We start from the raw sequence: 72,089 nt of genomic DNA on the forward strand, positions 1-72,089 counted from the left end.
CATCAGTGGCTTCATGGATTGATTGCAAGTAATATGTTAGCAAATGACTATGGTCTGAATGTTTGCGCTCCCCTCAAATTCTTCTGCTGAGATTCTGATGCCAAAGATGAAGGTAATAAGTAGTAGGACCTTTGGGAGGTGCTTAGGTCACGAGGGTGGAGTCATCATGACGGGATTAGTGTTCTTGTAAAAGAGACCCACAGAGATCCCTTGACTCTTCCATCATGTGAGGGAACAGGGAGAGGTTGGCAATCTGTAGCCTTGAAGATGGCCCTCACCAACCATGCTGTCACCTTAATCTTGGACTTCCAACCTCCAGAATTGTGAGAAATAAATTTCCATTGTCTATAAGTTACCCAGTCCATGGTATCATGCGATAGCAGCCCAAATGGACACATCAAAAGTAGAAACTTTCTATGTATTGATCAAAGATTGCTGACTATAAAATTTTTTTCATTACTTGTATTATTAATCTATGTTTTACTTGCAGTTAAACCAATAAAAAATAGCCTCCAGCTTCTCCACTATATCCTGACAGCCTACCATGCCCTAGGCACATTTCTAGGCATTTGGGATATGTTCATGAGCAAAACAGATAAAAATCTCTGATTTCGAGGTACATAAAATGAGTCAATGGAAAATACCCACTGTTCACCTATTCTGTCTTTGTGGAAAGAGATGAAAGAAGTGCGTGTCTCTACTTCTGATATAAGCGAGGCAAACTAAAGACAACCAAGCTCTAATCAAGGGAAGGGATAGCTGAGATGTTCCTTTTGCTTGTTTCAGTGAATTTTGTTGACCATCTTTACATCTTACCCCTTAACAGGCAACTACACTTGTGGGTTCAAGTATATTTGCAGTCAGATATATTGTCCAGGCAGTCACTAACCATCCCAAGTATCAGGAAGAATATTCAGGGCCTGTGAAGAGGATGGATGACTTTTCCAGAATAATATTATGGAGTAACGGGAGTCAAAGCTAGTATAATGGACTGAAAAGGGACAGATTGTTAAGGGAGTATTCTTAGAAGACAGCGAGATTTAGTGGCTTTATATGTCATGAAAGCAGTCACCCAGGACCCCGCCACTCAGATTTTTGCCTCAGGATTCCTGACTAAGGAACTTATATGAAAAGAACAGTGGACAAAGTGGGAAAGCACACTGCAGTGGAGATGCATCTAACACAAAGTTCAGTATCAAAGTCAGAACACAAGGCGAAAAATCTTGTATTTTTCACAAGAAATACTCATGATAATCTTATAATTGTCCCAAGTTAAAGTACTTGGCACCTGGTTTTGTTTTTACAACTTTGTACCAGTTATAAACTTTGTTAGTCAATGTTTTTTTGTGCCTTTAGTTAATTATTCAGTCTCTCGTTCAAAATATTGACAAATCCATCACCACTCAAATGTCTGGTGACATGAACCATGCATTTCTTTTTCTCTTTCTTTTTTTTCTATTTCAAAAAATCCTGTGACTCAATTGCATATTATTTCATTGGTTTTGCTAATATACATTGACTCTTTTCAGCTTGGTTGTGCTTTGTATAAGTGATGATCAATGTATACACAATATTTCAATAAGTTAAATGTGTATATAGAAAGATCTCTTTGTAATATTTGAAATTATCTGGGTAAGCACTGGGTAAGGCAGGACTATTTGGTATTAAACTGAATTGGAAGTACAGAAGTCAAAGTGAGGCCTCTGATTCTCTAGCTCTTTCAGAAAGACTAAGCACAAGAGGGCACCCTTGCCTGCTTATTTACCTAGCCAAATGATGAGAGAAGAAATAATCAGTCTGCCTCAAGGGAGTAAGCCCAGCTGAGATTTACTCCAGGAAGTAGATGTCATTGGAGCGTACTCTCATGATTCTGAAAAAGCAAACCTATTGCTAAAATATAGCCCAGTTAATATCCTGCTATCCTTGGTTCTGAATAAGCAGATTAGTATGTCCTCCTCTCCTGAGAGGGAACAGAAAAGGAAGTGAACAGAGGGAAGAAAGGGTGGGAGAAAGGGTTGGAAACATATGAGGAAGAACAAAAGTATGTAGTAAAGGGAAAACAAGCTCTCTCTCCATAAGTCTCCACTGCAAACCCACCATCCCATAGTTACAAAATGAACCCGAAGTTTACAGTGAAAAACACAACGAAAGGAAAAATGCTTCCTACTAATTTTTCAAAGAAAAGTTCCCATGCCTTATAAATTAAAATCCCCAAAAACTAAATTCCAAAATATTCTGCTCTTCTATTTCATTATCTACTTATTTTACCCAAACTATTCAGATACCTAGTTAGACTCTATTTTCCTTTCTTTGTAACAGAGCTTGAGCCATTATAGATCCTTGAATTTGAGTAATTATAGATCCTTGAATTTCCAACATTGAATATATCCCTTTGCTTTCCACCCACAGCATCTTATATGTTCCAATTCCCAAAGAACAAAAAGGATTGCAAATAAGGAAATATTACAAAAATATTTCTGTTCTTAAGTTTAGAAAATTTGCTTTGAGCAATAACATTTAATGAGCAAAAGAAACATTTTCTCATTACTATTGCTAGCCACAGAGGTAGAAAAATGGAAAAAGAACAACAACAACAGAAAAGGAAAAACTGTTTTCAACTTAGACTATAACTCAGTATTTACCAGATGTCCATAGCCCACAAATTGTGAGCTAAAAATGAACTAGAAGAAATAACTCCTTCAAGAAGTTAATTGTGATATATTGCTGTATCTATAAATTCTCTCTCAGAGGGTGAAATACGAAACTCTCTGTCTCTAAAATTTTATAAACATTGTCTATAGTTTACCTAAGGAATTCTTCTACTCATTAGCTTATGAGAAACCTCTGAATTTCCATTTCTTTTTGAACCTTATGTTTTTAGCAACATAATATCAAACAGAGTATGAATTCTTTCACAGTATTTTTTTTAAAGCAGGGCACCCATATTTGTAATAGGGAGGTCTAAGACTTCATTCAGGTCTTCTGCTCTGAAGATGTGGGTCTTTGTCCCCAGCAGAAGCCCCAAACCTTTCAAGTTCTATATTATGGTGTCTGTCACTGTCACCTCCTTTAGTGACATTCTTTGTGCATATGAATCCCATCCCCTAGATGATAGAAGAAGATTTTTTCTTGCTCCCAAGGTCATTTAAGCTGGAGAACTATTCTTCCCTTATGCTTTTAATTAAGTTATTTCTTTATTGAGGCAAACTTACAATGTCGTGCATAGATTGTAATTCTATAGCTGATGAAATTTTCCATATTTTTACATATTTTTTACATATTCTTTTTACAGATTTAAAAATGTTTAATTTCCTTGCTGTCCTTAGTTTTTAAAATTATTCTGTTGACTAGCCAGTACTTCGCTCCAACACCAGATTTTCTCTTTCCCTCACCATATATAAAGGGTCACTGTTACTAGGTCAGATAAGTTGATTCAGCTCTCACAGTGGAAAATACGAAGAAACAAAACAAAAGGCTGAAACAGGCTATCAAAGTAAGCTGTGTTCTATCCAAAATGAACATTGCACATAACTTTTGAAATTAAGCCTCATAATGACACTACGAAGAATTAATGATAGAAAAGCAATTTAAGAATTGTGCCATAATGAAGGTTGTTCATTCTAGAATATAGAAGTGAGGAATCTATGTATTTATATGTCATAAAGATGAATAAATATATCTAAGTCAGCACGAAGGAGTGTAACCATATAAGGCAAGAAAATCGACCACAAGATGCTATTGCATTATTCTGTCATAGCTTTGGTGCTGTTTCTTCATTCAAAGAGGAATATGACTTTCTAGGAATAAAACTTTAGATATTTAGATTAAGTAGCTGTTTTAAAAAATGACAGCAACAAAAACTGGGAAGACATATTGGGAAGCCCAACATACCTAATTTAAATGTGTATTGGCCTCAATAAATAGAATTCTATTTGCTCTCAAAATTCTAATCTTTTAGGCAACACATTTTGTTATTCAGCAAAAATAATAACAATCCCTTTACTTTCTATTTTCTTGTTGGAGGAATGTAGTGGTTGGCTCTGAAGAAACTCTCAGAAGCTCTGTATGATCTAAGCATAAAGTGACAAAAATACAAGATGAACTAGGCTAATTAACCCATTTATGTAGGGACAGAAGCCTAACACAGATCATCAACTCAGTAAAGTTTGAATGATATCATGCTCTTTAGACAGTCCTCTCTCAGTTAGGAGTATCAGACAGCCTTGAGTAGCTGTTAGTGGTTTTCTTGCTGTTCTATCTACTGTTATTAATTTTTGTACTTTAACCTTTCCTAACATATCTCTCTCCTGCCAATCACAACAATCCAGGGAAATCTGAATGAGAAGACTTTTCTAAATCCTGAGTTGGAAAACTTCCATAATGAGGAAGCATTGAAAATGAGGCTATCAACAAATCATGAATAATCTGTGACAGCAAAATAATAATGGTGATATAAAGATGCTGTAACTTTATCTCCCTGTTCTCCTGTTTTGGAACACTCGTGGGACTCAATTCAGTGTCCAAAAATAGGTAACATTTTGCTGATCATTTCTGTATACACACCAATTCCCGGAGAGCTGTGATGAATACACACCATTTTTAAATGGACAAACTAAAATTAATAGCCTTTGATTTCAAATTGTGTGGTTCAGGGAAAGAACCACAGTCCAGTTACTTCGTATTATTTTTTCAGAACAGCGAGGTGGATAGTCTGAATTATCTCTCAGAAAAACCATAGTGATTTCAGCAGGGAGGGAGGCAAGTTCAACAAGCCACGGGTACCTTGGTTTTCTTTGACCATAGTGGATTACACATACCTTGGGACATCTCTGAGCTTCAGTTTCCTCACCCACTAAATCGGGAAAATTTCACCCAGCTTCCATGTTTTTTTCAATGATTAAGTGAAACAGGAGCCCCTTGGTAACAACTGCTTAATCAATGCTAGGGGTTTTTTTTTCTTCTTTTTCTCCTTTTCCAGCTTGTTTTACATCCATTGTTAAGGAATTCAAATACTCATCATAACCAAAACGAGAGTTTAGATGCTGGAGGTTTTGAAATCAGTCTACCTGAGTATGCATCCCACTGATCCTTAGCTATGTGGCCTTGGAGAGGTCTCACTGGTCTCATTTGCAAGGAATAATAATAATACATATGAGATTTTTAAAGGGATTGAATGAGATAAGCTTATAAAGTAAGCACACTTGAATGCTCAATAAATGTTACTAATCAAAACAGTAAAAAATATGAAAAGATTGAAATAGATATTTGGATTAAGCTTTAGGATACTTGTAGAAATTCACCTCAAGGGCTACATCTTAAGGGTGTAGGATTTAACAAAAGACAGTAGCAGAACCATAATGTGGAATTGGTCCATGTTTATAATAACTGTTAACTCTGTTCCCTGATAAGACTACTTTTGTGCTATTGTGAAGATTCCATCATGTTCAGCTGGTCACTGCTGACCTCTGCTGACCCCTGCAGTGTGCCCCCATTCCCTACCACAAGCTGTCCATCTCAAACCAAATACTATACTGCTCTCAACTCTCTCCTTGACACTGACTATTCCATTTGTTTTCAATTTCTGCCCTTAACTTGTATAAAAACTAAAAATAAAAAGACAATTGGCTGCAATGTTACCTCTTCTTGGCATGAACTCTGGTTCTTCTCTGCCTATGCCCCTTGCCACCCAACACATTGTGTCCACTGCCTTGACTCCTGTCTCTTGTTTCTACTTTCTCCCTGGCTCTCTTACTAACTCAACTCCTCCCTCTCCCATCCATCCCACACATTCCTTATACACTATTACATGTCCTCAGTAGATGGAAAGTAAAAGCTCTCTTTCATCCCTCCTGAAACACTCAAAAGGAAGAATTTGTGCATTTGAAGGAACATCCATATCATTATCATCACCTTCCTCATCACTAATGTGTATTGGACATTTACAATATGCCAGGAAAAGCACTTTACTTGTGTAATCTCCCTTAATTCTCACAAAATGTTATGGGTTAATATTATTACAAAATGTTATGTTAATATCTTTTTCTTTTGTAGATAAAGAGAATGAGGCTTAGAGAAGTTAATTAGTTTGCCCAAATTACACAACTCATAAGTGATGAAGGTAGATTTAAAAACCACATCGGGGGCGGGGGATGGTATATGGGGTAAAGGGGGTCAAATATGTGGTGACAGAAAGAAATCTAACTATGGGAAGTGAACACACAATGTAAATATATATATATATATGCCTTACTGTTAAAAAGTACAGCTGAAACTTACTGGCATTCATTAACCAATATTACCATAAAAAATAATTAATTGAAATTAAAAAAAAACACATCTGACTTCAGGGCACAAACTCTTAACTCCTATATCCTATTCCTTAGAATCAAAGGAAAGTTTTCTTTTTCAGGTGTATTCTTTCAATCTAACATTTCCTCACTGATAATAAAATAGTCTTTTAAATATAATTTTTTTAGAGAAAATTGATAAAATAAAACTTTCTATCCTTAGAAACTGTTTAGACACCTAGCATGAGAGATAAACATATTTTTAGAGAGTACGTAGTTCGGCTCTTTCAGTGATTGCTCAAGCTCAGAGAGATAATAAATGGAAAAGCCATTTATTTTTAATTTTATTTTATTAGTTTCAAGTGTACAGTACACTGGTTAGACATTTACATAGTTTATAAGATGATTTCCCTAATTGCTCTTTCTTTCTTCTGGCTCTCCACCTAGCCATTACATTAATGCTAACTGCATTCCCTATGCCGTGCTCCCCATCCCCATGACCATCTATCAACTACCAATTTGTACTTCTTTAACCCTTCACCCCTTTCTTCCAGCCCTCTCAATCCCCCTCCCCTCTGGCCATCACCAGATTATCCTCTATATTTGTGAGTCTGTTTTTGATTAGTTTTTTCTTTTTGTTCCTTAGATTCTGCTTATAAGTGAAACCATATGGTATTTATATTTCTCTGTCTGACTTATTTCACTCAGCCTAATACCCTCTAGGTCCATTCATGTCGTTGCAAATAGTAGGATTTCATTTTTTTTAATAGCTGAGTAATATTCCATTGTATATATGAACTTTTTTTTATCCAATCTTCTGTTTAAATTAGGATACAAAAGAAATGTTGTCCTCAAGGAACAGACACTCTTTATAGGAGAGTAAGACCTGAATACATTTAGTAAGGTAGTATATAAATAAGTACTAAAGTCAACATTTTACTGCAAGATTATATGATACAAACAAGTAATATGCATCTCCATGTACCTGAAGTACTAAGACAATTATTAAGTTGTTAAAATCAAACAAAAAGAGATTAAAAAGAGCCAGATGAAATGAGCAAGAATGGAATATACTTGATTGGGTAACTCTTCCATAGCTAGATTTGCAATTATTATAATATATCTGCTATCAGAATGAATACGAAAAATTCGTGATTAAAATAAGATTGCCATCTATGGCCATGCCCCCCTGAACAAGCCCGAATCTTAGTGTCTGATCTCGGAAGCTAAGCAGGATCGGGCTTGGTTTGTACTTGGATGGGAGACCACCTAGGAAGACCAGGTACTGTAGGTGTAAAAAAATACAAAATAAGGAGTTGTAAGCTAACAAGATCCTTGCAATCTGTGAAGTCAACCAAGGGTTGCCTCATCTAAAAAAAAAAAAAAAAAGGAATAAGATTTTTAATAACTAATATATTATTCAAAACTATCCCTATGAATTAATTCTTTTAAAAGTTCATGCCATTTTTTAACAGTGAAACAGTGTAACATAATTTAAAAGTTAACCTACTTTATACAAGTTAACCTCATATGCCATTATACAGTTTTCAACTAAATTTTAATATTATATATTTAGGTCTTGTAACCCACTTTTTGATTCTTACTACTTGATCCCCATTCCTTTTTGTATATTGCATTGTTTATTTGGCCTTATATTCTCTTTTAATGTTATATACTACTCAAAAAGAAATTTAAAATAGGAAGCCATGTTAAGAAAAAATAAAAGGCCCATGAAAATAGTTGCAATTGATATCTGGAAATGTAATGCTATATGGAGATAATATAGGAGCTGTGCTTACAATGACCACAGTGTGGCATCATAAAACTACATCTAGGAGCATAATAACAATATAATAAAAACTAGCTCAAATTATTGTGGGTCCTCCCCTCCAAGAAAGTCATCACAAGACACCAGGGTTTAAGCATTATGCTTAGTTGTTTGATTTTCCCTGACTCATATCTAGTTTTACTCTTTTTTTTTTGACAACTGCCCTTTATTTCTAGTCAAATCTTCCCTTATCTAAGAAGAAAACCTGATTCTACCTGATTTTCAAACTAGATATGTATTAACTCATTAATTCTTGAATATTTTCCTTCATTTGTAGAATCCACTTTGTAACTATCTCCAACCAATAGCAGTCTGGTTTCCAGCGCCATTTATTAAAAATAGTTTTCAATGAGCCACAAAATGAGTTTGTATTTGACACTGCCTGGAAACTCTTTTCTGTTCTGGTTTGGCTGTTAAACTTGAAGGTGTTGTGTCTGCATTTCAGGCAATAAGAAGGGAAAGGGAAGCAGTATTCTGGAAGAAGACTTTTCTAAAAGTACCACTCAAAGAAAATTCAAATAACTTCCTGGAATTATGTCATATGGTCACACTCTACAGCAAGTGAGTCTGAAAATAAATATTTTTTAGCTGGACACATTGCCACCCTGATCACTATTGGGGCTATTCAAGCTAACTGGTAAAAAATGGACAGTGAGTAAACAATTAGCAGTATCTTAGCTAATAAATTTATTTTAAAATGAAGATTTAATGAAGCAGACAAAATTTTATGAAGTCTATTTCTTTATCTTCCTCTTAGGTAAATGAAAAATGGGATGAAAGTTTATGACCAGTTTCGACTGCTTTGAATTTATGTCTACAGCCTCTCAGAAGGATAAAATCCACCTAGCCTAATATTTTATTCTAAGATTAAGAGTTCTCTGTATCTTATATAACAGTGATGTAGGCAAGAGGCAAGAGAACTAAATGTTAAAACAAGCCATATTCAGAGCCTGCAATGTGCTGCCAGAACAAAGGAATTGGGATTGCTGACAAATCAATCACAGGAGAACAGTTTTTAAGTAATATCCTACACAAAATAAACCCAACAATTCATTCTCTATAGCCGGACTATGGGGAACCTATAGAACAAAGGCTGAGGTTGCTAACACATCTTTCACACTGCATACCCATACCATCAAAGGAAAACAGATAAACCAGGTCTTTAAACTATAATTCACAGAAATTAAGAGTGACATATACACTGAATGCCCTGGGTCCCTCTCAGTCTCTCTCATTGTCTGTCTCTGAAAGGAGACCAGGCTCCATCTGTGGAGTGTTATTCCTTCTCAGAGCTTACATAATTAGCAAACGATAAAGCTATTTTATAGACTCAGCCCTGACAGATTTCAAAGCCCAAGATCTTTCTACCTCATTCTACGACCTCTCTTTTAGCTTATACTTCACTAAAATGACTTGAAGTTGTCTTAAGTATGTTGAATATTTTCAAGTTAATATCTCTATTCAACACATAAAATTTTTTTGCTCCACATCTCTACTTGTTCCTAAATGGATTTTTCCTTCTTGGATTGTCCCTCTCAGCCAGTCCTCTTGTCCCTTGACTGGGACAAGATAATAACCCCAATATTATTAATTCAATAAAATTTAATACTTAACAATAACCCTGGCATGGTCCTATTCTTGGTACCAAAGATACAAAGGTAAATGAAACATCATTCCTGTCCTTAAGAAACTCAGCATCTAATGGAAGATTCAGCTTGGACATAATGATGATCACTTCAGAAAAGTGGCAAGAGAAGGTATTATGAAAGCCCAGAGCAGGGGAGAAAAAGGAACGCCTTTCACAGGAGATGCCATGTGATCTGGACCTTAGAGAGGGAAGCAGCATAAAATGCATGGCTAAATCTGTGCATGTAACCACAGTATTTCAATGCCCTAGGAAAACTGAATGATTAGGTAAGGTTGAAGTGAATAGAGGAAAATGAATCTGGATTTAGTTCCAGATAAAATAAAGTTCCAGATTATGATGGATATTGTAAATGGGAAGCTGAATTTGTAATTTAGTTTATGGGCAACAAAGAGATTTTTAAATAGGAGAACGACACAGTAATGTCTTTGTTAATCTAACAACAGTGAGCAGTTAGCAGCTTGAGAGAACAGACTATGTCTTTAAAGCTTGGAATCTTAGTGTCTGACACAAAGCACAATACAGTATGTGGGCATAAAATATATTTTGCATGCATATGAGAACGATTGTAAAAGTAATGGCCATGAGATGATGAAGAAACAATTGAAAGTTAAAGCAACAGATGGTGAGGGCAGGGACTCAATTATAGGTACCAGAAATTTGCAAAAGGAGACATTAGGTGGGATTTATTTATACTTTCCATTTGTCTACAGACTTACTAGTTTGTAGAAGCTGATAGAAGAAAGGGGAGAGTAGGTTTTATACGATTGCTCTGCTACTGAGAAGGGCAGGGTGGCTGATAATTTCCTCCTGTTCAATAGATTAACATCAAGATATCATGTACATCTGCACGTGGACACAGTGACACCACCTGGTGGTTTCTCTCAGACATCATGAGATATCTGGTGGTTTATACATGATTTCACATATATCATGGCAAGTTCAAGATAGGAGGCAATATAGAATAGTGGCAGAAACATCAAAAGAGGGGAGAGTAAATGGTGATGAAGCAAGCAAGAGATGCTAAGGGTATGCACTCTGAAGAGGCCACAGTTTCTCTGCCTCTTCTCTTCTGGGCACTGGGCCCTGATCACTACCCAGTACCATTTAAACGAATAATATATTACTCCTAACTAAATTCAGGCTGCAGTAGATTCTATACTTGCCTTATTTAAGTTTATTGTTAATCTTTCTTTTTCCTTGTCTCTTTCTGAATCTGTGTTCTCTCGATGAAGCAGATAATGAATTTCTTAAAGAACTCCCAGAGGAATTAAAATTCAAACCTCAAGGAGTACATGGAGGTCAGTGAGGCAAAAAGGACAAAAATGGAAAAAAAATGCATGGTCAGCCACATGGGCCTCATTGCCAGGATGTCCAGGGAGAGTAGGAAAGCAATAGCAGAGGAGGAAGAGGTTGCCAAGGTGGCTGAGGTGGTCAAGGTAGCCAAAGAGTCCAAGAGCTCCAGGGCGGCCAGAGTAGCCAAGGTGGCAGACATGGCCAAGGTAGCCCTGGTGGCCAGAGAGGCCAGTGTGAAAGGGTGGCCAGGATGGTCAGCATGAAAAAGGTAGCTAGGGTGGTCAGTGCAGTGGCCAAAGACAATGAAAACCAACTGAAAATGACTTCCAGTGATTCCCTAAGTATTAATTGCATTTTTACTCACTAATCTAGTGAATTTCTCTTTAAATTCTTAACCTTTTTGTTTCTGTTCATCTCTCTTGTTTCAAGTCTTGACTTTAATCACTCTTAAACTTTGCCCAGGTTTGTCCTTGCCTCAATCTCATACAAAGAGAAGTCTCCTCTATTCTTATAAGAGCAAGTGTTACTTCTACCTGAGTTAATTTTATTTTTTTGACTTTCTTATTCTTATATTAGCCTACGATTTCCCCAGTTTCTACCTCCTCTCTCCTCTTCTCTTGCCTTCTCTTTCCCCTCTCCTGGCCTCCTCCTCCATCTCCACCTCTCCAGTCCTCCTTCTCCACCTCTCTCTCTTAATGAAATGTGAGGTCTTATAATGAGACTACTTAATAGTGGAGATACAAGGCATAGATCATGCTCAAGCCAAGTTATTACTTCTGTGTAAAATCCTTTTCTTTGTTTCAGAATTGATAGAGAACAACTGGTGACCATCACCTTTTAGTGGTGTAAACCTCTTTGCCTTTCCTTTCTCCAACTTTAAATCATTAATAAAGTCATTGGCATTAAAACCTGTTCTTGTTTTCCTTTTAGGGTCATGGTTCTCAGTCAAGTGACAGGAAGGATGGGCTGGGAGGTACAAAGCCCTGACTGGATTTTAAATGTACTGTATTGTGCAGCATTATAGGTAGCTGAGATTTTAATAATTTTATGAGAACTCAACTACCACCAATATTCCAAAGCAAAAAAAAAGTATTCTTGAGACTACAAAGAGAGTTTGCCAAGTTCAGATTATCAATACACACACCCTTTTCTCAGCTCAAACACAAAAAAATTACCTTGTAAACTTCCATGATCTCTGGCAGTCTTTCATTGTATGTGTGCCATATTATGCCATTTCTGTTTATGTCTGTTTGCCCTTAGCATGCCCTGCTGGAGACACTCATTATCCAGCTGTCAATCAGACAGGCTTCTCTTTGGTCTAGAGACATACAGGTGTACCTCAATTACAGCATTTAGCTCATACATGTTGACTCAACTTATTTCTTCTGCATATATGCATTTGTAGAAATAAAGTGAAGTAAAATCTGCCAGAGCTAGGCAAGGTGTAAAGGAAAGTGAATGTTATTAGTTGAGTTATGTCTCCCAGAAATTTGTGTGTTGAAGTCCTAATCCCAGTATCAGAATGTGACCTTTTTGGAAATAAGGTTGTTGCAGATGTAATTAATTAAGATGAACTCACATGAGAGTAGGGTAGGCCCTTAATCCAGTATGACTGATGTCTTTATAAAAAGGGAAAATTTGGACATAGACATATGCATAAGGAGAACCCCATGTGAAGATGAAGACAGAGACTGGGGTGATATAGCAGAACTAAGGAGCACCAAAGATTGCCAGCAAACCACCAGAAGCTAGGAGAGAGGCCTGGGACAGATTCTTCCTCATAGCCCATATACTGAACCAACTCCTTGATCTTGGACTTCTAGTTTCCAGAACTATGATAAAATAAATTTCTGTTGTTTAAGCCACTTAGTTTATAGTACTTTGTTACAGCAATCCTAGAAAACTAATACGGTGAGAAAACCTACTAGATTTTTTAAATAAATGAGTATATATAGACTAATTACAATACAACTTACTTTATCTACCTCCAAAGCTTCTGAGTGGAGAGAGAGACAGAGAGAGAGAGAGAGGGAGAGAGAGCGAGCACAAGCATTCCTTAGTTGATGGGCTCAATACATTCAGGCTAGAAATTGTACCTGACCTGGAAGCTCTTTGTTCCTCTGTGTCAAATTTTGGTTATGATTATGGGAAGTCACACATGTGAATGCTGGCAACCTAAGAAAATTGACCATGCAATTAGGTGTGGAAAAAATGAAGGGTCTAATAGACATTTCTATAAAGGCTATAAGCAGTTTGCTTTTAGTATTCATATTAATGAAGAATTTATAGGTAAGGGTAGCAAAAACAGAAATTAAACATGTTTAATGCTCTTTATTTCCACATTTACTGCCAAGTTTAGTTTTGGAATCACAAGAACTGGCCCTTTCCTCAGAAGCAGAATTAGTCTTTGGTTGTTCTGGCTTTCTCAGTATCCTGATTGACTTTTCATCCAGTTTCTGAAGTAACGTGACCATTCTGCAAATGGCCTTGGGAACATTTCACAATGCAAAATGTATAAAAATATATAAACATTTGAAAGAGCAGAAACATTTGAAAATGTCTTGCCTGAGGAGTCAAGAAGAAATTAGCAGCTTTATCTTCTTTACCATGCAAGCAGGCTACAAACCCCAGTTTTGATCTTTCTTAATTTTCCATTATTTATTGAAAGCAAAGAGAAAAAAAGTAAAAAAGATTAAATCTCATCACACTAAATATTAGAGATAAATGACAATTTTCTAAATAATGGGTTGCTATGATTTCAGTCAAAATACTGAACAGCAAAGCTCAGGGTCTCATATCCTAATCAATACATTTTTGCATAACACGAGCCTACTGATTAGTCAAGGACATTCATAAATGAACCCATCAAAAATTGAAAATATTGTAAGTTGAAAATGCATTTAATAAACTAATTTACCAAACATCATAGCTTAGCCTACCTTAAACACTTACATTAGCCTACAGTTGGGCAATTGTCTTGAGTTTTATTTCAAGAGTAATTGCTTTCCTCTTCTCACCAGAAACAGGAAATACACATGGTGTTTTGTAGATATAATGGACATAAAAACACAAAACATGATATCCAAAAAACACTGACTACACAGTACACTGTAGAGTATCAGTCGTTTACCCTCATAATCGTGTGGCTGACTGGGAGCTGCCTTTTCCCAGCATCGCAAGAGAGGATCACACCGCATGTCGCTAGCCCAGGAAAAGATCAAAATTCTAAATCTGAAGTTTGGTTTCTACTGAATGTATATTGTTTCCATACCATCATCAAGTTGAAAAATTGTTAGACTAATCATCGTAAGTTGAAGACTGTCTATAGATCTGTATCGCCAAATCCAGTGGTTATTTTGCTATATCAATTTTACTGTTTTTCTCTGCAGCATCTGAAAGCAGATCTGTCTCTCCCTATAATACAATGACATCTCTTACTTTCAGTTCACTAGACTTTCCTCGCTTTATTCTTATCGTTCTAAAAGCTCCTTCTTGTTTTCTTTTTTTGGTCTTTTCTCCTTAATTTTATCTCTAAAGATTTGAACATCTCAGGGCTCAAGCCTGGTGTCACTTTTCTATCTATAATTAATTCTTAGGTAATAATATTTATATGTTGATAACTTCCAAATTTATATCTCTTTTCTCTACATTTAATTACAGATTCATATATTCAATTATCTATTTTATATTTTCACTAGATTATTTCATAAACCTCTAAAACATAATATGTAAAAATTCAAATTTTTTATTTCTATTCTCTCATCCCTCAATTAACAGTTTCTCTTTCAAGCTTAGGTAGCAGTATACTTCCAATTGTTAAAGTAAAAAAAAAAAATCTAAAAGTTTTTTTAATCTTCTTTTCCTTCCTTCAATTCCTTCCCTTCATCTAATCAAGTAACAAGATCTATCAGCTTTACCTACACACTATATGGAGTTCATCTATTAAAAAATTCCCCACCTCTATTGCCAGCATCCAAATCCAAGCCACTACGATTTCTCATACAGACTACTTACAGTAGTAATTTATCAGATGACCCCTTAATTATTCTTTTCCCCACCCCCAGCACATAAAATATCCATTCTTCTTATTAACAAAGTGACCTTAAATCTGCATATAAATCAAACTTTGTTACACGTGGTTTCAATTCCTTCAGTGTCTTCTCATTACACTTAAATCTAAATTTCCTCTCATGACCTACAAGGCCTTTCATGATCTTTTCAGTCACTCTTTGCCCACCATGCTTTGGTCATAGACCTTATTGCTCTTCTTCAAACATTTACTCCTCAGAGTGCTGTCACTTGGCTTGCCATCTTTTAGGGTTATTTGTCCAGAATATTGAATGGCTGGGTTATATTTGTAATTTAAGTCTCAGCTGAAATCTCACTTTCTCAAGTAGGTCTGTCTTCACTCTGGTATATAAAGCTATCCTTCATCTCCAGATTCTCTCAGTTGCGTTAATCATGACATAACTATTTGTTTGTTTCCTTGATCATTACCTGCCTTCTATGATGTTGTCTATGACAGTGCATGAAAGTATGGACTTTGTCACATTTCATCTGTATTTTAAATATGCAGGATGGTGCCTAACACTCAGACATTCAATATATGAGTAGATATCTATTTATCGAACAAGGTAAAAACAGAAAGAAATCTGCCTACATTCTCGGTAACTTTTTCACTACATTCTCTTAGAGAAAGACCGAAAACTCTACACCAAACCATGGAAGTGAAAGAAACAGTACAAATACTTCTTTTAACCCTAAATTTTTCATGATTTCTCAGAATTAACATAATCTCAGAAGATAAACCACTTGACTTGGCTACGTTCCTTTTATCCTAGATATGCCAGTAAGAAGAATTATGCACAGTAAGAGGTCTCTAATATGGTTTCTGTTGCTACCTCAGTATCCTTTGCTTGGCTATGGTCCACAGAGAAATTGAGTGTTGAGGTGCTATATTTGTAATTTAAGTAGATGATCAAGTTTCTAAAGTTCACAATATGAAGACATCAAATGGAGCTTTCAAGATTCCCATTAGTCCGTATAGATTTTTGTTCCCATGTCCAATAAATCCACATAAGCTGGCTTTGGTGGGGGATAGGGACAGGTATTCTTCAAGACAGTATTGAAAAGAACGTAAGTTTCAGCCTATATACCTATTGCTTCTTTATCTTATAAGGCACTCGGTGAATCTTTTTAAAATTATCAGTTTAATTAAAATATATCTTTTGTACTGTCAGATTCAGAGAAGAAAAACTAACCTATGGAACTAGTGTACAAGTAATTTTGATTTTTACCAAATTTATTGATTAGAATATTTATAAACATTTCCTTTTCTGCACAGAAAGTTCATGGCTAGTCTAGGCTGGTTAGTAACAGAGTCAATCACTTCAAAATACCTTTGCCATAACATAAATGATGTGCTTTTGATGGAGTTTCCCAAATAGATATCTCATAGATGACTTATGTATAATCCGAATAATATCCTCCTGGCTTATAGAGATGAACTGTATTGAATCAATGTCTCCTTTGACAGTTTTAACATTTTAACTTTCAAAACGTAAGTTTTTGATTGAAGGTCTTGTCAAAGTATCTTGATAATCAATGCCTGGTGCAGTCTTAGTTTGCTAAAAACAAACTTTTCACATGCTTTTTGTCTAAGAAATATTGTTCAATACACAATAAATGGTTCTAGTAAGGCTCTTTCTTTAGCTAACCTTATTTTATAGAAACTTTCTATATAAATTATCTTTCATACTTTTTGAGTGTCTTTCTTTCATTGATCTATGATCCAAAAATAACTTTTGAACTCGTTGGGAGAATATTTATTTTAATCACAATTTATGTGTCTTAATTGTGCTCATAATCAGTATTAATTTCTGCAACATTCATAGAATCACATAGAATTTGATTAAGAACAGTCTCCTTATTGAGTGTTTTTCAAAGGTAGAGCTTAGTTGGATGATCTGAGAAGAAAAAAGTCTAGCTAGGACCATGAAGGTGAGCCAACTCCTTTTCATATGGATGCAAATAACAGCAAGATGCTATTACAGTTGTTCTGAATTAGTCATACAATTTTGCAACTGGAGAAATGATTTAAAACTAACTATAAAAATAATCTCTCCTCTCACAATTAATATTAGAATCTTAGCTTCTGTATGTTCTAAAACATGTTTAAAAAACTTTGAAGGAACACACACACAGAGAGACAGAGAGAGAGAGAGAGAGATAAAGAGGCAAAATCAGCTCTAAGTTGTAAGTATACTAATACATTTTAAGAGTAATTGACCACATGAAACAAACATTAATGTAGGAACTGCAGAAAGTTAAGAAACATGTCTTCCTTTGTCCTAGAAAATGATAATTTTTCTTCAGATCCATTTACGTTAGAAATTTCTTCTTTTCAGGATATATGTTACTTTCCATAGCACCCTTAGAAATGCTTGTCGTAATTTATTGTTCCCTAGAATTAGGATAAAAGAATGGCTTGAGGGATAGATTAGAGCTATCAACTCACCAATCATCACAGCTAATTCAGTCTCTGGCATAAAGTAGCTGGAGGTGGCTACGAGAAAGGACAAATAGTAGGCAATGAAAAGTATGAGGAAAGAGATGACAGCTTTCATGGCTCCCACATGAGCTTCTATGCTGGGGTCTCTGCATCCTGTGGCATTGAGCCGCATCTGCCTGGTGTGTCTCCGCAGGGAGAGAATCAAGAGGAGAAATGAGATCAGGGACACAGAAAAGGGGAAGAGTGTTAACAGGTTGAGACATACCTTAATGGAAGCATACTGAGCTTTATTTACTCTGCATCTCAAAGTTAAGTTTGCTTTCCACTTTGCCTTGACACAAAGCCTAAAATCATCATTCAAATTTTCAATGACAGGAAAGCTAATAATGACAGAGACGGCCAAGCACACCAGCAGGATCCTAGGAATCACCCTGTCAATTCTCCACTTCATCCAGAGGAAAAGAGGATGAAAGAAATTAGCTATCTTGAGGAAATAAAAAATGCTGAGGCAGGTGGCAAAGCAGACACTCAAATGGTTGGTTAGTGTCCAGAAGAAGTCAATGATTTTCATTTGTTTACCGGTGGCATAGACATCTGGATACAGCACCAATATAAAACAATCTAATAGTATTATACACAATAGACAAATTCTAGATATGGCCAGACTTGTGAGGATTAAATCAATGGAAGCAATCTTCTTATTCTTGATCCAGTCCATACAGTTCACCAAGCCAATGAATGCATTTCCTAAGATTCCCATTGAAAATTCTCCAGCTGCTATGATCATTAAGGTGTTTTTTACTTCATCTGACATGTTAAAACAGGAAAATACCCAATTTGTTTTTATCTGAACTGATGTAGTTTGATATCTACACCTACTTCTTAGCTTTTGCTGTAATTTTCTTTACTTCTTTTATTGTAGTCTGTCTTGTGATGGAGATGCGAGTGGTAAATGAAGGCTGTAGCTATCTTCATTAAAACTTAATTAGTCTTCACAAATAGCGTGGTTGGCAATCCTTGGCCTGGCTGCTGTATGTCCATTTACCTTTCCAGTAGGTTTTATGTTTCCACACATGGTTAATTTAGGCTGAGCTACAGTTTATAAAGATGCAAATTAGGTCAAAGCTCTCTCAAGGTCTCACACTGTCTTTCTCAGGCTACCTTCTGCAAATTTTGGATTCATTAATCTGTGATGCATACTAGTAACCTCAACAGCCTGCCAGATTTAGCAAATAAAAATGCAGAGTACCCAGTTAAATTTGAATTCCAAAGAAACAATAAATTTTTTTAGTGTATATTCCAAATGCATAGGATAACTACTTAAATTTAAATTTAAGTAGATGTCCTATATTTTATCAGGCAAATCTTAACCTCAAGGATTTATTTTCTGGCAATTAGAAAATAGTCAAAAATTGAAATTTATAGAGGAATCTTCATTTTGTTGAATAATATTAATTACTGCTAAAAATCCAAAATTTGAGTTAACAAAGTTTGAGAATTTAAAAGATGAACACTAAATATCGATTATTTGGTTCTAAAAACATTTCAACTTATTTTATCTTGGTTCCTCAGATGAACAACAATTATATGGCACAAGGTCTCAAAATAGGGCCATCTTATTAGTCAAGTAACATTTAATGGTCATTCACTTTGTCATACTATATATAATAAGGTGAAGGAACCATAATAAAGAAGAGTATTAATTACCTTTAGATTTTTCCTTTTCATTTAAAATATTCCAAAGGGAAGTTGTATACGCAAGAGAAAAAGAAAAGAAAATCCTGTTTCATTCTACTCCCTACCCTCCCCTTTCCAAATTGCATCTGAATATCTAGATCCTTAGCCCTTCTAGCCTGTTAGGCAGGAGATTAATGATTAAATTTACCTTATGTCTATGGACTAATTCTTGTTCTGAAATAGCTTTTCTAATTTGGCGTTACTGAGGAACACTTTATTACATAATGTTTCCATGGAATAATTCAGGGTATTCATACATTCCTTGGTAATACAATTCTTCTCTCATCCTTCCTTAAAGGTCAAATCTTCATTCTTGAGACATAGCCCTGATTATTGGGCAAACTGCTTTATCATGTAGTGATTTCACAGGTGACCACTCTCCTATGGAAATGATCCTTGACACAAGCACATCATTTTCTTCTCCCTAGTGTCCGGGTAGATATAGCATTCACAATAATTATGATAACACCTTTACCAAATAAATTTTAGACTAATTTTTTTCACAGATAATTGTAGATTTTATGCTTACTAGTGTTGTAAAACATGGAAGTTATGATGCAGGTACTATAGAAAAGGGTATGAACGTTTTTTTAAAAAATTAAAAATATACTGACCTATGGATCCATCAACCTCACTTCTGTGTATATATCCAAGAGAAATAAAATCAAAAATTTCAAGAGACAACTTTAACCCTTAACTTTATTGCAACATTATTCACAATAACTTAAATGTAGAAACAATCGAAATTCCCATTGACAGATGAATGGATAAAGAAAATGTGGTATATGGAAACAATAGAATATTACTCAGTCTTAAAAAAAAAAAAAGAAAGAAATTTTGAAATAAGAAAAAACATGTGTGAACCTGGAGGACATTATGCTAAAGGAAATGAGCTAGTTACAGGAAGATAAATACCATATGATTCCCTTCATATGAGGTATCAAAAGTAGCCAAACTCATAGAAGCAGAGAGTAAAACAGTGGTTGCCAAGGCCTGAGGGGAAGGAGAAGTGGAGAGTTGATATTCAACAAGTATAAAGTGTCACTTATGCCAGATGAATAATTTTAGAGATTCACTGTAAAACACATAGCCTATAGTTGACAGTACAGTACTATACACTAAAAAAAACTTGTTAAAAGTATAGATCTCATGTTGAATGTTCTTACTACAATAAAAAAAAAGAAAAAGAAAAATTATGCAAGAGAGAATTTCGTCACAAGCTTACTACTTTGAAGTTCGGTCATGGTCATTGGAGATATTTGAAACATTGGAAATACAGAAAACAAAACATGGAAGGAAGGACTTTAAACTAATGCAGAAAAACCTTCCCAGAAGTCTTAATCTAATTATATATTTATTCCATCTAAACCTGCAGAATGACATAAAGTTTATCTCAGTATAGAATCTACAGGTATTTTATAGAATATATTAATATATTCTATCACAGGGACACTGATTCTCCTTTCTAATATAACAAATAGCAATCTAAATAGCTAGCACATTAGAAATATAGTCTTATGTCCCTAAGACTAATTGTATATAATCGTATGCATAAAAACTTATAATCTTTGGGTAATTAATACCTTAGTTATAATAAAAGGAAATTCATAGATTGAAATAGACCAGAATTAGACATAGAAAATGGTGGGAGCAAAAAATGCTCAGTTAGATCAGAACAGACATGGCCTTAGATGTGCCAGATCAAGTATTTCAATAATACTAGTGAAGAGGATTTGAACAGAATCACATTTTATTAATGACTTTTTTTTTTGTAGTTTACTCTGTATGAACATATAGTGAATTTTTAGTGATGGTATTTTGTTATTCCATTGTGTATGGTAATTTCTTCCCAATGAATTTCTTTTCTTAAATCCTGAATGAAAACTCCTTGGGTCTTATTAAGGAAAGGAATTTGAACAAAGTCTGACATATTAGTCACCTCCATGCAGATTGTGAAGAGCACTTAAGGACACTCCTTAGAGGAAGATGCTTGAGTGGGTTCTATTCCTATCCTGGTGCTGCCTGAAATGTAAGTTATTTAAAAGGAAATTTAATTTCAAGAGAAATAAATAAGAGATGTTAGAGAAAGGTCAACTAGAAAATATCACCTGGTAGACTACCTAAAGCATCACTGACTTGGAAGGACAGAGACACAAAACTGGGAAAGTGAACCAGAAACAAGACAGGAAGAAACTAAGTTCATAGTTAATAAGTCAAATGAGAGTAACTCAGCAGAACCATGAAGGGAACTCAGTTAAGGGTCAGCAATGAAAGTGTATGATAGAAAAAAAGTGAGAAATCATTTAGTGCAGCTTGGGTGCACTTCACAGTGGGCCAATGTCAAATGTTAAAGAACTTTAACTAGGCAATACATGCCTAACATTTGCAGTTAAAGGACAAAAAGAGAAATGTGGGCCCTGAAATTTTTGGAGGGAAGGGTGAAGATGAGAATGTCTGGAAGTGTAAAGAGATGTAAAGGATGTATTCTTTGGTGTGCTAGTGGTCTCAATAACACTTAAAGATATATACCCAAAATAAATGGAATAACTGGAAAAAAATGACAATGAACCTATAGAAAATTGTATTTTTATTAGAAAATAAAATTTGCTTTTAAAGTCCATTTTTTACAGCCAAGGTTTTACATCACACATGCTGTTTTTCCACACCTCAGCATCCTGACAGATGCCTGCCTCAGCTGTTATTTCCAATAATTAAAATAAGTGAGAGACCTGAGGAGTAGAGAATTGCTATAACCTCTCCGAATATCACAGCTAACTTTCTTTCCTTCATAAGGTAGCTAAATGTTGCCAAAAGAGGAGCAAGATAGTATACAAAAAAGAGGAAGAGAAACAAAGTAACAGTTTTCATGACTCCTGCGTGGGCCTCTGTGCTGGGATCTCTACAGCCTGTAACATTCAGTTTCATTCACTTAGTGTGTCTCCATAAGGACGTAATTAAAAGAAAAAATGAGATCAATGACACAGTAAATGGGGCAATCGCTATGAGGTTAAAGAGTGACAACAGGTTGAAGTATTGAATTACACTTACATGAAATAATTCAGTGAAGTTTCTCTTATGTTTTGCAATTTTAAACTCAAAATCATAATTAGGTCTCATTGCTAGCATTAGGCTGCTTAACAAAGAAATGGCAAGCATTGCAGCAGGATCCAGCAAACCACCCTCTAAACTCTCCATTCCAGCCAGAAGAAAAATGGGTAGCAGAAATTGGCTATCTTGAGGAAATGGAAGACGTTGAAGCAGGTGGCAGTTCTCATACTGACGTCGTGGGTGAGTGTCTAGAAGGTATCAACTATTTTTAGCTTATCATTTTTATAAACATCTGGATATAAAACCATTATGATGCCATTGAGCACCATTACACAGAGCAAACGAATTCTGGAGATGTAGTCAGTTGAGGAGATCTTTTTTTTCTTAACCCAGTCAATCCAGTTTACTAGTCCAATGTATCCATTTCCCAAAATTCCTAATATAGACTCTCCAGTTATTATCATGATAAGACATTATCTTCTATACTGAGCATGTTGGTAGAGAGAACAAATACCCCAATCTCAAATATCACTACAGATGGGCTAATTTACATATGACCAGTTGAAACATAACAAATAAATTCTTCAAATCATGGAATAATGTTTTCACTTGTCATTATTTTGACTTTGATATCATTTCAGAAGTGCCCAGATATCCTCGAAAATAAGATTGCTTCTACATTCATGAAGAATAAACCAACTGATTGCTCCAAACAGCTTGACTAGCTTTGTAGCCTGGGTAAATTATAATTATCGCTCTTTAGTGAGTGATAACTGAAATGTTTGGTTAAAACCACTCTCATACAAATTAAAATATATCATATTTCATGAATTTGCAATAGGCTTCATGCAAGTATGTTCCGCATATATGGTCAAATTGAGTTTTGAATAAGAAACTACAGAGAGCAAACAAAAATATGTGCTTGTTAAAAATCAAAATGTGTAAATGAAACATCATTTGCATCATCATAAGTTATAAATTTCTTACAAGACAGTTCTAGTGGAAATGAATTTTAGTTTTGGAAACAATCAGTGCAATCAGATTATAGAGAGTTAATATTCACTCAGATGATAATTTTTGTTTTCATATAAATAGTTAATTAAAGACGGATATGATACAAATCTAATTATAAAGGACATAATGTTATTAGTCAGGCAGATACATAGCAACATTTACTAAGAATTTGTTCTCTATGTTTATAAAAAGTGAAATATACCAGATAACGTTTTGTTTTCTTTAGTTTCATTGAATAAGGGAAATGCCCTGGTTTGTAGAACAGTTAATGTTTTTTCCTTGCAGTGAAACCTGATTTGAATTCTTACTCTGAATGGCTTAAAAGTAAAGACTAATGTTAAAGCAGCATTATCTATTATTTTTTGTATGTCTGTTTTCGTGAGTGTGTATTATTCGTTTTTATTTCTTTTAACCTTCCAATCTGCTTACAGTCCTACTAAAAGTAATAGTGAAGTTTTTAATATAAAGAATAAGCAAATATGATGAAAAAGGCTGGCATATTATCCTATCCCAATGCCCAGCAGAGTGACAACTGTAAATAGCAAATGATGCTTAAATTGTATCTTTCATTCAGTTGTATAATAAACCCAAAGACCCACTAAAAAATATACATTATATAATAATAATAATAATAATAATAATAATAATAATATGGGAAATGCTATCCATGACAATTCACTTTCCAAAATGTCTCTTAGATAATTAACATTTTCATCTAAAATTAAGAAATGCACACTTTAAATTATTCTAATTAAAATTAACTCCTTTTATAAGATTTATGATTTCATATTCTGTATTGTAGTCATTTCTCTAGACAGGCAATCACATTTCTTAAAAATGTGGGGGGTTTTGTTTGTTTGTTTTTTAACCAAACAGTATTTCTAGGAAATAGGACTAGGCAAACTCTTACCAGAGTGTTTTTCCCCTTCCTGATAAAGATGAATCATTCCAGAAATAGAGGTGATGATAAGGCAGAAAAGATAAGGACTGACTTTTGGTTCAGACAAAGTAGGCAGTTTTTTACATGACTGATTTTATAGGAAGGGCTGATGTGTTTTAAAATCTCTTCCCCACAACCTGTTTGCCTGAAATTCTTCTATTCATTCAGTTCAAAGGCTTTTGCCAGTGTACGGCAAAAAGAAGTAGAACCTCTTTGTATTTAAGCAATATGAAATATTAGCATGAGATGCAGATTGAGTTTTCCTGTGAAGACAAAGAAACATATGTGGCTCAATGATAACATTAGATTCAAAATTAAACAAGTTAGAAACACAAAGGAAAATTTAGAATAATGATAGGTATTAATAATTTCCAATAGCAGATAATAAAAACGAATGCAGTCAATTGGGAAAAGGGAGAGTGTCTTTGATGATTTCTTTCTCCTTGTACTCACGATTATCTAAGGAACAAAAAAGCTCCTTCTCTTGTGGAAACATTTCAAAATCCTTAGCACCTTCAGAAAAGCCTCCCTCAGCTTACCGTTTCCCATTATCAGGATGAATGAATGGCTTGATGGAAAAATGACAGTTATTATGCCACCAAACATCATTGCTAATTTTCCCTGGGGAATCATAAGACTAGAGGTTACTACAAGAAAGGCTACATAGTACATAATGAAGAGCATCAGAAAGATTATCACTGCCTTTATGGCCCTCATGTGGGCCTCTGTGCTGGGGTCTCTGAACCCTGTGGCATGAAATTTCATCTGCTTGGTGTGTCTAAAAAGGGAGAAAAGTAGCAAGAGAAATGAGATCAGGCAAAGAACAAAAGGAGGTATAGCACCCAGATTCAGGGTAATCTGTTTGAAAGCATTTGGGATTTTACTCACTTTGAATTCCCAAGTTATGTTTTCTTCATGATCGACCTTGAAATAATTCCAGGAGCCCTCATTCAATGAAATACTAAAAATTAAGGAGATGAGAAAAGACACAAGAAGAATCCCAAGGATGATCCTGTTAATCTTTAGCTTCATCCAGAGGAAAAATGGGTGGGATATATTGGCTATTCTGAGTAAATAGAAGATGCTAAGGCAAGAGGTAAACCAGACACTTGAATGATTGCAGAGTGTCCAGAAAACATCCAAAATGTTCATGACTTCATCATGGTCATATGTTTCTGGAGAAAGAAGCTCTATGATGCCATCTAAAAATATTACACACAACAAACAGATTCTGGAAATGGCTAAGCTGACCAGGATGATATCAATCAAGGAGATATCTCTCTTTTTGAGCCAACCAATGCAGTTAACCAGTACAATGAATCCATTTCCCCAAATTCCTATAGTCATTTCACCAGCAATCAAGATCATGTATATTGCCTCCATTGTATTTAGCATGTCAGCAGAGAGTTCTGATTTTGGATATCACTAATGATGAATTGACCTTCAGTTGACCAGTGAAGAATAATATATATGTCTGCCACATAGGTCATGCAACAACTGTCTTTGTCTTCTTTTCCTACTGTGATCCAGGTCAAGAAGAGAGACAGTTTTGCTTTGGGCCGGAACTGCCTAAAGACTTCACTGATTCAGGCCAGTAATTTCTTTATGTGGAGTGATGATGGAAAGGCTCTAAGATGCAAATAGAAATGGATCTGATTTCTTGGATTTGCACAACCTTTCTCATTTTAAACTTGGCATGTTTTGGATTCATGTGAGTCACTGACCAGAAACTTCATGAAGGAATCAATTACTTGGAAAATAAAACTAAAATTTAATTTGGAAATGTGGCATTATTACCATTTCTAATGATTGGCAAAGCCCCAAAATCGTGACTCATTTTGTGCAAATGCACGTTTTGAAGCTTACAGACAACTGTGAATTTAAAGTGTAGACAGTTAATAATTTCAGTCTCAAAGTCACATTAACTTTGTTAATTAGGATCACTCATGTAGAATAGTAGTACTTTTCAATTTCTTAGAAAAGACATCTCTTTAGACTTTCAGCTCTTTCACCCTGTAATGTGAAGGTCTGAGGGCTGGGGATGCCAGAGTTGTACCCGTTGTTACTCAGCTTCACCTCAGAATTTGTATTTGTATGTAACCTATTATGGTTAAAATCTGGTGCCATTTTCTTAATAAGCTTTTATAATAATGGATACCCATTTCAAAGACAAAACATATTTGATCAAATTTTTATTATTTGTATACTTTTCCCCCCATGTTTTATGACTTAAAGCATATAGCATCTAAATTCATAAAACAATAAACCATACTATACTGGCATTCTTTTGCATTGACTTTAATATTTTACCAACTTAATATGTCAGCTGGAGGAGTTCAGGTTTTGCTTTAACTGGAGGAGCTGCCTTGTCAGGGGCAAAGGACTTGAGGTGATGACCTCAAACAAAAGCCCCAATGTTATTTGCACATGTATTTTAAGAATACTGGTAGTAACAGACATTGAGTATAAGAACTGGAGACAAAGAACCCCACCCATTAGGTGGCATTAGGTGGCGTTAGGAGTCAAGTATCTCCTCATATATTTAAGAGCCTTTTGAATTTGTTTTTTTGAACTCTATAGGGTTTGCTAATTTTTCTACCTTTTGATCAATTTCTAGGTCTTTATATATTAGAAAGATTAGCATTTCTATGTTGTGAATTGATAATATTTCTCCAGTTTGTTTTGTGTCTTTAGCCTTTTTTTATATTTTTAAAAATGCAAACAGAAGTTTTCAGATTTTATATAGTTATACTTATCAATCTTTTCTCTTATGACTTCTGGATTTTGAGTTATAGTTAGAAAAGTATTTTCCATTAAATTTTCCTATATTTTTCTCTATTGCTCTCATGGTTTGCTTTTTTTTCAATTGAAAATTTTTTTTAATTAATTTTGTATATACACACACATATATAGTCAAGTATGGATACAACTTTATTTTACTATGGTTGGCTAGCCTTCTGCTTCGAGATGCTACCTTTATTTAAATGATAATTTCTCTTATATATTTACCAGTCGAGTGGCTACTGCTCTTGACTCTTATTGTGCTAAGAATGACTAAAAGGACTGTGAGTGATATGGCTACTTCTAACTGCATAGAATAACTTATGACAATTTGAGATTTTAAATATTCAACTGGTGACAGTCAGACAATCAATGATCTTATATAGTGGTCCTGAAAGATTATCTTATTTTTTTATAGCTGTAAGCCAGACATAAAAGTTAATTGTTTATATAAGAGAATTACTATATAAGATGTATTCACAGACTCATCAATTCTCACCAAATGAAATTTAGAGCAATGATAGGAAAACAGTAGGAACTTCACACTGGGAATGATGACATCTGTGTGAACTTGGATAAATAAAGGTGAGATTCTTAAACTCATTTTCTCATGCAAGCAGCCAATCTTCCCATGTCACAGGGCATTAGCCTTGCTTTATTTGAAGACCCTGTAGCAACCTAACCTGGAAAAGTTTCCATGCAAAGGGATGCTTATTTTCCTCAAAATCTACTTCAATAACCATTTATTGGCTCTAAACCCATAACCAAAGTCACAGGTCAGCATGCTCCAGGCAATGGCTGGTGGAGGAGAGGAAGAAAGGCAATTACAAAGTCTGTCCATGAACAGATGAATGGATAAAGAAAATGTGGGATGTGTATACACACACACACACACACACACACACACACACACACACACCAGAATATTATTCGGTTACAAAAAATGAAATCTTGCCATTTGTGACAATATGGATAAAACTCGAGGGCGTTATGCTAAATGAAATCAGTCAGAGGAAGACAAATACCATTTGATCTCTTTTACATGTGAAATAGAAAAAACAACAAATACTACAACAACAACAACAAAACAAGCTCATAGATACAGATAATAAATTGGTGAAGAGAGTATTAAATATTTAACAAATAATAATAATAGTATGATGCAAAATTAAAAAATAAAACCACCAAAAAAACTACACAAATTTTTAAAAAGGAACAGTGGTGGTCATATTTAAATATTTTTTTAACATTCATTATGGAAAATTCAAACATATAGAAAGAAAACAGGAAATACAATAAATCTCCATGTAACATCACTCAGTTTCAAAAAGTATTTTAATATTTAACTTTTGAAATTTTTTTATTCCAATTGGTTAATCTGAGATTAATCATATTTTTGAACCCCTTATAGATGACTTGACCTTTTAATCTGGCTTACCAAAAAATTATTTTAATAGTATATATTGGCATAGGCTATATGATATGCTAGTATCTGGAAAGAGCGATTCAAAATACGCTGTAGAAAGCACAAGTAAATGCAGTTTTATTTAACATTTAGATAGCTGTGAGAAATATTCTTTAATGAGTGTCTATAAAAAGAAAAGAAAGGAGGTAACTTTACAAGAAGATAAGGAAAAATAGACTCTAAATTGTAATAATGTCAGTAAAGGAGACCCAGAGAACTCTGGTTAAACATTCTTGGAATGTTTTTGCTTTGTACCTGAGGATAGCCTCAGGACACAGAAAATTCCATCAAAGCCCAGTCTCTTTTTGTTAGAAAGAAAGGAAGAAGAAATCAGTCTGAGCTGTGGAGAGGACACAGAAGGATCTAGAAAGCTAGAAATCCTAATAGATATGTGAGACTGTGCCATCTGTACTAATTCATTACTCGTACATACTCTGAATTTTCTTAGTTATAAATTTTGCACCAGGTATATTATTAAATTACAAATATTAACTAGTTATAAGTAATAAGACATATATGCATAGAAACAAACACATACCAACACATCTCTAAAAATTTTATTTTTAAACTGATGTTAAAAATTATTTATTAAACAAACTAACAATAATATCACAAGATATTGAATGAGATAATGCTTCAGCTGTTTTTGTTTATGTGATAAAATACTTCTGGACATAATAAAGAGATAAAAATTAAACTTGCAGGTTTTTATAAGAAGGCAAATGGATGGTGTCATTCTATTAAGTGAGATTCAGTACTCATAGAGATCATTCACTAGAGTAAAGAAATTGATTTGCATCTTAACTGACAGACAGGATCAGACCATACTTAAATTTCAAGGTATGTAGAATTGGATTATTTTAATTAACATTTTAATGGTAAACTTTGAGGAATTGAATGAAGCAGGTCGAAGGTTATCATTGGGAAACAGAAATACTCTGGGGTCAATTTGTAAAATCGGAAAAGATGAAGACAAAAAGAAATCATGTATGCAGATGATTAATAACTGACATTAGTGAATTTCTTGATAAACTCAGATATGGAATCTTACTTTGCCTTCTGAGTCCTGGTCTTTTTCCATATATCTCTATTTCCTTACTTTAGGAATATGGATTAGTTTGGGGAAGGTATTATGCCTATATTCAAATGGGAATGTAAATACACTACAGCATATGAGCAGAGTTACCTATGCCTACTGGAATGCCAGCCTTGTCTATCTTTCCTTGCTAGAAATGAAACGCAAATGATCTCATATCATTTGCTCCCATCGAATAATTTCTTTAGGTTAGTTGTCCTTTAGATTTCATCTTAGCACTGAGAGGTTAAAGAAAAATCTTAGTTGACAAAGTTTAGATTTCTTTTCATTGTAGAAACAATTTATTTTAGAAATGTGCAGTTCATTGATTATTTTTGTTTCTACTAGAACACATAAAATGTTAGGAAGTAAGTAGTCATTTCTCATATCTCTTGTTATCAGTAGTGATCAAACAAACCTACCTACTGAGATCTTTCTTCAAATTCATTTTATTTTTCTTGTTGAAATATTGTTTACCAACAATATTTGTGTGTTGTGTGTTGGTAAAAATCTTCCGTCTTTTACTGACATTTTCTCTTTCATTGGGCTACTAATTATTGCTGGTTGAGTCAGGCAAGTGACTTTATCTCCACGTTTATAAATCAAGAACAGAATGCTGCCCTAATGGTCTTATTTTCAAATAACTCATTTTAAATACTCTTTGACTTTCTAGTAAATCATCAGCAAACACCTTATATTCTCATCCATTTTTCTAACAGTTTGTTTTCCCTTTTTGTTTGAACTTGAGGTCTTAAAATTTTTTGTACAGTGGAATCTTTGACAGTCTGATGAAAGCTATGATTTCCCCAGAATAATGTGTTTAAATGGACAAAATAAAAATACATAAAATTTCAAAGGAATCCAGGTAGATTAAAATATACATATTTGATATCCATAGAAGATAGGAAAGGAGAAAAAACTTGAAGAAAGCATAAAAAATAAAGACATGAGAAAATAGAAAATTGATATAACTGCAATTACAATAGTATAAAAATGTTTACTCAGTGATCATACTTTTGAGATTCAAAAATTAAATAAAATAACAAAAATCAGAGATTTGTTTTCTATAGGAGACAATAAAAGAAAATTATAGAAATGTTGAAATACACAGATGGAAAACACATAATAATCAAGTATGAAGCAAAGTAACAAAATTAGTGATTTTTAACATGGACAAAATAAAATTAAAGCAAAACCTGAGTGAGCAACAGAGGGTTTTTAGTATCAGTACAGAAAATAATAGCAATAAAAGTAATGACCACTAAATCACATAAACTTATCAATATTGCTTCAAGTTAAATGCAGCTATAAATGAAAAAATTACACAGACACAAATAATTATGAATGTCTGTTTATTAATTATCTGCTTCAAGTTGTCATATTAGAAACATGGATAGAGACATGTAATATCATTAACATGGTTTATTTAATACGTATAAATTCATCTTTAGCCTCATTAAATTCCTTTCAAGAAAACATGGGCCATTCACAAGATGAGATCATATATTATGCCAAATAAATCTTATCCTAGGCTAAATATGTTGTCTAATCTAACTTCAGTAAAATGAAATTTCAACACAAAAATAACCATTACATATGTCATATAACTAGAAAATTACTCTGTTTAATAACTCCTCAATTAGAAGAAAATTACAAAGGATATTTTGAAATTCTTGGAACTGAATGACAATTTAAGAGCTATGTGTCAACACTGTGGAAGGTAACTAAATCAATATTTAGGCAGAAAATATATAGGTGTTTATACTATACTAAATATCCTATACCAAAAACAGATTGAAAAGAGGCTGGAAAAAGAACAATCAACTCTTGCTTTTGAGAATATACAAACCAGATGTCTGGAAAAATACCTCCAGCTCTAAATACATAAAAATATGGAACAATAAGTCTTTAGAATTATTTTAAGTGCATGGCCCAGCTGTCAGATGCCAAAATTGTGGGAAAGCACAAATTTTGAGAGAGAAAAAGTGCTGAAAATAGAACCTGTGGGGCATTTCCAATCTCTTTTAAACTAGAGCTTATGTTTTAAAGGACCATATGCTTGTATGATAAGGTATCTAGCTCAAGACTCTCCAAGACTGGAAATGAGATAAATACTGTCAATAAACCAGGACCTCTGAAAGGCAATTCTTTAAAGGGCAATGAGAAAATAATATATGTCCATCAAGTTAAAATTAAGGGTACTTATCTCTCAACCATGACACTGAATTGAAGGGAGAAAGTGAAGATTTGTTGTTCTGAGAATATCTAATTATATCCTTGCACATGTGTATATTTGGGACCAGAATTTGTACTACCTGTGTAGCCTTTACTACTTTTGTGGGTAAAATTACAAACTGAAAATTTAATTTAAAGAGGTCCAAGACTGATGGGGTCCTCTGTCAGCCTCACAAGCAAAGTTAAATTCTTTTTAGTAAAGCACACTATAAACTTGACCTCAAAGAACTTCCACAGATAAAGTTCTAATGAAACTGAGTTCAAAAGAGAATATAAATAAATATGATGACCAGCAGTCGTAATCCAGAGTCAGCACAAATGATAAACTAAATAATCAGATGTTAGATATTAGATTAGCAGACATCAGAGTTAGTAATTATATAGTTCATAAAAATGCTAAGGAATACTCTTTAGCTCTTTTCTCAAGGAAAGTTAACCAGATTTTATTTATGCATCTTGTCTTTTGTTTAATTATATTTCCCTGATTTCTTAATTATTGCATAAATTGTTATCTAGAAATTAACTGAAAACTAAATGAAGAAAATAAAAATCATCTATAATCTTATCAACCTATCTATGTATCTATATCTATCTAAAATTTATCTTAAAATCAATGTGGGAACATCTTAACAGTAGTTAGTTGAGTATTACAAATATGCATAATCTTAACTTCTTCAGACCTTTCTGTGTTTTTTATTTTAGGTGCAATAAAACTGTATTGTTTTATCAGAAAAAGGAACATGTAACAATACAACTAAACCAAAACTTGCAAAAATAGCAGTAAGAGAAACCACAAAGGGAAAAATATAGATTTGAGTTCACATAAATTATCAATTTATTTCACCAAACACCACAAGCTAAGTTATTTACAAAACAGCAAATTAATAAAAAGCTTATAATACATATGTGGTATAATGTTAATATATAAAGTGTTACAAAATTAGTAAGAAAAACCATAGGCATGGAAAAAATAAGAGGTAAAAAAATTAATAATTTCCAAAATTTATATGCCATTTGTTAATAATTTATATGTTAAAATTTATGTCATTTGTTAATAATTCTATAAAAATTCTTAATGTCACTAATAATCAAATATATGAAAATTAAAAAGATGTTTTTGTGATCAAAGTAATGACATTAAACATAACCTTGGTTTCAAGATTGAAATAAGATGGCTGTTTTTTCAACTACTGAAATATTAGTTTAATATTTCTACAGGGCAATTTATAAGTTCTGGAAGGAATTTATAAAATTTTCCTTTATTGGAATTTCCCTTAACTTAATTAAAAATGCTGCATTCTCTATATAGTAGTCATACTAGACTTTTCATTTCCTGGAATGCTCTATATTCCTTCTTGCCTGAAGACCTATTCAAAAGCTGCTTCCCTACCCCAAATCTCTCCTGCTCTGCCCATCATACTGTTATGTAATTTTCAGATCTCAAATTAAACTATCTCAACCTCAGTAACGTCTCTATTCCCAGGACCAAGTCAGGTTACTTGCTTAGCATCCTTTAGCTTTTTTCTCTCAAAAGCATAAATATAATTAAATTAATGTTTGTTATTTATTTGTTTTTCTATTAGAATATCTTATTCTTTATACTGGGCTCTTGTTTAGTACAATATCCTCAAGCAGAGTCAGTGTTCAAAATATATTTATTGAATGAATTAAGCTTTTATATTTAGAAATCTTCCAGGCATCAAGTTGCCAAAATAAGTCACTCACTTCACATCTTGGGTTGGATATAAATATACACTTAAAAAATCAGGATTTGAAATATGTCTGTGAGTGCAAGTGTGTGTATGTAGGAATATATATGTGTGTAAGAAACCCTAGAGTAGAATACTTTATACTTCATACTGATTCTATCCTGGGTCAGTTTGTGTCCTTGGCATAACTCAGTAACCATGTTAAGTCCTTCGAATCTGTACTTCTAGCAGAATCTTTACTTAACCCTAATTGGTTCATGATTTTGCTTCATTTCAAATCAGTGGAATATAAAAACTCATTTTATCAGTGCTCTGATGTCCTCGCTCCCATATGCAGTCTGCTTCCTGAGCTATTTTTCACAGAGCTACACCTGCTACTATGACTACTGCTACAACATCAAACCAGTAAAAAAAAAGAAAAAAAAAAGACTTTAAGATTTAAACTGAAAATAAACATAATCTTTTAAAGAATTAAGATTGCAAACTCAAAAGAAGCATCTCTGTCTCTGTCTCCAACTTCCATGTTCTAAATGTCAAGATAGATCGTAACTTTCTTTGGATCTTCTTGGTGAAAGGGTGCCAATGCTTCAGGGAAGTCAGGTAAAGCACAATGAAAAGTCTGGTTTTAGACGCTTACTCCCACCATCATTATCTTTACAGTATATAGTCTCTGAGTTGTTTTTTCCTGGGAGGTTTGTAAGAAGAAGTTCCAGGGTAGGGAAACTGAGCCACTAAATTTGCATGTGGGATTAAAATCTCGTTAAAGGGTGATATTTCCTGAGGTGTCATCAAAATAATTATGGAAGATTTTAGTGTTATTCAATAACATAGTTAAAACCAATGCAAAAATGTTGTGTAAAGGAAACATCTTCAGGCCTTTTCTCACTAGTTTATTCTCATAGAGCATTCATGTCTCCCCAGGCCTGTCTATGCAGTCCTGAGAGGTTCCTCTTTCATCCAGCACTTTAAATGCTGTACTACCTTTAAAGAGGCTTGCTTTAGCTTGCTGTTTCCTAGAATTAAGATAACCACAAGGATGACCCCATGGATAGAGGAATGTGATTATCATACTAAAAATAAACAGCAATTTGTTTTCTGACACAGGAAAACACAATAATTCTATGGCAATGCCTATAAAATGCAAGACAAAGAGGATGGTAAAAGATATCAAAACTTTCATTGCTTTCACATGTGCTTCTGTGTTGGAGTCTCTGAAACCTGTGACATTCAATTGCAATGCCTGCTGTGTCTCCAAAGGGAAATGATTAACAAGAAGCATGTAATCAAGGATAGTGCACAGAGGAAAATGACTCCCAGATTGAGCAAAGAATTTATTTTTATGTATGTTGAGCATCCACGTTGTGTTTCTATTACTCATTCTATGATCATTACTAATCTCTATACTTTGTAGGAAAGCAAGTAACCATGAAATGAGCAAGAATTCCATCAGAAAGGGAACAGCCCTGTTGATTCTACTCTTCGATCAGAGAAAAATGTGGCGGGAAAAATTTGTAACTTTAGGAAATAAAAAGATGCTGAGGTTGGTGACAAACCAGATACTTAATTGATTGATAATCACCCATAAATAACTAATATATTCAATTAGATTTCCAGATAAATATATATCTGGAGAGAAAATCTTTATAAATCTATCTGTAATTATTATCATATCCGAAAAAGTCTTGAAGGAGCTAAGCCAATGAGAATCAAGCCAATTACAGAAAACTTCTTATTCTTGACACAGTCAGTGCAGTTTACAAGTCCAATAAATCCATTCTTTAAATCCCCAGTATTGATTGTATTGATTCACTAACTGCCATAAAAATGAGGAGGCCTTCCACTGCGAAGCCCTGATATTGTTTCTTTTACATATATTTTGTCTAATAATTTTTACTTTCATAATAATTGATTTCATTCCAGAGTAAATTAATGTGATTTACTCATGGAACCAATTCCCCCATTTCACTTTCAGAAATTTCGTTGTCGTTCTTAAATGAAAAGGTCAAGAAAACATATCTTTCTTGTTTTTGCTACATTTAGAAATCATATACTTCTTTAAAGTTCTTGAAATTTTTAATAAAAAGCCTCCCACTGATTAAATAAATTTATTTAAAATTAACCTTTTTTTGCAATATATTTTTCTTTCTTAATTAAAACCAAATCCTTCATTAGTAAAGTCTCATAAAGTGGCATACCAGACTAAATCAACTAATTTAGGTGTTGTTATTAAATAATAAAATCAAGAGCCAATAAGAGGGGTTTAATTAATTCTTTTTTACCCACTCTTTTTTATTTTTTAATCAGAAGATTTGAGTTTGAATCTTAACACTTACATCTTACTGTGAAGTCACTAAATATGATGAGCATCAGTATTTTCATCCTAGAAAATGGTAACCATTGTAAATATTTTGTAAATATTATGTGAGGATTAAATTAAATAACTGTGTCAAATTACCTAAGATATTTCATGGAATCCAGGTGAGTTTTGCTCTTACCTCAGTACCTAGTCTACAGAGATTTTAACAGACTCATCGATACAGAAAACAGAATGGTGGTTATCAGAGGGGAAGGGGAAGGGGGAGGGTAAAGGGGGTCAAATATATGGTGACGGAAGAAGACTAGACTTTGGCTAGTGAGCACACAACGGAATATACAGATGTTGTATTATAAAGTTCTACACTTGAAACTTACATAAAGTTATTAACCAATATCACCCCAATAAATTTAATTAAAATTTTAAAAATATTTTTTAAGCATAAAAAATTCTATAGGACACAAAATGAAAGCAGCAGTAGAACCAAGGGGACCGTCAATGAGTCGTTTTCCCACAAAATGTCAATAGTTCTCAGTTCCTGCGTGCTGTGAAGAATCACGTTCCCTTGATGCAGGACGCATTTGCCTTAGCAAATTCACAGCAGTCCGTCTCAGTTTTCTGTTCCCCAGGATCATATGGATAGGGTGAATTGAAGGATACAGCAATACTACAGTCTCACAGATAATCATACTTAGTGAGTTTTCTCTTGTGGAGTAGGACCAAAGTAACAGGATAGTGAAAAAATAGTGCACAACCAAGAGAATGATGAAAGAAATCATAGTATTTCTGGCTCTCACATAAACCTCTGTGTTAAAGTCTCCAGATCCTTTGGCGTAATGCATCGTCTGCCGGATATGTCTCCATAAGGAAAGGATTAACAGGAAAAAAGAGATTAGCGACACAACCATGGGAATGAGAGATCCCAGGTTCAAGAGAATTTTATTGTTAAAGTATTGGGTTTTACGCATATATTCTTTCCAAGTCCAGTTTCTTTCTATTTTTAAATATTCGCTGACCTTAAAAGCATCAAATTTTATGTTCAGAAGATCAACAAACAAAGAGAGAAAGAAACCCAACAGAATGGTGATGACAACTCTATCTCGTCTCCACTTCAGCCAGAGAAAGAAGGGGTGGGAAAAATTGGACAGTTTGAGGAAATAGAAGACACCGAGGGAGGTGGCACACCAGGTACTGATGTTGTTGTTCAGATCCCAGAAGAAATCACTAACTACTATCATCATTAGGTGATTTTCAAATATTCCTGAGTAGAACACTGTTTTAAGGCTATCTTCAAAAAGCATGCATATCATGCCGATCCTGGAGATGGCCAAGCTTGTGAAGATGAAATCTAACAGGGAGATTTTCTTGCTTTTGACCCAGTCAGCACAGATTACAAGTATGATGAATCCATTTCCCCAAATACCTGTTATAAATTCCAAAAGTTCAATGATTATAAAAACATTTTCAATTGCACTTGACATACCTGGAAAAGTAAAATTCCAGTTACTTCTCTCACTGCTGCTAGATTGTTTTTCAAATGACTTTTTGAAAATGATAGAACTGTTGAGAATGCTCTTCTTTAAGGTTTTATTTTGGAGTCTGCTTCAGGCCAGAAAAATATCCAACCCCGATTGATGTGAGAAAACACTATTGGTAGCCTCATAAAAAAGCAGTTTCAAACATGGAAATCCTCCAAACGGCAGTCGTTCTAAGTACCAATTCAATTACTAAATGCACCTTTTTGGCATTGTCATGAGCTGAATTTTTCATTTATGAGGTTCACTGAAAGCTGAACTTACATTTGCGAACAGGCAAATAAGGAGACGTTCCATGACATTGTTTTATGCTCTCTTCCTCTTAAAGCAGAAAATTTTAAATCGATACACGTAGGAATTCAAAGTAACAAATTACAAATAAATTTTATGTGTTTCCTTTTAAATTCTGACTTCTGGGATTAAATATGGCCAACATCCTGAATTCCTAGTTGCCTGCAGCTTTAACTTCAGGATCCTTAAGAGATATAAACACCATGTCATCATTTATAAATTTTTTATTAGCATCTCAGGTCCTCTAGGCTCTCCTCTCCACTGAAAGTTGTAAGTAAAGAAAAGTAGAAAGATTAGTCCATGGTTAATATTATAAAACACTATGTTAGCCAAATGAAAAAACAAAACCAAAAAGAAATGAACAACAAAACCACATTCATTCACTAAATCTTGCCCACTGATTTTATTGGCACATGTAGATATATTTTAAAACATGAATATTCAGGAAAATCAAAATAATGAAAGAGAAATACTAGACTGAACAAACAAAAGATCTAACTTTCAAAAAAATGCAGTTATTGCAGGGGACATAGAATATTAAATAAATATTAAATTAAGCACGATTGGTGGATCAGAGGAGTTTGACAGACTTTTATAACTATAGAAGAAAAAGGATGTAAAGGCTTCATAAGCGAAACAGTGGTCCTATCTCTGCCAATCCCTCTCTCAGGCCACCATCTTTTTAAATTTTTCTATCTTCCCCTTAGCCAGCGAGGTCATAATATTTCAATGTCTTTGGCCACAATAAACAAATCCTAATAGTTTGGGCGATACCTGAGATTTTGATAAGAAAGACCTTAAGGGCTTACCTACAAAAGCATATTTCTAAACTATCTGATTCTTATGTCTACAAATAATAGCTAATATTTATTGAGATCTACTCTATTTCAGCACTGCTATAAGTGTGGTGTGTGATTGCAGGTAGTGTCGGACAAACCTAAAAATTGTATTTTAGTGGAGGCTAAAGGGCTTATTAAAAGAGAGTTGGTTTTCTGGCTTTAAATTCTTACTCTGGAATAATTTTCTCTTTTGCAGAACATACCATACTTGCAAAATGATTTTTTGCCTCAGTTGTTGTTGAGTTTCAACTGCAGTATGTCGTGGATGGTTAATAAGTTACCTGTGTCTTCCTTCCTCTTATAACCCAAGGGTGTCAAAAAAAAAGTCTTATGTTTGACTACAGGAGCAAGAAGCATCCTCATAGCAGAGTCATTTCTGCTAATATACTGGACCCCCGCCTGTTTCCTAACCGGCCTATCAGGAGATGCTTTCTGACTGTGGTAATTACTAATAAACTCAGAAGCTTTGGTTTTTAATAAAAAGAGAAAATCTATGGATGTTTTAACCTTTTAAATTAAGAAAATTACTCCGTTAATTTTAGCAAGTGTTGGAAGAGCCCAAAGATCTTTGACTTCTTGGCTTTTGAGGGTTTTTTTTTTTCAAGGCTTTTCAGGACAGATACAAGAAGTGAACTCAGGAATCTGCCCACATTTACACACTTCTTATCCAGGCATCATATACGCTTAGTTGAATCCACTTTGAGGGGGGAAGGGTAGCTCTTGCACATGAAGACACGACCCGTTCATGTGTTACTCTCAGGGGCTCCCAAATGTGAGTGGAAACCAGCCCTCTAATAACCTTCTTCTCATGAAGCGTGTTTTCCATTCCACTTTCACCTGCAGGATTTCGGGAGTGCAGAGTGCCTCTGTGTTTAAGAGATGGACAGTTTTTGTGCCACAGACTTGGTAGAGTCCTACGTTTGCTAGAGCTACTTAAAGCTGTTAGCTAAATGCTAACACACTGTGAGTGATCCTTATTAGAAATGAATAAAAACCATTTCTTTACTTCACAGCAGACAAGCCCAGCACCTCCATGTAAGCCAATCTGGTAATGGCCAAAAGGAAGGAGTGTTGGGGAGCTGAGAGAAAGGGGTGAAGGATTGAAAAAGTACAAATTAGTAGTTAATAGATGGTCATGGGGATGGGGAACACGACATAGGTAATGACCATGTGTAGAGCCGGAGGGAACAAAGAGTAATAGGGGGATCGTTTCATAAATTATACTAATGTCTAACTAATGTACTATATACTTGAAACTAATAATAAAATAAAATTTTAAAGAAAAGAATAAATGGAAAAGATTACTTCATTAAAAAAAGGGGAGAGGAAGAAATTGTCAAATACCCAAGTTCATGGTGGTAAATACAAAAATGGGACTTATCTTTTGAGCACTAGGTAACTCTCATTTTATTTTTCCTTCCTTCCTTCCTTCCTTCCTTCCTTCCTTCCTTCCTTCCTTCTTTTCTCTTCTTTTTTAGAAAAGGAAGCAAATATTCCACTAGCTATGTCCATCACTGTGCTATCCACTGCTTTCTGAGAAGACTATGAGCTTCAGAACAAGTTTACCACTGCACAACAGGGAACTAACTACATAACTGTAGAAAACTTGGGATGGCCTTCTCAGTCCGGGAGATACAGCAAGGCATTGATCCTGGGCAGAGCAGAGAGAATTTGACACAGTTTAGAGAAGGGGCATTTCTGAACTATTTCTTATTTAGTGTGAGTTTAATAAATGTTGATTTGAATCGAATTTTGAGAGTGGTTTTTATTTCACAATGAAACATTGCTTAGTTTTTTTGGATTAGTGCCATTAATAATTTTATTGCCCTCTAGTAGATATTTTATAACCAGGTTTCAAATCTTGACAAAGGCCACGGGAAGGCATCATATGAACCTGTAAGCAGTATATTTATCTATTACTGCTATAGCAAATCAACACAAATATTTACAAGGAAATACGTAACCTTGCAGTTCAGAAACTGAAAATAGGTCTCACTCGGCTAATACTGAGGTATCAGCAGGACTGTATTTCTTTCTAGATGCTCTAAGAAAAAAAAATCTGGGTTTTTTTGTTTGTTTGTCTATTTGTTCATTTGTTTATTTTACTTTTCCAGTTTCTAGATTTTGCCCACATTCCTAGGCTCATGGCCCCCTTCCATCTGCAAAGACAGCAATGACTGGTTGAGTCACATATCATTTCACTCTCACTGACTCTTCTGCCTCCCTCTTCCACATTGAAAGACGCTGGTGAGGACAGGGGTCCCACCTGGACAATCCAAGATAATCTCTCTATTTCAGGTTTAACTGATCAGCAATCTTAATTCTCCCTTTGCCTTGTAATTAAACACTTTTATATAGGTTCCAGGAATTAGGATGTGGACATCTTTGGGGGCCTGTTTTCTTCCTATCGTAGAGAGATTAGGAAATCTTACTCCTCTCAGCTCTGGGATAGAGACGGTTACTCATGCTTTGGTAATGTTGAAACCAGATTTTTGCAAAAGGATATGAATGAGTTTATGTAAAATAAGTTGCTATTGCATGTATTTGTACCTTGTAGTATGTATATGTAATAGTGTAAATGACACACTGAAATGGTAGAAATTTACTTTGAAGCTGCTCTGCATTCATATATTGAAGTCATGAGTCCCTTGCAGTGGTGTACAGACCAGGAATGGGAAGATGTGAATTTCTAGTTGTAGCGCTGATATTTACTATGGGTGAATCACTTGCAAACCTCAGCTTCTTCTCGTACAATGAGACAGTTATACCAAGTCAATTTGTACATTGCTTTTTGCTCCTTAATATATTTCAACAAATAATACAACCATGTTGGGAATCATTGACTTATAGAACAAGTTCGTCTAGCTTATCTCAGAAGATTATCTAGCTTATCTCAGAAGTATTTCATGTTCCTGGTGGTTTTAATACAACGTGCACTAAGAACCCTCACTCTTAAGATGAGTGTATACCAAAGAACATCAGATTTTAGGATTCCTTATCCTGGCTTCATCAAGCACATTGTTTCAAGGCTTTTCTCCTAAATAGAAAAGTAGTTCAAAGGCCTCCACTTGATCTCTTTAAAACTATAAAACTAGTTTTGCCAGTCACTATTTTTTCAATTTCTATCCCCATTTTCCTCATAATTTCTAGCAGATTTTAGCTTGGAATTTTATGATAGACCATTAGGTTGATTAACAAAAGTAAGCCTAGAAAAGGCATTAGTAGACTCAAAACAGGCCCTCAATATCTATTCAGGATGAAAAAAAAAGTTTTATTTCAAGTTCCAGTGAATTAAATAAGGATAGAAGCCTAGAGAACAATGAGATTGGTGCCAAACCTGGGGATTGGTTGAAGGCAGAGTTATAGCATGTATGCTAGGTATTTTCTGAGTTTGGTATAAATTGCAGTTGAAGTTATGGGTTTAGATGAGGTCACCTCAGAACATATTTGGAGGAATAAGGCATGTAAGACAGCCCTGTAGAAACTTAACATGTGAAACATGCAAATGATAAGGAGCCCCACCAGGTGACTGAACTCATAAAAATAGCAGTTACCACTGAAGGCTTACTCATACCAAGCATGAACTGAGATGAGAGTTTTACATGGGTTATTCCGAAGTTTTATAAATATTAGGTAACTTTTAATAATGGTGTAAACTAATCTGTTTTTGTAACCCAGAAGTTTCCCAATTTTCAAGCATTTGCCATACTTTAGACCATCTGCATTTAATGTAATTATGTTAGAGCTTAAGTATGCGATTTTGTTTTTTGTTTATACTGTCTTTTTTTCCTCTGTTTTACATTTCCTGACTACCTGTGGATTGCTTGAATTTTTTTTTTTTAATTCCAAATTAGTTGACTTACAGTGTTTTTGAACGTATCTCTGTCTACAGCTTTTCCAGTGATTGCTCTAGGCATTATATTATCTATTCCTAACTTATCAGAGTTTTAATGGTGTTGACATTTTGGCATTCCTCCCCTGAAATTAAGACATTCTGATCTTATAAACTGATTTCTGTAGGTTACCTGTCCATCTTATCTTCTAGGGAGAGAAAGAGACCTTATCTTGACACTGGAATGTAAAACAAATGTCTCTGGAAGAGGAGAAAGCACTATCTTTAAAGAAATTTGTCCTCTGACCAAGAAGAATACACTATTCCAGATTCCAAGCCTCTGCGCTTTTTCTTTGTCACGCTATTTTTTTACTTGCTTCCTAATTAGATATATTTTTAAGAGGAGTATTTCTTGTTAAATTTAATTTTGTTATCTAGGTCATTGTCCCCTACTTGTTTTTCTTTTGAAATATTTATATTTCTTTGCTTCTTTGCTTTGGGACTGTCACTGAAAAAGATTCCTTGTTCTCCTATTACCATCTACAGACATTCTGTTCATTTTCTAATGTTTGTTCTTGCCTTCCTTATACAGTTAACCAACTGAATAAAGTTCAAATTTTGTTCAGAGTCCAGAGTTTGATCTGGTGATTGTAATACTCTCTGATTCTCAAGGTTGCTTATTGTTTTTTACTGAAAACATTTATAGAACAAGGCATATATTTGAAAATAACTCAATGACATGCGACTTTCAATAGACTTTATTTTTATATTCTCAAATAAAGTTTTGTTAAACTCTAAACCTTATTAGCTATTTGTATTTGAGTTTTTCTTCCTAGTTTTAAATGATATACTGATCATTACTTTTAAGAAATAAATCTTATGTTTGTGCATGTAAATCTGTTTACACATATATATTTGTACATACATAAATACATGTTGCAATCCTTAGTATTTCTATTCTAATATATTTATCTAACATAAAAATTTTAAGTGGAATAATCTCCATATCTCCATATCTAATGCAACATAAGGTAGCAATTTTTTTTTTCTTTAACTTAAACCAGGCAGGTATTTTTCTATAATGCTTAATAATATATCATAGAACACAATGAGAGAAGAAGAGGTAGGTTTAAAGGACATATGTGAAGTTTATTTTTCTTCTTTCTTTTTTCCCCTCAGAACACCAACACTCATATCAGGTATATTTATAAGAATGAGAAATTATCTTCTTTCAGGCACACTTTGGCTTTCTCAGGACACAGAGAGAGACCTGTTTCAGTTTCCTGTTTCCTTAAATTGGTACAAACGATTGGCCAGAAGCATTTTTAAAATGCTAACACGTTGTCAAACATCTTTACCATCTCATTGTCTATAATAAAATGAGTCAACATTATCATGGTATTGCTCAAAATAGTACATAATAAAGAGCAATAGGAATGGAACCATAGCTTTCATAGCTTTTATATGGGCTTCCGAGCTAAAATCCTTAGAATATATATCCTGTATCTGACGAGTATGGCTCCATAAGGAGGGGATTAAAAGAAAAAAGGGGATAATGACACTACGAAGATGATGATGAACACCATGTTCAGGAGAATCTGATATGTTAAAAAATCACATATATTCTCTATAAAATTGAATGTCAAGCTTCTTTCCATTTTTACCCATTCTCAATCAGTCTATTAATTAATATTTTCTTCAAAAGGAGATACATACAGAATAAGAGCATCACTCCCAGTATAATAATGAGAAGCACCTTGTGAATTTTCCATTTTATCCAGAGGAAAATGGAGTCAGAGAAGCTGGCTATTTTAAAGAAATAGAAGACACAAAGGCAAATGATATATGTCATGTAGAAATAGTTAGATCTCATCCAGAGGATGTCAAAACTTAGCATTAGATTCTTAGAGTGAAATATTTTCTCATAGACCATAGAGAAAGAGATATCTAAAATCAACAGACACAGAGAACATCCTGGAGAAGGTCAAGCAGGTGAGAAAAAAAATTAATCATGGAGACCGTCTAGTTCCTGATCTAGTTAATATTGTTTACCAGTAAAATGAATCCATTCCCCAAATTTTCTGTTATGAATTTTACTATAAAAATGACTATAAACAAGGTCTCTAGTATGCTTGACCTGTCTGTTGATATAGAATCTCTGCCTTCAATGTACCATTGACCAATGAATTGTAGCTGCGTTGTTATAGATTTATGTGTCCAAAGCTGTGATATCCAATGAATGTCTTCTTTCTGTTTTATTGATTGCCATTAGCAGAGTCTGGAAATTCTCAAGCTGTACTCTAAAAAAGTTTTCAATTAAATCATTAAATTTACATCTATTTTTCTCAAGGATACCAACTAGTGATTTTCAAGGGACATTCTGTTCCCTGCTGCTATCTGCACTGGTTATATTTTACGTGTAAAGCTTTGCCTTAGAATTTGCATAATTTGAATCTCTTTGTTAACATGAAAAATATAGAGAGGTTTTCTGTTACAGTTTTACAGTGTCATCTTTAAAATTTATTCATTTTGATCCATTTATCCGTTTGATTTATGCATTATGATGGGGCTAGAACCTTAAGCTCCAATCTGGAAAATACAGCTATATCTAAAGTTTAGGATCAGCACATATCTTCATTACCAACCTCACCAGTGCAGGTTAATTATAAAACACTTGAAATTTAAGAAAATACAGAAAACCCAACCTCTGATATTATACCAAAATCTCGTTAGATTCTGTGATTGTTTTAAAGTATGCCACAAATTTTTTTGCGTTACAACACTTCACTTTTACAAAAGACCTGCATTTGTACCTATCCCCACGAATCAAAAGAAATCCAAAGAGAATTTTCACTTCTACAAAAAAAAAAAGGCGAAAATAATGTTCAGCATTTGTTTTACAGTGAGCCGTTATACAGGCAGTGTACACCCTGAGCAGTGAGAGTGGCACTGTTTTTTTTACTATATGTTACTATTATTTAGGTTTTTTTGTATCATTTGGTATGATTTGGTAGGTTATTTCTTGGTTCTGGGAATGCCCCCTAATTTTTCCATATAAATTAATGGTAATTGCTTCTTCACTTTATGTCATTTCAGAAATGCTTACAAAAGGATTCATGGATATACTCTACTTTCGAATAGCAGGGGAAACCTGTACATGTCACCCTCTTCCTGAATCTGGTTTCTGACTACTTCAACTAATAAAAAATACCAGAAATGACACTACAGGAATTTGGAAGCTAAGCCATAAAAAACCATTCAGCTTTGTTCTAAACTTCTTTACACTTTTGGAGGGTTTATCCTGTTGTTCTTTTTTTTAGTTACTGAGTTAAATCTGTGACTCATTCACTTAGGAAACTTTTTTCTATTACATGAAATAATGCATGTGAATTTTTAGCTTTAGCTGATTTTCTCAATTTTGATTATACAGATTTTTTGTTTTTGAGTTCAAAATATTATCTATTACTTAGAAACTTAATTAATAGAGAGTAGTTTAATTTCCAAACTTAACTTTTAATCGAGTTGGCATTTTATTGCATTATACTCTATTTAACATCTGCTCTATGGAATCTATTGAGACACTCTTTGTTAGAGCATACATGGTTAAGGTATGGCAGTGTTTCCTGTATATTTGAAATAACTATATATGGATTTTTTGTTTCATATAAAAGTATTTAGCTAATTTTGCTAATTATGTTCTTTAATGTATTTATATTATTAATTCAGCTTGATATATTACTTCATAAAATGTGTGTTAAATTCTCACTATTGTGAATTCATCAGTTTCTCTTTCTGATGCTTTTAGTTTTGCTCTATGTATTTAGGTAATGCATTGTTAGGCGGATTCGAATTGATGGTTATTTCATCTTTTCCGTAGATGTTTCCTATTATTGTTACTCTGAAATAATCATTGGTGCTGTGTACTTTAAGTGTTAGTTTGTCTGATAATTTTGTTTGGGTAGTATATGAGTTATAATTCAGCTAGATATGACAAACATAAACAAACAATTGAATGCTAGAAATGTAACCATATGGAAGAGAATCCATCTCTCTCATAACTAAAAAGTACAAAGATAAGCATTTGTGGCACAAATATGTCTAAGAGAATAGTGAGATTCTATCACTAACAAGGATAGGATAATAAATATTGAGAGATAAGCAGCAGCCTCTGTGATCATTAGTATATGGAACATTTTTATCTATTTCTTTATTTTATTATTTTTTTATTATAGTGACATTGGTTAACGAAATCCAGTAAGTTTCAAGTGTACAATTCAACAGTAAGTCATATATATTTTGCATTGTATGTTCACTGCCCATAGTTAGATTTCTTTCTGTCACCACATATTTGACCCCTTTTACCCCATCTACCTCCCCCATCTCCCTTTCCCCATTGACTGGTAACTGCTAGTCATTGTCCCATGTCCATGAGTCTCTGTTTGTTTATCCTGTTTGTTTGTCGTTTTTAGATTTATATCCCACATATAAGTGATATCATGTGGTTTTCAGCTTTTCCTGTCTGGCTTATTTCACTTAGCATGATCATCTCGAGGTCCATCCATGTTGTCGCAAATGGCAGTATTTCATCTCTTCTTATGGCTGAGTAATATTCCATTGTAAATATGTGCCACAGTTTCTTTATCCAATCATCTATTATAGGACATTTTGGTTGCTTCTTTGTCTTGGCCACTGTGAATAATGCTGCTATGAACATCAATGTACAAATATCTATTTGGATATATGTTTTCAAGTTTAGGGGATAAATACCCAGTAGAGGGATCGCTGGATCATATTTAGTTTTTTGAGGAACCTCCATACTGTTTTCCATAGTGGTTGTACTAATTTGTAGTCCCACCAGCAGTGTTTGAGGGTTCCTTTTTCTCTGCATCCTCTCCAACACTTGTTATTACTTGTCTTGTTGATTATAGTTATTCTAACAGGTGTGAAATGGTATCTCATCATGGATTTACATTTCCCTAATAGCTAGCAATGTAGAGCATCCTTTCATATGTTTGTTGGCCATTTGTATGTCTTCTTGGCAGAAGTGTCTGTTCAGGTCCTCTGCCCACTTTTAATTGGATTGTCTGGTTTTTGTTGTTGTCGTTGCTGTTATTGAGTTGTATGAGTTCCTTGTATATTTTGGATATAAGGCCTTTTCCGGAGGCATTGCTTACAAATATATTTTCACATTCACATGGTTATCTCTTTACCTTGTTGACAGTTTCTTTTGCTGTGCAGAAGCTTTTTAGTTTGAGATAGTCCCATTCATTTATTTTTGCTTTTACTTCCCTTGCCTTTGAAGTTAAATTCATAAAATCCTCTTTAAGTCCAAGGTCCTTGAGTTTAGTTCCTATGTTTTCTTCTATGCATTTTATTGATTCCAGTCTTATATTCAGGTCCTTAATCCATTTTGAGTTAATTTTGGTGTGTGGTGTTAGATACCAGTCTAGTTTCATTCTTTTGCAGGTGGCCTTCCAATTTTCCCAGCACCATTTATTGAAGAGACTTTTCTTTCACTGCTGTATGTTTTTGGGTCTTTTGTTGCTGCTAATAACATGCCATTTTGATGATTGTCGCTTTGTAGTATAATTTGAAGTCTGGCAGAGTGATGCCCGACTCCAGCCTTGTTCTTTTTTCTCAGGATGGCTTTGGCAATTCGGGATCCTTTGTGCTTCCATACAAATCTGATGATTTTTTCTTCCATTTCTTTAAAAAATGCCAATGGGATTTTGATGGAGATTGCATTAAATCTGTATAATGCTTTAGGTAATATGGTCATTTTAACCATGTTGATTCTTCCAACCTAAGAACATGAAACATTTTTCCATATCTTTGTGTCTTGTTCAATTTCTTTTAATAGGGTCTTGTAGTTTTCATTATATAGGTCCTACACATTTTTGTTAGATTTATTCTTAGGTATTTTATTCTTTTTGGTGCAATTGCAAAAGGAATTATTTTTTCCACTTCTTTGTCTGACACTTCATTATTAGAGTATAGGAAAGTTATGGATTTTTGAACATTGACTTTGTATCCAGAGACTTAACTGTATTGGTTTAGTTTCTAGTAGTGTTCTTATAGAGTCTTTAGGGTTTTCTATGTAGAAATTCATGTCATCCACAAATAGTGACAGTTTGACTCCTTCATTTCCTATTTGGATGCCTTTTGTATCTTTCTCTTGTCTGATTGCACTCGCTAGGACCTCCAATGTTATATTAAACAACAGCAGTGATAGTGGACAGCTTTGCCTTGTTCCTGATCTTATCGGAAAGATTTTTAGTTTTTCAACATTAAATGTAATGTTGGCTGAGTGTTTGTCATATATGGCTTTTATTATGTTAAGGTACTTTCCTTCTATACCAATTTTGTCAAGTGTTTTGATCATAAATGGATGCTGTGTCTTGTAAAAGACTTTTTCTGTATCTATTCATATGGTCATATGATTCTTATTTTTTAATTTGTTTATGTGGTGTATCAAATTAATTGATTTGCATATGTTGAACCATCCCTGTGCCTGTGGGGTGAAGCTCGGTTCACTAGTATCTTATTTAGGATTTCAATATCTGTGTTCATAAGAGATATTGGTTTGTAGTTTTCTTTTGTTGTGTTATCTTTACCAGGTTTTGGTATCAAGGTAATATTGGTTTCATAAAATGAGTTAAGAAGTATTGCCTCCTCTTTGATTTTTTTGGAAGAGTTTGAGGAGAATAGGTATTAAATCTTCTTTGAATGTTGGTAGAATTCACTGGTGAAGCCATCTGGTCCTGGACTTTTTGGTAGCTTTTGATGATTGTTTCAATTTTCATACTGCTAATCAGTCTATTTAGATTTTCCAGTTCTTCTTGATTCAGTCTAGGAAGTTTGTATCTTCCTAAGCACTGGTCCATTTCTTCTAAGTTATTAAATTTGGTGTTATATACTTTCTCATAGTATTCTTGTATGATCCTTTGTATTTCTACGGTGTCTGTCCTAATTTCTCTTCTTTCATCCCTGATTTTGTTTATTTGCATCCTTTCTCTTTTTTCTTTAGTGACTCAATTTTATTAAACTTCTCAAAGAAACATATCTTTGTTGCATTTATTTTTTCTATTTTGTTTGTTTTCAATTTTTGTTTTTGTTTGTTTGTTTTCAATTTCATTTATTTCTGCTCTAATTTTGATTCTTTCCTTCTGCTGATTATAGGCTTCATTTGTTCTTCCTTTTCTATTTTTTTAAGATGAACTGTTAGGTTGTTTATTTGGGCTCATTCTTACTTTTGGAGATAGGCCTGTAAAGATATGAACTTTTTTCTTATGACCGTTTTTGCCATGTCCCAAAAGTTTCGATACATTGTACTATCATTATCATTCATTTCTATGTCTCTCTCGATCTCTTTTTATTTCTTCTTTGACCCAGTCATTCTTTGGTAGTATGTTGTTTAATCTCCAAGTATTTGTGATTCTTCCTGCTTTCTTTTTACAGTAGGTCTCCAGCTTCATAGCATTTTGATCAGAGAATATGGTTGGTATGATTTAAACTCTCTTATATTTGTTAACGCTATCTCTGTGTCCCAATATGTGGTCGATCCTGAGAATGTTCCATGTGCACTAGAGAAGAATGTATAAGCAGTTGTTTGGGATGAAAGACTCTGTAAATGTCAATTATCTCCCATCCGTCTAATGTATCATTTAAGGATATTTCCTTATTGATTTTTCTGTTTGGATGATCTGTCCATATCCGACAACGGGGTATTTAGGTCCCCTACTATGATAGCATTTTGGTCTGTTTTTCCCTTTAGTTGTTAGTAATTGCTTTGTATATTTTGAGGCTCCTTGATTGGGAACATAGATATTAATAAATGTCATGTTTTCTTGGTGCATGATTCTCTTTATCGTTATAAAATGTCCCTCAGTATCTTTCTTTACATTTTTTATTTTAAAGTCTATTTCATCTGATATTAGTATTGCTACTCACGCTTTTCTCTGAATGCCATTTGCTCAAAATAGCATTTCCCACCTTTTCATTTTGAGTCTATATTTGTCTTTGGAACTGAGATGTATCTCCTGGAGGCAGCATATGATTGGGTTTTGTTTTTTGATCCAGTCTGCGATTTTGTGCCTTTTTATTGATGAGTTCAGTCCCTTTACATTTAAGGTAATTTGAAATATGAGGTTTTTCTATAGCCATTTTCTTTTGCTTTCTGGTAGCTTAGTGTTTCCATTGCTTCTTTGTCCTTGTGTTTCTGTTGTTGTTGTTGTTTTTTATCTTGGTCAGGTTTTGTAGAATTTCCCTCTGGTCCTTCTTATGTACTTCAGTTCTGTACTTCAGTTCTGAATCTTTGGCATATGGTTACCATTACAAATATGTAAAAGATAGTTATATATGTTTAATAGTTCATTTTCTTTTGCATGCGCCTTACCTCCATTCCCCTTTTCAAATCTAGATCTTTGAATCTTCCTCTTTTCTGTTATTGTTGTCTCAATTTGTCCCTGTGTATGCCTAACATTCATTACTATCTTCCAATAGCAAATCTCTTCTTATTGTTTAAACTTATAATGCTCTGTTCTTAATAAGAGTTGCACCATTCTGCTTCTACTTGCCTGCTAGTCACCTTACTCATAGTTATGTATTTTTTTGTAATGTCACTTTTTATGTATTGTCATTTTGTTTTAGATGCGCTGACCCCTTTCAGTATTTCCCGTAATGCAGGCCTTGTAAAGGAGAATTCCTTCAATTTTTGTATGTCTGGAAAGATTTTTATTTCTCCATCATATCTAAAGGAGAGCTTTGCTGGGTACATTATTCTAGGCTGGCAGTTCCATTCACTTAATTATTTTGAATATTTGATTCCACTCCTTTCTTGTTTGTTAAGGTTTGTGCTGAGAAGTCCAATGATAATCTAATGGATTTTCCTTTAGTTTTCTTTTCCCCAGCTGCTCTGAGAATTCTTTCTTTGTCATTATTTTTTGATAATTTTAATCCAATGTATCTTGGAGAAGACCTTTTCGTGTTGAGATAATGGGGTGTTCTGTTGACTTCTCGAAATCCAAGTTGTTCATTCCTTAGATTTGGGAAATTCTTGTCAACTATTGTTTGAAAATGCTTTCTAATCCCTGCTCCTTTTCCTCCCCTTTGAGAATACCCATTATGCTTATGTTTCCTCTCTTGATGGTATCAGCTAGTTCTTGTATTTCTCTTTCATTATTTTTCATTCTTCGATTTCTCTTTTCTTCCTTCTGATTTATTTCTAGATTTCTGTCTTCGATATCACTGATCTTTTCTTCCATTTGGTTGACTCTATTTCCCAAGCTTGCTATTTCATTCTTCATCTCTTTCAGTGTGTTCTTCATCTCCAGAAGTTCTATTTGTTTTTTGAGGGGAGGCAGGGGTTCAATCTCCTTGCTAAAAAACTGATTCTGCTGATCTAGTTTTTTCAATTCCTGGAATTGTTGATATGAATTATTTTGGATCTCATTGAGTTTTTCAGAAGTACAATCCTGAATTCCCTGTTATTTAAATCACATATTTCTATGTCTTTAAACTTATTTTCTGAAGATTTTTCACTTTCTTTCTGAGCTGCCTTGTTATTTTAGTTGTTCATGGTGTTTAATGGACTATTTCTCTGCCCGGGCATTAATAGAAGTGTATTTTGCTTCCTACCCAGTAGGTGGCATCTAAGCCTCTTGGATCCTTGCTTTATATAAAGCCTTAATAATGGCTTTTTTTTTCCTTATAAATATTCAATCATGATCGCTACCCTCAGTCTCAGTCCTTGTCACTGTTAGTAACAGTTTTGGCAGCGTTTGCTCAGATTCCCCTGGGGCTCCGCGATATTTGGTCTTGAAGGATACAGGGGATGCCCTCTGTATTGGAGGATGTGGGTTGTAGCTCAGCCTTGGGTTTTGCAATCCCTCCTGGTAATGATCACCTGTTGCTTCTCTGCCATCCACATTTTGTTTTGCTTTCTGCCCTGATCCCTGGGCACTCCTGTTACATGGAGCTCATAGCTCTCTCAGGCAAGGATGTTCAAGGAACCCACTGCACTTTCTTCCCCTTCCCCCTCCTGCAGGGAGCTCCAGCTGTGAGAGGCAGCTTCTTTTTTTCACCCAGTCTACCACTCGACTCCAACTCTGACCTGCGGTATCTCTTATTCACAGATCACTCTCTCAGACGTGCTTGTGTGCAGTTTGGGTGTTATTTGTTGAGAGTTTTAAATGTTTAGCTTATTGTTATTTCAAGGAGAGAGATCTGGGGACATCTCTCACTCTGCTATGCTCTGACGTCCCATTCATTTTCAAACATCATGGTTTTCTGCTTTAGGTATTCCTCTTGTAAGCAGACTATAGTTGCATTCTATATTTTATAATATGAAACTATATTTTATAATATGACAAGAAATAAAGTAAATTTATTTAAATTAATAGCAATTTAAATTAGACTTGTTTTTACAATCTTTTCAGAGTTCTGCTAGATATTATGTTCTCTTTTCTTTTTGTTCTCTTTTCTTACTTTGATATTAAATTGATGGAATTCTTTTTATTCCTTTCTCCATCTACTTTAAGTGTCTGTTTCTACTTTGCAACCATCCCAAAAATCGGTGGATTAAAACAGCAGCATATTATTTTTTTCTCATTTTTCTGCAGATTGCCTGGGCTTGGCCAGACTGTTCTTAATGGTGGTCTTTCATTTAGTTGTCATTAGATAATGGCTAAGAACAGAGTCATATGAAAGATCACACAGGCTGGACAACTAAGATAGTTCAATCTAGTGGATGGCAGTTGATGCAGGCTGTCAGCGAGGAGTTTAGCAAGAGCTGTCCATCAAGATAACTGAAATGGCCCCTTCCTGTGGGCTGGTTTCTCACGGTATGGTGGCTGGGTTCTAAAAAAATGAATGTTTCAAAAGACGTGGAGTGAATAATGCCCGTGTCATAAAGCTAGGCCTAGAAGCTGGCACAGCTCATACCATATTCTACCGATCAAAGCAGTTACAGAGCCTGCCCAGATACAGAGAGAGGAAATAAACCACCTTGTCAATGTGAGAAGTGTCAAAGGGATTGGCCATTTTTAATCCACTATACTTTCTATAATTTCCAAATTGTACCTTCTTTTCCTATTTACTAAGTCATTAAACCTGTTAAAATACGAATTTTTTACTTTTTTGAAAAAGCAAAATATATCTCCAATTTTCTACTCTTCTCCAATTAAGTCATATTCCTTAGTATCCAGTGGTATTTAATCTTCCCATATATTTTTAAATATTCCACTCACTTAAGATAGATTGTGAACTGTTCCAATATTTGAAATTTGTGCCTGTAAGAGGAGAATTATACGTCAAAGAACAAATTTGAAGAAATAGTTAACAAAAACTATTGGAAATTACAAAAGATAATGAATATATCATAATTTTAACAAGAGATTCAAAGACATTTTTCTTTAACAGATGAAAGATGAAAAAGAGAATCAATATTTTGAATAATATAATAAATACACTTAATACTGTCAAATTTAAAGAAAACAGTAAAAAATAGAATCACATAGTGTATTTTTATAAATCAGATTATCATAACCTTAGAAAGTAATTTAAAAGTGGAAATCAAATACAAATACAAACCAAGCCACTTGTATTCTTGAAATAGTTATATAATATAAACACCTGGTCAAACAGAAAACTTAAATTTACAGACAATTTTGAAAATAAAATAATGTGAATAAACATGTAAAAATTAATGTGATTTATTTGACATAGTAGAAAGTATTTTAGAAAGATGACTTTATAATGTAATAAGAAGTATTAAAGATAAATTAAGAATTAAACTCAAATAATTACAAAAAGAGAAATAAAATAAAGGTGAGAAAGAAGAAATAAGAATTAATTAAAATAAGTAAAGGTATTATTAAATGAATGTAAAGAAATTACACATAAATTTAAGACTAACAGTAATAACTTCTTGAAAATACAATAAAATTGACCCAGTTTGTTGAAATTCTTAAATTATGAAAAAAAACAAATAAACTGTCTTAGAAATAATCAGGTAAAGCCCAAGAAATAATCAGGTAAAGCCCAAGAAAAGTGTTTAAAAAGAGAAGACATTTTTCTACATTCTGAAAAGTAAAACTTAAAAACTGGAAAATGATCAGTTTATACAGATACAAAATACAAAATGACTTATGATGTACAAGTGTCATTAAAAATATATTAAACATATGTTAAAGTACTTAAAATCTAGGTAAAATATTATGGTACTTAACAGAGGATTGACTCTTCCCCAAAACTGCAAGATATAAGTGGTTTTATAAAAAATTTTTTCAAATGGCAGTCCTTTAACATGATAATTTATATAAAACATTGACTAGAAATGTCCAAGTTTTTGAATAAAAAATAATCCTGATATGATTACTCTGTTAATTATAATAACTAATAAATCTCACTTTAAGAAACTAAATATTTTCCAATTCAAGTAGTATATCATTAATTAGATAATGATCAAGCAGGCTTTAGTCCAAGAATGTTAAGCAGTGTTTATTATTCCTTTAAATAAATGAGAAGAGAAAAAAATATGATCATCTCAAAATATACAAATGTTGTCTTTGATAATCTTGAATATATTTTTTAAAAGTAATTCTTGTATAAAAGCTATGGAAACTTTCTATACAAGAGCAAAATTATGTATTTTAAAGTAACTGATAACATGTATTTCTCACTGGAGAAGTCTCTAATAAAAAATTAACAAGATAACAATGCCTAACAGAGTAATAAATATTCTTATTTAGCATTAGACAAGCACATATGAGATATACATGTTCAAATATGAAGAGCAAAACTATATATATATATATATATATATATGTAAAAAGAAATCTATATATAGTTTTGCTCTTTCCGTGCAGATTTCTTTTACTATCCAGAAAATAACAGAGAATCAACTAACAGGAAAAAAAAAGTAAGAAGGAAAAACATTTAATATCATAGCCAGTTACTAATTCAACTTTTAAAAACCTTTGTGATTACACAATAACAAGCTAGCAAATATCCTAAGAAAGTAACCATGTATAAGGAAACCAAAAGATTTATCTTCTCTTTTTTCAATACTATTTTGATAGCAACCATCTGATTCTTTTTTATTTTGATTTATTTCCATTTCAGATTATAAAACAAACTTCTTTCCTGGTAATGTGCTCCCTTGGTGACGTAGTCTCTGCACTACAGGAGTCTGCAGCTCTGGCTGTTAGAATGCTTGAGCTGGTAGAGTATAAATATAAACATACATGTTGGGTCTGGAAAATCACTGCCATATGCAGGCTGCATGTTTCATAGGACTAAGCCTCCTCTTCCAGTCCTAGTATATATAGTCCATTCAGTCATTCATTCGCTTATCGATTGACCAAATATTATTGAACTACTTGGCATGTCAGGCTCTCTTTTAGGTCTTCAGGCTACAATGCTGAACGAGATTAACAAGTTTGCTGGTCTTATGAATCATGCAGTCCACTCCAGAGACAGAGAATAATAGACAGCATCTTTTTATATTCAAAGTTAACAACATTGGCCCCTGCATATGTTTATCCTTTATTTCTCTGCTTGAATTTGATTTTAAATAAACTTTAACATATTGGATTAAGTCTTATTTCTTTCAACCATCAAATCAATCCTGTAAAAGTTGCATGTATCTTAAGTTCATATATTTGTTTCTCATAAACTTTTCTCTCTAATCTTTTCTTCATATCTGTTCCATTTTCCACTCACCAGTGACCCAGATGTGCATAATTAAATAAAACATACATTTAAAAAACCCACCCACAAATTAAGATTTCAAATTCAATGACAACTATATGTTAAAAGCTTGGAAGTTTATGCATTAAAGTCTAAACTGATTGTGTACATATTTAAAAATTACAGTGGAAAATGTCAATCAATGAATTCTCAAGCAATTTTGCAGTCTTCTGACAATGTGTAAATCTATATATCATGAATCATTGAATGAAAAGGTAACAAAGTAGAATGCATGAGTGAAATACAGATTGTTTTTTGATTCCTAGAAACTTCTAACAAATATTTGTAAATGATTCTCACAGCTGAAAAACTGTACATATGCACAAAAAAGTATAACTTTCAAATTTTAGTAAATACATTTCTACCTTGTATATTTTTGACATTTTTATTAAAATTTTCCAAAGAAGTGGAAACTAAAATACTATTTATATCATTTATTGCTAGCAAAAGCTCTTATAATTAGATAATCTGTTTAATTTTTCACTTGTGTGAATAAGTTCAACATGTATATACATTGAACATATATATTACATATATATTATATATTCTGTATAATGCATATTATACATATTATATATTATGTACACACATATACATGTAACTAACATTTAATAAGCATAGAAAAGAGCCTATTCCAAGTAAACATTTTTAAATATTCAATATTACACATTATAGAAGAACCCAAAGAAGGGTTAAATACCATACAAAAATTTAACTTTTTTTCTTCTAGAGTATGTATGATGCTTCCCATAATGGTCTAGGAATCTGAGGGTTTTCCAGCTTTCAATACTCTTCAGCTGCCACAGCACCAAATGTGAAAATTTTCTTAGCTTATCATTTCCCAGAATCAGGATAAATGAGTGGACTGAAGGATAAACATTTGCAATAGCCTGACTAAGCAAAAAGACCAGTTCATCCTGTATCATCATCTCAGAATGGAAAACTGCTATGAGAAAGTAAACAACAGATAGTAAGAGGAAAAATATCACACTTTTCATAGCTCTTATATGGGCCTTGACAATGGGATCTCTGAATCCCGTTGCACTATGCTTCATATTCTTGAGATGTTTCCACAGGGAGAAGATTAACAAGATAAAAAATTTCAGGGATATTGAGAAGGGTACAAAAGATCCTGTAGTGAATACAATCAATTTTGAAAAGATTTCCTTGTTACTCTGTTTAGAACTCAAAGTCATATTTCTTTCATAGGAATGTATCTGCATATTAATATGCATGTTTACCATAATAATATTTAAAGGCAAGAATGCTAATGCTCCCAGCAGCATTACCAGAACCACCATTTCAACTCTATGCTTTAGGTGAAGAAAGACAGAATTTAAAAAATTGGTTATCTTGAAAAGATAAAAGAGACTGAGGCTTGTGGCAAACCAGTTGCTAAAATAACTGGCACAAACCCCAACAATACTAATAGGTATAATCTCCATTCTGTTTATGTATGAAGATAGATGAAACTCCTTTGAAAAGCAACTCATCATTACTACCCAAATGAGACAAATTTTGGAGATCGCTAAAGCAGTCAAAATTTGATCAGCTGAGGAGATCTTTCATTTCTTGAGCCAGTCAATGCAGTTCACCAGTGTTATGAATCCATTTCCCAAAATGCCAGTTATAAGTTCTGTATATACTAAAATGATGAGGAAGCTATGCAAAGCTCTTACCATGCTGCAAAGAGAGAGCATCGATATCTAATTGTAATATTGACAATTTCTTGATTTACCACACTTAAATAGTATGCATACTTATTTCTTGGATGTGCAGTTAACTTATTTCTTTAAAAAAGTTGTAGGCTCGATATCAAGTCGAAAATCACTAAGATGAGCTAATCGATGGGAACATAGCTCTCTTTACAAAAATCATTTTCTCCCAGATAGTTAGCCGCACTCTAAGCCAGGTACTGTACATTCTCAATGTAAAAGGAAATTTCTCATGCTTGATGGTGAAAGAAAAACTGAATTCTCATTTGCTAACATGCAAATAAAGTCATATTCTCTTTCGTTATTTTGCATGCTTGCTTTATATAATCGCTACACAGTTTGTTCACCAGTTTCGGTTGTTAGGTTGTTATCTATAACATTAAAAAAGGTCAATGCCTAGACCTCTAACTTACAGTAAATATCTACATTACTATGAGTTTGGTGAGCACTAAAATTGTTACCTCTGAGGTGCAATAAAGGAAGACAAAGGGACATTTCCATAGTTTATTCAAAGCATTCAATTTTCTCAAATGAAACCAGCAAAGCCATAATTCCTGAATGCTAGATGCTGATACTTTATATTTATTTATCAATGGACTATTTGCAAATGCCCAAACACAAACACCTCTCAGAACAACCTTATAGGATTATTATCCAGAAATGACTTCTTTGGGACAATAAGAAAATGAGGCTCAGAAAATCCCAAATCATCTGGATTCAAAACCTCTTGCTTTCCTCCCTAATAATTCAGACTTTCATTCCTTCATTAATATTTATTAAGCTTCTCTTAATGTTAAAAATCATATTATAAACCAAGATATTTTTAAAACATGACTACTCTTAATATTATTTAATATTTAATTGAAAATATTCAGCAAACTTTGGGAACCATTTAAAAGCCTTGTGATTGAACTCTATCTAACAAAGCAGTCTCTCAGGTAAAGCTAGATATGGGCACTATTGAGAGGCTCATCTGCAGGGTATGAAGTGTCCTCATTTAGTGGCTCTCCACCACTCTGTCAGTCAAGACCTTTGGGTTTTATTCAGCTTGTTCTTACATCTTCCCAGAAACATCTGCTCTCTGATTGTTAAATCAAACTCCATGTAAGTAAGTAAGTAAGGTTTCCTAAACAAGATAGTAGAGTAAAATCATAATACACATTCTTATTTCTTAAAAAAAATTTTTTTAAGAAATATTGCAGCAGTACACCAAAATCACCAGTCTCATAAAGTTGTCGATACTACCTTCCAAATTAGAAGAATCCAAATTGGGGAGTTAAACAGGCAAATATGAGGAATTTTAAGGAAAATCTTTCAAGGGTAGAAGCCCCAACACACCACCTGGGCAGAGGTAAGATGAGCATTTTAGACTTGGCATCTTCCAGGACATTGAGCTGAATTTGAGGAACACATCGACTCCCACAAAAGTGTAAACAAAGACAAGATAATGGAATGGGCTCTGAAACTAAACTGTCAGGGGCCTTTAGAAGATGAAACAATACCTAGGTCCCAGGAAAGGTAGACCCCACCCCAAAGGAGCTCTCTGCTACTACTCTGCTATCCCTCCACCCCACACACATGCATGAATGCACATATGCACATGTGTGTGCATAAACGCATATGCACACACTTGCTGAATTCTGCATTCAAAAGGTACCCTTGTGAAAAGACAAACCCGTTTCATATAAGGTACATAGGGCAATGAGGAGAATGCCTATGCATCATATCACAATAAACAGAAGATCTGGGATCCAACAGACAGAAGAAGAATGAGAAGTGAAGAGATTGGATTCTTCTAAAGTTGCAAACAAGAGGTTTCTATGAATGCATATTTTGGTGTAGCTTTCTTCCTGAACTGTTTTTTTTTTAAATACAAATTGAGCTATAATGAGATACAAATAAGCTCTACATACTTAAAGTGTACAATTTGATGAATATTACATATTTATATATCTGTGGAACAATCATCTTAATCCAGAAAACAAACATATATTACACCCCAAAGTTTCCTCACACTCCTGTGTAATTCCTCCTTCCTACCCTACCCCATCTTTTTCTGTACCCCCCATCACCACTACCATTCCCAGGCAACCACTTTTCCCTACTCTAGATTAGTTTCCATATTCTAGAATGTCACATAAAAGGAATTTACATCATAAATATCCACCTGGCATCTTTCATTAAGCATAATTATGGCAAGATTCATTAATGTTGTATATATCAAGAGTTCATTCTTTTTTATTACTGAGTAGTACTCTATTGTATGAAAAACACCAAAATTTATTTATCCATTCACTCCTTGATGGATATGTAGATTGGTGAGAATATAAAATGGTAAAACTACTTTGAAGCAGAGATACATAAGTTTCTTAAAAAGTTAAACATATACCTACTATATGATCTAGACATCTCATTCCTTGTTAACCAAGAGAAATGAAAGCATATGCCCATGCAAAAACTTGACATCAATGTTCATAGTAGCTTTATTTTTAATATCTTCTAAATTTTAACTGGAATAAGAAATCATTAAGTAAAGAATCTTGTCTCTAAGGAAGCATTTTATAACGTAATAACTACTAATGAATAAAAATTAACTTCACTGAACTTTAAATATAATTTGTCTTTTAAAATGAGAAAATTCAAATAAAAATGAAAAGTTATTCAGAGAAACTTTTGCTTAGGAACTTCCATTTCTGTGCAAAATAATTGGAATAATTTGGACCAGAATTACCCTCTGTCTGAAAATGAAAAAAAAATCAGACAAAATACATGTAACGACAGATCTCAAGAAACTAAACATCAGGCAATAAAGGACAATGATCCCTGAGAGATGGGAAACAAATGAGGTGAGCCTTATTATGATTGCTCCCAATGATGGCTTTGAGAAAATTTTCAGGTCATAGTGCAGGGACGGAAACCTAGCTAGAACCCCGTGAACTTCCCAAGTTTAAGAGACAAAGCTGAGAATCCAGGAGACCAAGCCTGCTAGAATTTGCAGCATGGAGTACCAAAAAGAAAAGAGAATTCCAGAGATCTATGGAGGATCTTTATAAATTATTCAGCAGAGAACTAATAGACACATGCTTATGAGAAAACTACTCAAGGCTGGGAAAGAACCATTCAAGAGGATTAGAGGAAATAGTAACCAGACACACAAAGGGTGCAGAAGAGTGCCTGTTGCCACCAGTAAGACTGGATGCTATAGACAAAATGCTTGTGTCCCCTCAAACTCATATGTTAAATTTTCACTTGCAATGAGATGGTATTGGAGGTGGAGCCTTCGGGGGGTGATTAGGTTATGACTGTGAATCCTTATGAATGGGATTAATGCCATCATAAAAGAGACCCCAAAAACCTCCCTTACCCCATCTGCCATGTGAGAACACAACTAGATGGCTATCTGTGAACCAGAAACTGGGCTATCATCAGACACCAAATCTGCCAGCTCCTTGAGGTTGGACTTCCAAGCCTCCAGAATTATGAGAAATAAATTTCTGTTGTTTATAAGCCATGCAGTCCATGAAGTTTTTTGTTGTTATTATTGCTATAGCAGTCTAAATGGAATAAAACTCTGGAAAATCTCATATTTCATGGGACTCTGGGAAGAATACATAGAAGTTTCGCTTTGATTGTGGAGAAAAACTGACTCTCAATTAATACTATTCTAGTCTTGCCTAACAAATCTTCACCAAAGGATTAAACTAATTCTAAGTAATTTAACTGCATTCCAGAGCAAAGTTTATGAATATCTATACGAATGCATAATTATTCAGCATTCAACAACGCAAAACTCATGGTCTGCAATGAATTAAACCCAATCAAAGATTATCAGGTGCAAAGAAACCATAAAATGTGACCCAAAATTAGAAAAATCAAACAAAGTTAATCTAGAACTGGCATAGGTATCAGAATTAACAGACGAGAACTTTAAAACAGTTATTATAATAACTGTATTCCAGGTATCCAGAAAGTTAAGAGACAAAGAGGACTAAGACCCAAATTGAACTTCTAGGGATTAAAACTACAATATCTAAGACAAAAAATACACCGGGTGGGATTAACACTAGATTAGACAGTGCAGAAGAAAACATTAGTGAACTTGAAAATATAGAAATATAAACTATTCAAAGTGAAACGAGAAGGTAAAAGAATTTAGAAAAAATAAAAAGCATCATTGAACTTTGGAGAAGTTCAAGTGGCCTAATAGATTGTAATTAGTGTGGCCCAAAAGTCTGGTCTGGGTAGAAGAAATAATGGCCAAAACTTCCCGAATATAATGAAAACTATAAACCCAAGAAACTACATGCCAAATATAAGAAACAAACAAAAACTACACCAAAACACATCATAATCAAATGTCTCAAAAATAGTTTTAGAAAGAAAATAATAAACAACCACAAAAAGAAAAGATGCTGTGTTCAAAGGAACAAATAAGGATGATAAAATATTTCTCTTCAGAAATAACATAAGCAAGAATCTACTGTAGTGACATCTTTAAAATACTGAGAGAAAAAAAAAAACTCTCAACCTACAATACCCAGACTAAATATTTTTCAAAACTGAAGGAGAAATAAATAATTTTGAGGAATAAAAAGCAAAAAGAATTTACACCAGCAGACCTACACTCAAGAAATCTTAAAAGACATCTTCCGGGCGAAAAGAATCTGATACCAGATGGAAATAAGAATCTACACAAAGGCATAAACAGCATCAGGCATAGTAACTACATGGACAAATATATAAAAATTTTCTCCTTTTATTTACATTTTTAAAAAAGATAATTGTTTTAAAATAATAACATGCAGTTTTAATAGATGCAAAAGTAAAATATAACATATTTTCTAGACTAAAGAAGCTAGTAATAATGACACTTTTGAAATAAAATATGATAAAGAGGAAAAGTATGCATAGTTTAATAAATTCTTCTAAATTGTACACTGGTGTTAACACCATCCAGGTTAAAAATTTTAAAATGAAGCTCACTGCATGCTCCTTTCTGATCACTCCACCTGTTTTACTCACAAGCAAAACCCATCATCCTTTGTGGAAATAATTTCTATAACTTCCTTTATTGTTTTACAACCTAAATGTGATTTCTAGATATTATAGTTTAGTTTTGCCTACAACTAAATTTTAGGAAACTAAAACCACTTATGTGAGGATTTTGTTCATTTATTTGTTTTTTATTGAGATAAGAGTTCTAGTTCCTTTTATTTAAAATTATGTTTATGTAATCGGGCACCCTGAACGTGCCCGATCTTGTCTGACCTCGGAAGCTAAGCAGGGTCAGGCCTGGTTAGTACTTAGATGAGAGATCACCTCAGAATACCAGGTGTTGTAGGCATAAAAAAAAAAGTTCAGTTGTAAAATTATGTTTATGTAAAACAAATATCCCCATGGTAAAATATAATTAAATTTAATCTTCTTTATCTGTACCATCAAGTCAGTATTATTTATTGTTCACACATACACAAAATTTGTTTTTGTTGTTGAATAGTATTCAACTTGGTGAATTTACTACATTTGATTGATCTATTCTACAGTCGATGAAATATACTCATAATAACGTTGTTATGAATATTCTTATACATGCATCCTGATGAACATAAGCACCATTTTTTAAATCTTCATTAAAAGTATTTCATAATTTCAAGATTATTCAAGATATTTATTCCTGATGGCTCTTCATAAAAATTCAGTATGCCAGTTTAACCACATTATTCAGTAAATTATTTCCAAACTGGAAGTTAGTATCTGACATGTTATTAAAGATGAGCTTTATCAATGAGGTATCTTAATATACATGAGAATATCAACAGGTTGGAAGTATGTAATAGTGGTGCCAAATAAAAAGATAACTTTCCCAGCTTGGTAAAGAAATCTCACATAAATATGAATATATTTGAATTTCATATTTAAAATGTTTATTTTAATATCTCCAAATAAATGAATCTGAATAAAAATAGGGCTGAAAAAGCAAATTAAGTCACACCAAAGAAAAAACCTTCAAGCTGTAAAAATTTCTCTAGGAAAGTAAGTCTTAAATAAATCTTCGCTTTTGAATTTATATGTTTTTCCTAATAAAAATTTTTATCATTAAAAAACGTAACTTCAGTAACCACAGATCATGACTATGATTGATTATTTTTCATGTTTTTTCCTTTTTCATCTTTCTTATACGACTTGAATATCCTAAGCTTTTTACCTATTTGTGTTAAATTTAATCTTTCTTATCTGTACCATCAAGTCAGTATTATTTATTGTCACACATACCCAAAATTTACAAGAACTCATCATTCGTTTTCTGGCAGAAAACATAATGCCCACTTATTTCCTTTCTTTCAGTCAGTACTTCAGCTGCCATAGAAACGACAGAAAGACCTGTCTTAGCTTCTTATTTCCCCAAATCAGGATAAATGAGTGGCCTGAAGGATACAGATTCCAAAAATCTGGCAAAACATGAGAACTGGTTCATATTTCAGAGTATTTATGTTCAAAGCTGAGAAGATTAGAGTCAGGAAGTAAATGGCAAATAGCAAGAGAAAGGAGATCACAGTTTGAATGGCTCTTAGGTGGACCTCGGTCCTGGGATCTTGGGATCCTTTGCCACTAAGCCGCATCTTCTTGAGATGTTTCCACAGGGAAAATATTAGCAGCAGAGAAGACGTCAGGGACATAGAAAAGGATACAAAGTTTGCAAATGTAAATACAGTCATATACGATAGGTGCACGATGTCCCTCGATTTGGTATTCCAGGTGATGCTTCCTTCACATTCATTCATCCACATTTTTCTATCTATACTTACCAATACAAGATGAAAAACCAAGAAGACCAAAGTCCCCAACAGTATCATGAGAATTACTCTTTTAACTCTTCACTTTAAGTGAAGAAATATAAGGCTGGAGAAATTGACTATCTTGAGCAAATAAAGTATGCTGAGGCTAGTCGTAAGCCAGACACTAAAATGGTTGCTTACTGTCCAGATCACATTAAAAATAATTCTTGCATCTGAACTACATAAAGCTGGATAAAACACAGGGGCATACCTATCTATTACTATTGTCCAGAGCAAACCCATTCTGGAGACCACCAGCGCAGTGAGAATTCCATCAGCTGACAAGATCTTTTGTCTCTTGACCCAGTCAATGAGGTTCACCAGGGCTATGAAGCCATTGGCAAAATTTCCTAGAGCAAATTCTGTCATTAGTAGGATGGGGAAAATAATCAGTAGTAAACTTATCATGTCTAAGGGGGAAAAAATTCCAAACCTGCGGGGAAAAAAAGCCAAACCTCATATCATGCTGGTGATTCCTTAATATCCTAAAGTTCCACCTGCACCTGATTTTTAAATGTGTGGCAAAGTTCTTGTTTTTTTTAAATTCTGAGCTCAATGTCAAGTAAGAAAACACCAAGGTATAATAATGGGTGAGTTCAAAGCTGTCTTTTTTAAAAACATTTTTATATGAATAATTTAACTGAATCCTTTTCACACACTATGTGTTCTTCACAGAGGCTGGAATATTTCATAGCTGATGTTGAAATGAGAGTTGAATTCTCATTTGCTAACATGCAAATATAGACAAATTCTCTTTCACTGTTTTGCAATTTTTTTGCCTTGTCTCACCTCTACATAATTTGAATTCATCAAGTTGAGATGTTAGCTGGTAAAATTTTAGAATCTAAAACATAGAACATGCAGCAAATGTCTAAATTGGTAGATGGATCTTAGTCATCTAGTGATGACAATAATGGCTCATTACTGTTGAGGATTTATTTTAACAAAAATAAATCCAGAAAAACTTAAAATAACTTATCTATATGTTTTGTAAGTTTCTCCTTTCAAAAACTTTCCAGTTTCCCTAAGACACCTCAGGAAGGCTAATATGCCCTAGAACTGGTTGCTGATAACTAGTATTTATAAATAGCTTTATTGTTCACCAGCTTAAAAACACATACACACATGCACTCACGCATACACACACTCCACCTATATATGTGGTCTACATTTCATTTGGTGTCCCGAAAAAAATGATTTCGATCGTAATTGTATCAGGCACAAGGATTTGGATACAATTGCTATCTTAGGAAATTGATTCTATCTACTCAAGAACATGGCATATATTGACATTTATTCAGATCTTCTATGTTCTTCAATACAATTTAATAAACTTTTCAGTAAAATATATCTGAGACTTATTCCCAGGCATTTTATAGTTTTTGTTGTTGCTGTGAAAAAAGTTCAGTTTCAAATATCACATCCTGATTTGTTATTACTGGTGAATAGATATACATTAATGCCTTATTTGGCAATTTTGCTAAATTTATTTATTTTATTAGATAAATTTATTACTATTTCTTTGTAGATTAATTTGGATTATCTACACGTAGACCTGCTGTCTGCAAGAAAAAAATCTGTTTTATCTTTTTCATTCAAATTCTCATATGAGTTCTTTATCTTTTTTTCATTGTATTGGCTAATACCTCTAACACAAAGCCTTTCTTAATCCTGGCATCAGTGTAAAAGAGTCTACATTTTACCATTAAGCATAATATTCCTACATTTGTTTAATACACCCCTTTATCAGGTTATCGTCATTTCCTTCCACATATACTAGTTTAGTAAAAAAAAAGTGGTAAAAAAAAATTCCAACATCTGCTAACACTCAGAGTTCCATCAGGAGACAGACCACACAGAAATTTGATGTTAAAAAAGTTTAACATAAAGAATTATTAACTATAACCGGGGGTTGGAGTAATGAGGGATTGACTAGGAAAAAAAATAGAGAGAATATAGAAATAGCAGATATAAGGAACAGTCATTATCCCTAGGGCTAAGATACGACATCCATAGAAAAGCCACCACGCAAACCTACCCACACATCCAGGCTAAGAACCAGACCTTGCTGAAGATGACACATCTATGGCTCACCAAGCTGCACCACCAGAAACCCCCTGTAGTCCATTGTCTAGACTTGCCGGAAATCTACCTCCTGGGCCCTGGGAAGGCTGTTCATGGAGAGATGTCTTACCAGAGGTCATGTGCTATAAAACTGCTCTAGGGGCATGCTGGGAAACGGTGCCCACTGCTGCCCACTAGCATGCATCATAAGAGAGGACCGTGCACTGGAAAAGCTGCAGCACTATGAGCCAAGAACTAAAATAATGTCCAATTTATCTGAATTTTTAATTTTTCATGAAAAAGTGTGCTTATATACATTTAGTTTTTGTTTTACTATGTACAGTTATTATGTTTCTAATATCATGTATATTTGATATTTGTCTGTTCATTAATTTTCACAAAGAATCCTTTGGGTTTACCCTCATCTATATTTTATTTTAGTTTTCTGTGTCATTAATTTCTTCTTACATTATTATATGCAGATTACAAAGGAGTTAAGCATACAAGCTTGGGGATTCGATTGCTTGAGCTAACATTTTGTTTTTTTCTATTTTCTAGCTGTGTGACCTTGGGCAAGGTACTTCACCTTTTTTATTTCTGTTTCCTTATGTACCAAATATGGTATAATTGTTTTCAGGATTCAACATGATAATCCATGTAGAGCACTGAGTATAGTTTTTTATATGCAATAAAACTAAGTAAATGTTACTCTACTCCTAACTTGTTTAAATTTTTAAAGATTATTTTGTCATTTATTTCTATCCGTTTTTATTGTTTATTTCCATTTAATGTAAATTCAGGGAGCATAGAAAATAAAAGATTATCTTACATCCGCCACCAATATTTTGCTTAGTATTTCAAAAATTACCATTTGACAATGGTTTGGAATGTAGCATCAGATTTGCTTATTTTCTCCTGTATCATTAATGTGCTTCAGGCCAAAGTTCATTCAGGAGGGACTTCGGGGATAGTATTGTATACATAGCCCGCTGTGTGAGAAGTCAGAGCAGCATATTCTTTTAGAATATGTTTATTAAAAATCCTTTTCTTGTCGCTTCATGCTCATTTACATTAGCGTTTCCCTTTCATGGCATGTGCCTTGATTTCACATATATTCATTAATATCTCAGAAATAAAAAATATTTCTATTTTCTTGAGTTAAATAATTGGCTCATTCACCTTTTTAAACATTTTTTTTTCCTAAAGAAATGCATTCATACATGTGAATTTTCCAGCTTTGGCTGAAATTTTCAAGTTTTCATTTAGGTAGTGCTTTTGTTCTTTGTTCTGTTCTAAATTTTGGATTAACCTCCAACATTTTTTTGCTTTGTTTTGTTTTACCTATAATTGAGTTAGTGAGTAATGTACTTTCTAAATTACGGAATATCATTAAAATATTGAAATGTGTTGATAAGGGAATATATTTTGCATGATAAATATTCTTTTTAATATATTGAGAAATTTTTGCCTATTACATGATCTGTTTGTAAAGTTAAATGTTCCTTTGAAATAATTGTGTATACTCTGTTGGTACAAGGCTCTATTAGATCAAACTTATTTTGTTATTCACGTTCTCTTTATAATGATTAATTTTACCTGATCTATCAGCTTGTGAAATATTTAATATTTTCACTATCTATTAATTCAGCATTTTGTTTTTTTAATTTGGTTCATTTAATTTGTACTACATTTTTAAAAGTACTCATGCTCCTCATTATTGCTTCTTCTTTATTGTTGTTTTTTATTCATTTGAATATTTTTCTTTAAATATTAATAAATTTCACATTAAAAATTATTTAATTTGAAATTAGTGTTACTCCACTAGCTTGTATTTGGTTGATATATTAGTTCAGAATTCAGCTTCATATTACAAAGCTAAATAAATGAGTAAACACATATTAATGATTTAATCAGATGAAAGTTGATCTCTTCCTCATCTAACAAAAATATCCAAAGTTAAGTAGTTTGAACACCGAGATGTACAATATAAATATTGGAAAGCATCTAGCAGTTCTTTGATCATTTGTATTCTTACTTCTTCATCCATCTGTCTTCAACCATTTTTCATTTATTTCTTTTAGATGTGACTCTTGTATACAGAATAAAATATATAAATATATATAATTGATAAGCATAATATATAAGATTTTACTCTATAAAATGCTACATAATGTATTTAATATGTATTTGCTAATCTGAAGTTTAAGAGTTTCTACCCTTTAATGACTAACTTAATTCATTTGGTGATTTCTGATAACTAATGTTCTACTTGTGGTTTTCAGTCATACTTTCTCTTTTCTTCTTTAATTTTCCTTGTCTACTTTGTCTTAGTTTGATAGAACTGTTGTTATTCCTTTTTCCAACTATCTACAGTTTATTTACTTTTTTCTATTTTTTATTAAATAAAACATACTTTTAATAATTTGTAACATGTTTCTTTTACTAGTTATGTCTGAACTAAATCGCTGTCTCCTTTTAATACAAGCAAATGAATTGTCATGTGTTAAAATCCTTTTGCAAAGATTTTGTATGTATAAAATATGTATAATATGTAGAATGTATATATTTTTTGTTTTATTAACCAGCTTTGTTGAGGTGGAATTTATATAAATAAACTTAGCAATTTTTAGGTGTAGTTAATTTTATGTAGAATTTAACAACAGCTTGCTTTAAACTACAAAATAACAATTTTATCACAATTTATACACAACCAATGCTTTTCTATTTTCTGCCTATTTTAACATTTCATATGCTCAGCATTGTTCCTTCCATCCCAAACCTTCCCATTTATTTGTTTGTTTGTTTGTTTGTTTGTTTGTTTATGTCTTTGTATTAGTCCGGGCTTTCATAACAAAATACCACAGACTGGGTGGCTTAAACAACATAAATTTATCTTCTCACAGTTCTGGAGCCTGGAAGTCCAAAATCAAGGAGCCATTCTGAATTGCAAACGGCCACCTTCTCACCATGCCCTCACACGGCCTTTCCTCTGAGACTCCTGTTGTCTCTTCCTCTTCTAATAAGGACACCAATTCCATTGGCTTAGACCCCGCCTTATTGATTTCATTTCACCTTAATTACCTCCTTAAAGGCCCTATCTCCACCTATCTTCAAATATAGCTATAGAGAGGGATAGAGCATTAACATGTGGATTTTGGGGGGACACTATTTAGTCCATGACAGTCTTTCTGAAGTAGATCCATTTGTAGTGGCATTTTCAGTGAGGAGGTGTGTGTAGCAAAGAGCCCCAGTCTTTTCTACTTTAAAATGATGCAATTTAATTCAATCCCCAGAACAAATTTTTGGCTAAGAACTCAAGAATATACTTATACTCTTTAGCACTTTGAAAGCACTTCTGGCATATTATTTTTTTATAAAATCTCAAATTGATTTTTTTCCCCCTTGGTAGATTACTTCTCATTACTTTGTAGCTGCTTTCTGAAATTCAATTTTCCTTTGATGGTTGCAATTTTATTACATTATATGCAAAACTAAATATGTATGTATTTTGATGAATTTAGAATGCATAGACTAAAAGATGCACCATTGTTTTATGTACCACTATCAACATGCATCATTATTTTAATTAGAAAAGAGAGAAATATATGATTATCTTAAATAACAAAGCCCACATTTGGTACTTTTCACACAGGTTTTATTAGAGTAACTCACACAGAAAGGCAGGAAGAGAAAGACTCTCTCTGAAATGATTTTTAAAAGTATTTACCCCAGAGTTAAAGTCAATATTATGCTAATTGGTGAAACACTAGAAGACTCCATTTACAAAGATGCCTGTTATTACTACAATTATTTAATATTTTGAAGGTTTGAGCCATTTTATAATTCAAGCCAACACACAAAAAAATTCTTAAATAATTAAAAGGGAAAAGTAAAATAATTATTGTGTGAGGATGATATCATTTTCTATCTGCAAGAGACAAGAGAATGAGCTTTTTAAAAAGCACGTGTGGACAGCTTAGTGAGGCAGCTGGCTTTTAACTCAACAAAGAAGCAAACAAACAAAAGCAATTACCTTTTTGTAGACATATTAACTAAGTACCAAATACCATAGAAAAAAAATTATGAACATTTAATGTAAGCACCAAAATCACAAAATTTCTACATGCTTTTCCCACCAGATTCCAGATGTGACTGTAAGCAGCCTCTTCCTGCTGGTGTTCTCCTGGTCTAGGCAAGAGCCCTTCTCCACCAGGACTTTTACTCCAGTTCTGTGCTTGGTCTTCATGCGCTGCTGAGTGAGTCATTAACCTCTTCGAACTTCATTTTCTTCACATGAACAATGGTATTATGCACATGTGAGTATTAACAAATTATGAAGCCGTCTTTTACATAAGCCACTTTTTATTTTATTTTATTGCTTATGTTTCTTATTAAAATGTCTCCAAAAGCACATAGAAAATACATTCAATATATGTTAGATCAATGAATGAATGAATGAATGAATGAACGAACTACATTAGGAGAATTAAAACATCTATTTTAAACACAAAAGAGATTTCTTTGCCCATGTAAGCCATGAGTAAAGAATTCTTTATTTCCAAAAACATACAGGATTTTATCATATTCAAAATTTAATAACATTGAACATAGGACACATAACCATGATTCCCTCTCCTTTACACCACCTCTCAAACTTAATTTATTCTAAAATTTTTACCTATTTATTTAATTAGTTTTCATTTATGTCATACTACCAATATTAATAATATACACATATTCAAAGTTCACGAAAATTATATGTTGGTCACTCATGAATTATTCTAAATTTCTGTTCTTACGACAACCTGGTTGTTTGCAACTTACCAGTAAAATAGAAGTACACAATAAAATAAAATATAACAAAAACACCAATCTCTCAGACAGCTATGTACAATTAAAAGACTGTCATCAACCAAGATTTGATAGTCTTATGCATTAAATTTAAAATAAATTATGGTATGTATTGGAAAACTACATTGGTAATATAATTTATTTCCAAATGTAAATTAGATATTTCAAATAATGATAAACATAATTTATGAATTCATTGACACTAATAACATAGAAAGAGTAATTGGAATAAAGTAGCTTCATGATTCTGAGGAATTTCTAAAAAGCATTTGTAAATTAGGTCTTATATTTGAGATAATAAATTTAGTGTGTGCGTTTTTCATCTTTAATCTTTTCCCCATCCTATTCTTTGGTCAGCACCCTGCTGGAGCCAGATCATCTTTCCATTTTGAACTTGAATGCAAACCATACTGTGGGGCATGAGATCTGACTTTCTAAATGGCCACGAAGGAGCTTAATGAACAGAGATGTTAGTTCTGCTTTGGATAAACC

General features: G+C 33.5%; 5 protein-coding genes and 1 pseudogene across 5 annotated transcripts; 1 reads left to right on the plus strand and 5 right to left on the minus strand.

The window, feature by feature from the left end:
* Window positions 1–7,458: 7,458 nt before the first annotated feature.
* LOC120595101 (uncharacterized) lies at window positions 7,459–7,581 on the plus strand (annotated as a pseudogene).
* Window positions 7,582–17,442: 9,861 nt separating this feature from the next.
* TAS2R7 (taste 2 receptor member 7) lies at window positions 17,443–18,381 on the minus strand. The gene has a single exon (XM_039853167.1). The coding sequence runs from the start codon at window positions 18,379–18,381 to the stop codon at window positions 17,443–17,445; it is 939 nt and encodes a 312-aa protein (XP_039709101.1).
* A 3,561-nt stretch (window positions 18,382–21,942) lies between these two features.
* Window positions 21,943–22,816, minus strand: TAS2R8 (taste 2 receptor member 8). Its single transcript, XM_039853175.1, is given in 3 exon segments — window positions 21,943–21,998; window positions 22,001–22,456; window positions 22,459–22,816. Coding segments are annotated over 3 exon segments (870 nt in total).
* Window positions 22,817–24,765: 1,949 nt separating this feature from the next.
* TAS2R9 (taste 2 receptor member 9) lies at window positions 24,766–25,701 on the minus strand. Its single transcript, XM_039853187.1, has one exon. It carries the CDS (start codon window positions 25,699–25,701, stop codon window positions 24,766–24,768), a length of 936 nt encoding a protein of 311 aa, XP_039709121.1.
* An 8,797-nt stretch (window positions 25,702–34,498) lies between these two features.
* TAS2R10 (taste 2 receptor member 10) lies at window positions 34,499–36,727 on the minus strand. The gene is given in 7 exon segments (XM_039853363.1): window positions 34,499–34,600; window positions 34,602–34,810; window positions 34,813–34,895; window positions 34,897–35,239; window positions 35,242–35,347; window positions 35,350–35,433; window positions 36,683–36,727. Coding segments are annotated over 7 exon segments (972 nt in total).
* A 27,464-nt stretch (window positions 36,728–64,191) lies between these two features.
* On the minus strand, window positions 64,192–65,090 carry LOC120594968 (putative taste receptor type 2 member 33). Its single transcript, XM_039853202.1, is given in 2 exon segments — window positions 64,192–64,283; window positions 64,286–65,090. Coding segments are annotated over 2 exon segments (897 nt in total).
* Between the last annotated feature and the right edge of the window lie 6,999 nt (window positions 65,091–72,089).

This window comes from Pteropus medius, unplaced genomic scaffold, assembly GCF_902729225.1.
Source record: "Pteropus medius unplaced genomic scaffold, Ma_sr-lr_union100, whole genome shotgun sequence".
NCBI classification, from domain to species: domain Eukaryota; kingdom Metazoa; phylum Chordata; class Mammalia; order Chiroptera; family Pteropodidae; genus Pteropus; species Pteropus medius.

Coding starts and splice junctions, on each gene's coding strand:
- TAS2R9 (XM_039853187.1), bottom strand. CDS start 25,701: ATGCTAAATACAATGGAGGCAATATACATGATCTTGATTGCTGGTGAA.
- TAS2R7 (XM_039853167.1), bottom strand. CDS start 18,381: ATGTCAGATGAAGTAAAAAACACCTTAATGATCATAGCAGCTGGAGAA.